Source organism: Haemaphysalis longicornis, unplaced genomic scaffold (assembly GCF_048455015.1).
Source record: "Haemaphysalis longicornis isolate Haplotype H1 unplaced genomic scaffold, Haemaphysalis longicornis Haplotype H1 scaffold_2, whole genome shotgun sequence".
NCBI lineage: Eukaryota > Metazoa > Arthropoda > Arachnida > Ixodida > Ixodidae > Haemaphysalis > Haemaphysalis longicornis.
Genome location: NW_027526295.1, coordinates 44,848,216 through 44,920,304, shown reverse-complemented (window position 1 = coordinate 44,920,304; position 72,089 = coordinate 44,848,216). Strand labels below are relative to the sequence as shown.

General features: G+C 47.3%; 1 protein-coding gene across 1 annotated transcript; it reads left to right on the top strand.

Annotated features, from left to right (window-relative positions):
* Positions 1-34,001: 34,001 nt before the first annotated feature.
* LOC144167085 (alkaline phosphatase, tissue-nonspecific isozyme-like) lies at positions 34,002-54,449 on the top strand. The gene is made up of 7 exons (XM_077696474.1): positions 34,002-34,345; positions 38,018-38,251; positions 42,092-42,290; positions 45,940-46,080; positions 47,686-47,877; positions 52,660-52,767; positions 54,154-54,449. The coding sequence occupies exons 1-7, from the start codon at positions 34,121-34,123 to the stop codon at positions 54,438-54,440; spliced, it is 1,386 nt and encodes a 461-aa protein (XP_077552600.1). The 5' UTR covers positions 34,002-34,120; the 3' UTR covers positions 54,441-54,449.
* The last annotated feature ends 17,640 nt before the right edge of the window (positions 54,450-72,089 follow it).

Genomic DNA, 72,089 nt, shown 5'->3' with positions numbered 1-72,089 from the left:
ATCACGTCCTTTGCAAATCCGGCATTTTGCCACACGTTTTGTAATTTCCTGCTTAAAATATGACGTTTTCATTTTAAAATTAATATTTCTGGGAGTAATTCTTGTATCCTAACAGCGCCATATTGTTATTTCAGTGTTCGTATGTTCGGCTAAAAAGTTACAGCCCTTGAAGAGTCTCGACCACGCGTTAACCACGCTTTGACATTTCTGGCTACAAATTTATAAAACTGCAATTTCAAAAGAAAAACAAAGTTAGCGGTTAGGTTCCTTCTGTAAGCTGCTTCTGCTGAGGTGATTATTTATGCGGTTGGGCCGCTCGTTTGAACAAAAAAATGCGTTTTACTATTTTACGGTTAAGTAAAAAGATAGGTAAATATTCACCGAAACAATTAAAATTAGGTCGTCGTCGGCAGTAACGCCAAGCGAATCGACTGGCGTTGGTTTTAAAAAATAACTGACACTCTGACGCTAACATGCAAGCTCACAAACTTCAAAAAAAGGGCGAATGGGGAAAAGCCGCCGCCTCCGCAACTCACCTTTCGCACGTCCGTGCCCGCTGGCCGCCGGAGAAACAAGTCGGAGGGCCCCCGCCAGGGGGAGCAACAGTAACGTTGCGGGAGCAAAGGGCACTGTTAGTCTTTCCGTTGGTCCCATTCGCGTCGGGGGTCCAACGTTTGGTCCCTTCATTTTGCACACGGCCCTAATCTTGGCGCGTTTGGTCTTTAGGGGACTAAATCTCCTTGGCGAGGCGTAAATGCTGCAGTTCATCTCATTTTCTCCCATTTTGGCTAAGAGTGCAGTTCCAACCACTGTAAATTATCCCGAAACAGCGGAGCTGTGGTTCTCTGGTGTCGCCTCAAACGGCAACGGGAGCTCGCCCGAGAACGGCATCGCTGTCGCCCATCGAACTCTACGGTTCACGCAAAGGAATCCGCAGTTCAGCGATAGGAGACTTCCTGCGTTCTCCCTCCCCTAGCTGGGTCAGGAGCTTCTTCGAGACCACTGCGCTCTCTATCGGTTGGGAAGCGGCTTGTACAAGGCCAGCGAAGGGTTTGGAGACCTGCTTCTACCCGTGCCTGATCACGGCCTTCAGCAGACTTACGCACAGGCTTGGGATACGACAACTCTGCTGTTGAAATGCGAGAAATGCAACGCAAGCACTAAAACTCCGACACTTTGGGGTGACTCCCGTGCAACACAGCCGCGATCTATTCGCTCTATGCGCTGTCGCCTCGGCGCACAGCCAGAATTCAACCACGCGAGAGCAAGAAATAAAACAGCACCGGCAATGCGCACGTCTACCCCTGCCCCAGTGTACAGTAACATAGATGGAGACACATATGCGAGAGTCGCATCAAGCCCGACCAAAATTGAGATCCCCGCGTAGACAAATAAATGTAAAGTGACTTCGACAGAGGCGCACCTTTAAAACGGGGTCCTCAAAAGCAACCGACCGTCCTGAGCGAACTGCGTGCAACATACACAGCAAAGAGCGAGAAAAGCTCTCGCCCTCGTGCCGCCCCTCACCGTTTCAGCATGCACTTGCGCCTAAACAGCCGAAACTGGGGCCCCAGACGATAGGGCCAGTTAAGCGCACCCGGCGGCATACGTTGGCGCAAGCAGCGGCCGATAGCAGCGCAATAATGTAGCAGGGAGAGAGTGTTTCTCGCTGCCTACTTAGTCACAATGACCTAGGTAACTGTACCAATCTCAGATATTTTAAGCGCCGTAGGGCAACCGGTCTGTCCAAGTGCGCACCCGACCGAGTCGCCCCTCTCCGTAGCATATTCGCACCCTTCTTGTCTTGTTTTGCGCCGAAAGCGGCTCTCATTGGGGGAGCCGCAATGGGCAGCCTATACGAAGTTGCATCTAACTCTATAGCAAAGCTCGCGTACCCAGAAGCCGCCACGGGGACACGCTTGCAAACGCCGTGAACTTTACAAACACAATCTTAGGAGCCGCTCTCGCGGTAGCTGGCTAAAGCGCGGGTACTTCAACCCCCAGCCTCCCGGAATGGCGGCTGTCCTAGAGCGAGTGAAATGTCGCCTTCAACGGCACCTTTCGCAGGGCTGGCGCTGCTTGGCTGCTCCCTCGTCTGCGCTGGCCAAGTACCCACGGCCTCCTTCCAAATCCAGGACCCTGCTATCGAAGGTGAGTGACGACTTGAGCCTTCCACCGGAACACCCTCGCGACAGTAGAGATGTCATCGGCTTAAAGAACCAAAGAACCAAAGAAAAACAGGGGTATTTTTTGTTTTTTATAACCAGGATAGCACTGAAAAAAAAAAACAAATAGAGCTTCCCCGGGAAAATTCCTTGTGATGCGACCAATCTGGAGTGACGAAAACGCTTCCTGAAATCGATTATTTGACCTGAAATCGTGCGCATAATTTAAAAACGGAACCTTTACCGGGACTTTTGGGATTCAGCATGTAAAAATTATATTCTCTAGTGCGTTAACAGAAAAATTTGTCAGGAACTTAAGTGTCAGGTGATTTGAAGGCGAAAGCCAGCGATTGTCGGAGACTTCTTCACTGCTCCATTATGTTTGTGGTGCGTCACGTTCACCTGTCATGCGGCAGGCATCCGGATAATTCTTGTTCCATCCTTGCACGGTACAGGGTTAGTGCTGTGGTGACCACGCTTGGCTGCGGCTTTTGGCGACCCAGGTTCAATTCCCATTCGAAGCAAAATAGACTTATATGTATATTTTATTTGTTTTCTTTTTGCAGCGGCCAAGATGTGATGTCATTCATGTAGTCGCAGCAAATGCGGTCACTTATCGCGTTTCGTGAGACATATAAGGCTTTCGCCTAAGAATTATGTCAATTTTATACAGATACGTGCGGAAGTGTATTTCCCAAGTTCTCGCATTTTTCTGAAAAAAGAAACATGACAAAAACGTTTTTTTCTTCATGCCCCTGAAAATTTCATGAAAATTTGCATCTCTACGCGACACGCGACAAACATTCAAAAGTGTGTATTTCGCTTCTGCAATGTGCGCAAAATGCAGCTAATTTTATGAGACGTCCCCTTCTAGCATTTAGCACGCCATATCGGAGCACATTTTGAAGCTTCAGAGCAGCATAATTCGCTTAGTGGCGATTTCAGCCTGCCCGCCATGTAAATTGGAATTCGTGTGCACGTCCACGACCACAAAGCAGGTCGAGGTTACATTTATTTGCGAGGCTTGAATAACTTATAGTGACCTATTGCAACTATAAAAGAGCCCCTTTTTTATTTTGAGGGGCAACAGTGGGTTGATTGATTGCACACCGGTCGCATTTTGTGGTCTGGGGTTTTAAAAAAAAACTCAGCTAGCCCCAATAATTTATTCTTGCAGTTGGATATAAGTGTGTTTTGCCTATGCATTCTAACCAAGCATTTTAAAGTTTTTTTCACCTGCATATGCATTACATGAAATTAATCCGGTGAGTTTGGCTCCTGTGGAGCAAACGGCTTACGGAATAATTGTTGAGAAATGCTGCATTGTTCACGACTCTGTTATGTTTAAACGCAATCCATCATAAAACGCGACCGTCGTGCAAAACATCGCTGCAACAGAATATGCAGTTTTACTCTAAAAACACATTCAAACTAGTTAATTCTAGGTTTCTGTAACGAAAGTCACACCTACGCGAGCTATGAACCAGATGACAATTCTTTGCTAATTCTAAAATAACAAAACGTGATTAACGCTGTCCACAGAAGCCTCAGAGCCATCACCCAATGGAGCGCGCAGGATTAGCTTTGGTTGTCAGCCCGTAAAGGTACAGTAGTACTGTCCCTTTTGTACTGACAGTAGTATGCCGGCACCTTTTTAGTCTTGAGTTGGCAAGTTCTGCATGAGCCTCTTCTTCCGTGGATGAAGCTTTGCCAATGCGAAGAAATAAAGCGAGAAGACCAAAGCCCGCCTGCTATACCAAAGACGTTCTGGGCTATTGGCGATCTGACATCGTTAAAACACAAGATATACACCCCAAGGTATACAGCTATTAAACACGACAGCCTTCCGTGGGCTACTTCAACGCGAAAATTTTGGTCTGTCTGTCTGTCTGCAACTCGATTCAGCCAGCTGGACAAGGTAAAAGTGAAGCTGCACAATAGTTTTATATACCCACAGCCAAATCTAAACGTCCAAGTCCTGTAGCAATGTTCATACTTATGAACATTGTTGAACAAGAACAGGACATTATGCAAATATAAGGCCGAAAATCAATACATAAGTGATATTTGCAGTGTTTCTTTTAAAAAAATTTATGGATGCTTGATTTTTGCGTCAGCAAATGAAATACTGCATCCACTGCGAAAAAATTCATTCAGTAGCTTGCTGTCGCCCGCGCCACTATAGCTTCTAGGGGCATGTTAAAAAATCAAAGGGAAACAGTTACGAAAGATTCTACTAGATAGGTTCCGCGTTCCGCTTGAAACGCATGTGGAGCCAGGCAACGTGATTCTATAAACGTTGAAGTAGGGCGCCTCGATACACGCGCGTTTCCGCCGTGAAGCGGCGCTGGCATTGGAGCACCCGGCCTGGAGCAGTGGAGCGCGGTAAATTTAAATTGACTTGAGCAAACCTCTAGTGTGCTATCTTGGAAGGAGCGCGACGGGAGAAAAACAGCATGAAATGTGATTGGGAAACCAAACAGAGGCATTTACGTGGCAAATGTTGACAAAATACTATCGTCTTTCGTCGTCATTTGCAACGAAAGGAGCCGAGAGAGAGAGAGAGAGAAACTTTATTTGAGCCCCATGGGGCTAGTCTGGGTGGCGGGTGAACGGCGGTGGTAACCGGCCGGTGACCATTGCAGCTCGCTGAATTACCTTAGCCTGGACCTCACGGTCCGAGCTGCACAACGCCTTCGCCCAGTGCTCTCCGTCTGTGAAAGGGGGGAATGGGTTTTGGGGGCACTGCCACATGCAGTGGTCTTGGGTATCGAGGGACCCGCAGTCGGGGCACAAAGGGGTGGGGTACAAAGAAGGGTAGATAAGGTGAAGTCGATATCGGCAGGGGAGTACGTGTGTCTGGGTGAGTCGCCATAGGCGTTCCTCTTCGTTGGAGAAGGTCGGAGCGGCTGGGGGTAGTTGGCGGCGGGAGAGGCGGTAGTGCGAGGTTATGTCGTTGAAGGTAACAAGTCTGTCGCGGGCTGATGGGGCTCCGTGGAAGGGCTCAAGGCCAGGACCAGCTCGGACGGTGAGCTCTCGAGCGGCCCTGTGTGCTGCCTCGTTCCCCCCCCCCCCCCCCAACCGCATGGGCCGGAGTCCATACCAGCTCGACTGGGGTGGTGGGAGAATTTTGAAGAAGGATTTTGAGGGCCAAAGGCGAGATCATTCCTTTGGCGAAATTTTGAACGGCCGTTTTGGAATCGGAGATAACGATGGAGGGGGGCGGCCTGAGGGTAAAGGCTAGGGCTACTGCCGCCTCTTCCGCGGTCGCCGGGGAGTAAGTGTACAGAGTAAGGGAAGCAAGCGGAGGGGCGTCAGGGCCATTAATGACCGCTACCGCATAAGCTTCACGGCTCCTGTATCTCGCAGCGTCGACGTAGACGGTGGAGGGGGTGATTGGGTACCGCTTGGTTAACGTCCTCGCCCTGTGCTCCCTGCGCGCTCGATGAAACGTCGGGTGCATATTGCGCGGTATGGGTCTCACCGTTATTAGCTCATGAATGTGGCTGGGAAGGGGAATGGGCGCGTCGATAAGGAATGGGCTGTCAAGGCGCAGCCGTCGGAGAAGCATTCTGCCTGAGAGCGTGGCTGTGAGACGAGTGAGCTGACTCAAGAGATGCGCCTCAATCAACTCTTCGGCGGTGTTAAAGACCCCAAGTGATTCAAGGCGGGCAGTGGATGTGCTCTGAGGTACCTGCAGCGCTGTTTTATAAATTTTCCTAATTAGACAATTAATTTTAGCTAATTCGGTGGCCGAAGGTAGCAAGTAGGGAAGAGAGTAAGTGATGCGACTAATAATGAAAGCCTGTATCAGCTGAAGGCGCTCTGCCTCTTTGAGCCCCTGATTTCGGGTAGCTATACGACGTATGAGATTGATAGTTTGATTCACCTGAGAAGTGAGGTGTGCTATGAACGTGGTGTTAGCACGGTTGCTCTGTATGTAAAGGCCTAAGATTTTCAGGCATTGCACCTGGGGAACGGGCTGTTCGTGAACTCGGATTGTAATGTCCGGAGGAGAAGTGTCTCTGCTGGTACGTTTAGCAGGAAGGATTAGTAGCTCCGTTTTCTCCGGTGAGCATTCAAGTCCAATGCCACGAGCGTAGGCAGCGACGACATCTGCTCCCTGTTGAAGGGTATCCTCAATGTGCCCATCACTGCCCCCGGTCGTCCACAAGGTGATGTCGTCGGCATAAAGACTGTGATGAAGGGATGGTATGTTATTCAACTGCTGGAGGAGATTAATCATCGCTATATTGAATAACAGTGGTGACAAGACAGCGCCCTGCGGGGTACCTATTGAGGGTAGGTGTATTATGTCAGAGCGCAGGTCGTTGATCTGAAGGACTGCAGTGCGATCGGTAAGGAAATGGCGAATGTAATTGTAAGCACGAGCCCCCGGGGCTAGGGGCTCGTGCAGAATGGCTTTGTGGGAGACTCGCTCGAAAGCCTTTCGCAAATCGAGGGCGAGTATCGCTGCAGAGTCTACACGAGACTGGGGAGTTATAATGTCGTGCTTTAGTTGGAGGTGAACGTCCTGAGGGGAGAGTCCGGCCCGAAAGCCGAACATGATGTGGGGGAATTGTCCTGTGTGGGTGAGATGCTGAACCAAGCGTGCGTGAATGACATGTTCAAGGACTTTTCCTACACAAGAGGTGAGGGAGATGGGCCGGAGATGCGCGAGGTCGAGAGGCTTGCCGGGTTTAGGAAAGAGCGAGACCTTTGCGTGCTTCCATTCGGGGGGGATGGTACCGGCTTCCCAGTGATGGTTGTAATAGCGCGTTAAGATCTCGATGGATTGATCATCCAGGTTGCGAAGGAGCTTGTTGGTAACGCCGTCTTCCCCAGGTGCCGAGCCCGGGCGAATTTTTATTAACGCGGCGCGAACCTCCGAAACCGTGATTGCGCGGTCCATGTCTGAGTATTCAGAGCCCCCGCAAACAGGGAGGGGCTCCTGAGTACCCTGTGCTAGGTATAGGTCCCGGAGTCTTGAGAGAAGTTGCTCGTTAGTTCCGTCAAATTTGTGTATGATTGTAGTTAGACGATTTCGGCTAGTCGTTTTAGAGTGGGTTGGGTCGAGCATGTTCCTTAAAATAGCCCATGTACGACGCATGCCGAGGTTACCTCTCATGCTGTCGCAAAATTGCCCCCACTGAGCTCGGGCTAATTCGGCTGTGTAGGTCTCAATCGTTTTATCGAGGCGGGCTAGTTTTAGTCGTAGACGGCGATTGTGTTTTTGTCGGCGCCATCGCGTTTGGAGGCTTGTGTAAGCCTCCCATAGATGTTGCAAACACGTGTCGACTGTTTCTGAAGGAATGTCTGGGTCCAAAGGGAGGTCATGAGTTTTCTTAATATCTATAAAGCTACTAAGCCAACTCTGGACCGACATATCATCGTCGGGTGGCTCCTGCCGCTGACAGGTCTCCCTGAATGCTGGCCAGTCGGTGATGTGGGTCTGCCGTAACCGTGGGGCGAGTGATGTATCGAGTTGGAGAGTGGACTGAATAATAAAATGGTTACTGCCCAAAGTCTGAGGAGTGCAGTGCCATTTCAGTTCTTTGACTCGGTGCGAGAGCGTCAGGTCCGGGGAGGTATCGCTTTGGGCACTGTTACCGATGCGAGTGGGGACGGTGGGATCAGGTTCGACTGCGAGCCTTCGCGCCTGCACCACCTCCCAGAGCAGCCTCCATTTCTTGGTTGTACGCGTGTAACCCCAGGTTGTATGCGGGGCGTTAAAATCTCCAAGTATAATTAGAGGGTGGTGAGCAGCCGCTCGCTTGGTCAGCGTAAGTAAGTTGCTGAAGTTATGCGTGTGTGCTTTGGGGCTGCTATAGACATTGAGGACATATAGCCTAGAGGCAGTGCGCTTTGGCGGATAGAGGACAACTAAATCATGCGGAATAGAGATACTGTCGAAGACGTGATGGTCCGCAGGAATGTTGCGCTGAACAAGCACCGCTGTGTACGGGTTGTTGGGAGTATGAAAGGATTGATAGCCTGTTAATTTAATGTGTTTACCAGGTTCTTGGATAGCGATGAGGGCGGGAGGAGTAGCTTCTGTCGAGATTAGTTGTTGAAGGTTGTGTCGCTTGCGGGTGAACCCTCGGCAATTCCACTGCCACACAACCAATGGGCTACGGCATTTAGACATCATCCTCGTCCGCGGGGGGGAGGGGGGTATTGTGAGCTACGGCCTGAGACCCAATAAAGTTGCGGAAATCGAGGCGCATCATCTCAATGGTAGACTAAAGTGCCGTCTGATTTTGTAGGAGGACGTTGTGGAGTCGTAGGTATTCCTCTCTGTGGCTGGCGATTGTTTGTTCCAGAATTTCTAGCTTTTCATCCCGCGTGGAAGCGCAGGGCGAGTCGCCGGTCGAGACAGCCTTGCGTTTGGGCGGGGGAGACGCGGCGGGGTCGGTGGTTTCAGGAGATAGCGAGGGGGGAGACAACTGTATATCCATTTGTATGGGCTCATTCTAAAGAGGAGACGTCAGAGAGGGTTGCTTTTTCGCGAGTTGAAGTTCGCGTTTAAGAGCCGCGTTCTCCTGCCTGAGGGTAGCTACCTCGGCACGAATGGCACGCAGCTCCTTAATAAGCTCTAAGTGAGGGTCGCTGTTGTGGGGGAGGAATGGAGGTTTCGACGGAGCGCTACTGGGCAACGAGCGTGTGCAGCTCACCTGGTGATGTTTCTTGGCAGCGTCTTGCTTCGTGGCGTTGTGTATGCCAGCAGTCTTGGAGGGGAGCTTGTTCAGGAGAGGCGGAAAGTCCTCCTCCTTGGTGGCGGATGCTGTCTTGGAGTTGGCAGCCTGTGCGTACGTAAGCGGCTGCCGGCGAGGTTGGTAGCGGCGAGGACACTCAGCTGAACCCGTCAGGTGGGGACCGTCGCACACAATACACTTAGGAGTGCACTCGTGGTCGTCGGGTGCACTGGACAGTCCACACTTGGGGCAGCGCGGGGCAATTTGCGTGCTCGGGCAAACGTCCTGTCGGTGTCCGGGCTGCCAACACGCCGTGCAAGCCTCAGTTTTGCGTCGGAAGGGCTTGCAACGGTAAGTTCCAGCACGATATCGGACCCAAAAGGGCACTCGGGTTCCATTAAAGAGGATCTTGACAATATTGGAAGAGTTGAGTCGGCGGGCATCCAAAATTTGTAAGTCAGGATTGTAGCGGCAGACGCTATCGAGGACCTGCTCGGCCGTATCGGTCTCAGGAACATTGAAGATGACGCCAGTTGTGGTGTTAGCCGGGGCGGCGACGTGCGTAGAGGTAGCGTATTGCTTGCCCTGCACCGTAAGCGTGACGATCTTTTCGTAGTTGCGTGCGCGATCTTCAGACGGCGTGCTTACGATGATGAAGTTAGAAGTCGACTGAATGCGCACTTGGTCTTCGTCGTTGTGAGAGACTCCGGCCTGTCTCTGGATGGCATCGGCTAGAGCGGCTACCGACACCGTCGACAGACCGAGACCCCCTCTGGGCCTGAGAATTATTTTGACGTCTTTTTCGGGCAGGGGTGATGCGGGTGGGTGGCGCTTGGGCGCGCGCCGGCCGCGCGTGGGTGGGGAGCTAGCAAGATGGGCACGTGCCTGCGAGGCGGCCCTTTGCTCGGCCTCCTTGAGAGCGAACTGCTTGTGGCGGATAGTGGCCCAAGTCGGGTCGGACATTTCAGATGGATCAATGTCCTCACCTTCTACTATTGTTTCCATGGGTGATTGGCCGGAGTGGCGGAGAGCTACGAGTTGCTGCATAGCCACGGCAGGAGAGATGAAACGACGATCCTCCGTCGATCTGTCAAGGCGAGTCGAGGGTCCGCCGCGCTAACCCTAGAACCAGGGCTAGCGCTGCCACCGCCTTGGCGTGGTTTTGCGAGGCGTGAAATTGCGAGGCGTGAAATCCAGTGGTCCAAATGGTCGGTCGGTGGTGTCCTTACACCTTGTCGATTCACAGGGTACCACTCAGAAACGCCAGGGAACTGATGAGCCACAAATTAAACATTGAAAACGGAGCCGACGTGGAGCTTGTCTTCATCGCGTGGCCCCCTGGCGGGCTTTTTCGAAAGGAGCCGATCCGCGGCCAGTTTTTAGACATTCTATAGTACATCGAAAATCAAAACCATGTTTTGTAAGGTGACATTTTTTCTTCGACTAGCTCCACGCGAGAAATAAAATGGTATTTTTTGAGGGTCAACCGGCTGGAGTAAAGCAGCGGGCCTTGCGGGCGGTGTTTTTCTGCTCTACGCAGACGCGGAATGTCTGAACGTTTTGCTTCACATAGACGGCAAGCTTCGGGCACTAATACCGAAGGCGTATGCGGGCTATGTGTACGGGCATAGCACAGACGGCTGGATGACGGTTTCTCATGACAGGCGTGTAGAATTTATTTCCGTAATGCATGCGGTAGAACCAGCGGGTATATCGTCTCTGTAGCATCCAACTTTTTCTTATACAGGACGTTGTTTCCGAGGAAAAATTGTGTACGGCAGCATGCGAAAAGTCTGGGCAGTTAAGAACTGCCACCTTCGATGTAATGGATGATAGGTAGAAGCTTGGGATCCTTTCTGTAGATCCGTAGAGGGAAAGAACATGTGCGCGGTGGTTGGTAAAGCTGATGCGGAATTTCATGTCGGGATCGCGACATATCCCGACATATTTACTCCGAAAACCACCCATCCGATGCCATCAAAGTTACTTTTACAGAATGAATTTTTTTAATTTTTTATTTTTAAATTTAGTACATACTGCAGTCCTCTAGGGACCTAGCACGAGGGCAGAAGGGAAAGTTACATGTATCGCATGGTAGCGGTGAATACATATCAATTACCATGCTTTGGTCACACACACAAAAAGTATAAATATATAAACAAATCCACACACATACATACATTTCCTACTACAAGAGAATGCGAACAGTGTGAATCATACATTATTGACCAGTTCAATACCATAAAGGCAGGAATAAATGTTAGCCCGGGCATTATGTCGCCTGTACATGCTTTTGAAAATGTGGCTGCGGAATAATCCCCTGTATAAATTGTTAGTCTCTGTGTTGTTCAACCATATAATGAAGCTATTCCTAGTTTATTTATTCCCTTTCTGGGGTTTCCGTACAGGCAGTATCTACCACAAACAACATCGAGGCGCCCGCTGGCGTTCACTGCAAAAAAGGACCCACGCGTCTCTCGGGTGGGGGTAGGTAATTGAACTTGAAGTTAAGTGTCTTTGTTCGGGTTCCAAGGTTAGGGATGACCCCTTCGGCTGCTTGGACAAGCGGTGGAGGAATAGACCTAAGAATGATGAATGCCGTCCGCCCGTCCCGCAAGTCGGCGGAACTGTGCATGTTTTGAGCCACACGCTTCACGAGCCTTCCTATTTATTTGTAGGGTTAGCGTCACAGAAACATGTCTGCGGCTGCGACCGCTTCCTGTGAACTCTTCCGTAATGTCATGACCATTAAAAATCTGGGCCCCGCAGTGACCGTGTGAGTGCCACCCTGTTACAGCTTTGCGCTTTCCTTCCTTGAGCATAGCGGCGCCCTTCTGGAGCGGGCGTTCCCTGTCGCTGTTTCTACAAGCCGACGAACGGCGATACAGAGGACTAGAGTACAGAGTTTTGAAAGAGTTGTGTGCTCTTCTCTCCCCTCAGCATGTGTGTAACGTTTGTTTTTGTTGTCTCTTTTTTATTTATTTTCTAAGCCTTTACGTCACCTCGCCGAGGGTGTGTTTTTGTTTTTGCTCCTCTCCCAAGATGCCCCCTATCACTTTCTTCGGTCTCGTTCGACGACGAGCTTATAAACACGTGCAGAGAAATACGGAATGTTGTGTTGAGAAAGGTCGGCATCCGACCGGAACGTCGACAAATAAACAGTTTTTTTAGAAACTATACCCATTTTTTAGTATATGCATACTCTCCGTTTCCGAAACCGCTCCCGATCCTTCTCACAGTTTTCTGCAAACCTATATAAGAAATGTGTTCCAAATGTTTGTGAAGGAAAAATCGTGTAACTGTACTCTGATATAGGCAAGTCCCGTTGCCGCTACGTAAATAAACATTCTTTGGTATTGTTCTCGCTGTGTATACGACCCTTTCCTTATACTATTGATATATACATACATATATATATATATATATATATATATATATATATATATATATATATATATATATATATATATATATATATATATATATATATATATATATATATATATATATATATATATATATATATATAAGGTACGTAGAGACAGAGACCAACGAGAAAGACATTAAAATAAAAATAAAACTTTTCTGACGTTTCAGGAAGAAGTCTTCCTTTCTTCCTTTCTTGAGGCACTCTGAAGAAAGGAAGTCGTCTTCCTGAAACGTCAGTAAACTTTTATTTTTATTTTACTGAATGTATTTCTCGTTTGTCTCCGTCTCTACTTGCCTTATGTTTTCGCGCTCTGTGTGAGTTGTTATATTTACAGACTATATATATATATATATATATATATATATATATATATATATATATATATATATAGACATACATGCATACATAATACATACATACATATATACATACATACATACATTCATACATACATATATCGGCATCTTTGCGATGTGAACGTCTTTGGCGCAATAGATATAAATAAATAAGGAGTGAGCTTAACACGCACCAAAAAAACAAAGGAACCAAAAAAAATCCCATGGATGACTGCGCTCCCATCTGTCGGGCGGCGGTTGCAATCTGTTTCGGGGTCGCTCCTATTTTCACTAGGTCTATTTTCTCTATGTAGCGCCACTCTTTCGGCAGTGGGTAAAAGTTCGGGGGAAAGCAAAGTATCTCGGGTGCAGTACTCCACACAGACAGTAGTAAAACATCGGACGTATGTTACGCAGGAGTGGTCTGTTCATCGCGCTTAATTACCCACGGAGGTGTTCAGCGCGGTACATCCTCCTTCCTATCTCATTCGGTACGCGGCGATATTCGTTTTCCACACTTTGTACTCATTCCCGCCGACAACGCTATGATAAAAGCACTGCTCCGCGTCCCTACACAGCGTTAGCCATCACGCAATAACCTCTAAACTATCGTGGACTCTACTGCTCTCTCTGCAGCCGCTGATAGCGGAGTCAGTCACGTCAACTTTTTACTTTCGCATTTGACCCAGCTGCGTGACACGTGGGAACCGGACCGCTTCAGTGCGCAACCATCTGTTCTCGTGCTCTCGCTAGAGTAATGGAGCCCTCCCTCTTTGTGCGGCGAAAGCGACTCCCGATGAGTGAGGAGGATGAGCGGCATCTACAAAGCTGCATTGAAATTTCCTCTGCGAATGTCACCCACCCGGTGAGCATTCGCGAGATCCACACGCTTACAAGCGCAACCCTTCGCAGTCGTTCCTAGAATAAAGCACGCCAACGTGCGCGTTTCACTGGGTTTAGTAGGATCGGAAGACTCCGGCACCAACGCCAGCAAGAATCGTCGGCAGCGGAAATGTCCTCTTTGTCGTCAATATTCCTGCCAAGCCTGGTGTTGCTGTCATGCGTCCTCGCCTCTACTGCACAGCAAGTACCCCAGGAAACCTTCCCAAACCCAAACGCTGCTATCGAAGGTGAGTGACCTTTACGTACGGAAAGAGGGGATCAAAACCCGAATTTCCACCGTAAAACGTGTGCTTAGCAGCAGTGTAAAGGAACCCTTCTCTGCTTTCTAGACATTATATAAGCACCGATTTTATCTCATTGCCTGTCTTTAGGCAAACTTTGCTATGCCGCCGACGTCCACCACGACGCCACAACGATACTTTGTGTCCGTCAATGATTCCCTACAATAGTTTCGCTCTTGAAGTGTTGCGCGTCAGTACAAGCTTCCCTAACTTTTTTCTGTTCGGTTTTACTTTTTGGAACTTTCATTCTCCCCGCCCCCTTTCATTCGAACCCACGCGCACGATCCCCGCACCCCGATACCGGTTCCAGAAGGTCCAGATGGTCGAGTTATCAATCATACGGTAAACGGCAGGGGTGCTTCGCTAACATAAACAGCTTGTATGGATCCGTAGGACGTGCTAAACACCTGGCAAGCGAACCACATTGCAACAAAACACTACAGAAAAATTTCACAGCTCTTGTTCAACTCTACGTAAACCAGTAGTCGGTCGACAGCGGTGAGCGGCCAGATCTTCAACGCGTTCATTTTCCCGCGCTCAGCTGGCCTGCGGCGAACTTTTTTTCTCTGGCCCTTTATTGCTAAGCGTTTGCGCTTACCCAGATATTGCCTGATATAGGTTTGAAGTATCTGAAAATTGCGTGGAATGGCTAGGTAACTTGGTGAGCTGAATAGTTATGTTTTCACGCATGAAACATGATAGATTTGATAAACGGAACCTTTTAGTGAATTAATGAGTCTATATTTATCAGCTACAACATTTCATATAGTCAAAATAAAACTGGGATGCGTCGTGTTTTGGTAAAATATTAGTAGTGTAGCGATCAGGTAAAGTCTCAGGGACCTTATATCAAATTATCCAACTGTTCTTCGGCGCGACAGCGTACAAGTTGACTCGTGCTATCACTCTCTTTCCTATTTTGCGGAGGTCTAGCGTCTCTGTTTATTTGTAGTGTTTGTAAGAACAGAAATGGCAGGGCGCAATTGGGGGTCGCCTCCGAAACTACCTCTATCCCATCGCACTTGTATACAATGCAGTTCGAGTCCATTGACTCCTGAAAGTTTCTGCTCTAACCTATTTCATTGTTATTATGAATATCTGTCGGTTCATGCACCGCTTACAGCGGTGTCATTCGTGACATCCGTTGAATTCCGCCCTTCAGAATTCCCATGTCCGTCGTCACAGCCTTCATCAACGATTCAGCAGAATGCATAAGCACCTTCGCATTCCTTATTTAAAAAACGCGTCTATAGGACTCCCTGAAAAACTGTCAACATGGTTACATATCGGAGCTACGACGTGACTGAACAATTAAACAAGTGTTTGTGCTTCTTTATTGTTTCCATGCAGCCACCGGCATGTGAGAGGTGGCTTTATTACGGCATGTTGTTTATGTAGTCAAATGGAGCATGTTTAACATTGCTTAAGCCGCAAATGGCTGATTGATCAATAAAGTTAGCGTCAGTGTTGGTGTTTGTAGCAGCGGAGCGGCTGTTATTCTGCGTATCTTGGAAGAGTATCATAGCGACAGGCGTTCCATAGAGGGAGCTTGAACACAGCCGCAGCGTAGGATGGCCGCCCACACGAGTACACTACAGTTGAAGTGAGGGAGAGAAGAAGACTCCATTCATGTTAACTGGAGAGATGAAGATCAGGCCTGCTAGCGGCAGTGGTTGCTACGCCAGATGGGGATGATTGCACTGATGTGGGTGAGTGAAGTCAGGGGAGGGGAGAAGGAGGCCAGGCGAGTAAAAAAAACAGGCGGGGAAATTCACCATCGTCGAAATCTCTCCCATTACATGGCGGCAGGAACGTCTTACAAAGGCTCAACGTGTAGGCGATAGGTCGAAGACACATGAAGGCGCTAAGGCCTAAACGGATCGTGAATCAAGGCATCGTAAGGGGCAAGAGGACGAAGCGAAACGGCAACGCGAGGGGAAGCAAAGCGCCTCAGACGTGCAATCGGAAGTTAATGCTTTCGAATTCGACGCCTACAAGAAGTGGGCTTGATGTTTTCACTGTAGAGCATTACGTAACTATGTTAGCTTAGAATCTGGCGTCCAAGGCAAGCAACATAGCCGACGGATGCCACACACGTGACTGCCTGCTCAAACAATAAAAATCAGGTGCGCTCGGAATGATGCCTGATTTCCGTAATTACAGGATGAAGAAAACTGACTGCGACTGAGGTCAGTTAAGCCTGGGTAGGGAAAGTAAAAGCATGGCTTAGCCTGTTAAATTTTGGTTTCACTGAGTTATCCTTTTATTTAGCTGTAAGTATTGTACTATTCGCCAAAAGCCGGCCGCTTTGTGCGGTTGTGTACCGCTTTAGGCGTTTTCCGAACGAAACGGCTCGTCGGGCGGTGTCCGTGGTGTGGTCACAACACACCGCTTGCCGACGAGGGTTCAAAACCTACCGCTCCCCAACAACGCGCAGAGACGACGGCAAGGTCTCTGTCTCATCCATGGCCAAGCTCGCATACACGCGGTGAGTCCCGTGGTTAGCCACGAAACAGCTGCGGAGCGCATGCGCCAAGCTGAGAGTGGCGGCGGCAGCGCCTAGCGAACGCACCCGTCGGTGGGCCTCGGCCCGGCGACTCACGTGATGCGTTGCCAAGGATATGGTTAAGGTGTGGTCAAATGAGGGTCAAATTTACCGCGGCGGCGAAACCGCGCAACTAGTTTGTAAACGGTGCTTTAAAACTAGAAACTTTGCGTGGTGAGATTCTAACATGGGTCCTCCGAATCGTAAAGCAATCCCAGAACCTCCGAAGCACCACACCTGTAACCGGAGCCCACGTTCGTCGGTCCTCTGACATGTGTTTCACTCTGACCGCGTGTATTTTCACACGCCACTCGAAACCAGTGCGCCAAAGAAATCCACATAAAATTTGTCAGACACGCGCATCAGCTGCCCGATTTCACAACTGTTTCATCGCGAAAGTCGTTAGCCTGGACAGAGCGTAACGAAAAATTCCGGCATATGTCGTCAGGCATCGCGAACCGGCGTGTGGTTCTAGGGTATTTTACGTTTTAGCTCGAGTGTGTGTGTATAAAAGTTTGTACTTTCTTTTAAGTTCGGCTCGCCAGTTCCGCATTCCGCACTCTTTTATGCGCTAGCTACTCTGCAGTTATTTAAGCATTGAATTGCCCGGAGATCAATGCCAAAATAACCATGTTCATTGATACCCACTCGCCGGAAACTAAGCCTCGACGTGCAGGGAACTTGCCGCAGGTTGGAATATACGGCGTAGCATTCTTTTTTTGCCGTCATTTTGTCTGAAAAAACAGCCGCAAATGTAGGGGTCAAAGCCGCAATTTTGGTGCGCACTTTAAAGTGCCTTAGCCGCACAGTGATGAGGTTGGTACCTATGGTTTAGAGGAATGGGGTGATGTTAGCTCTGCTAAGAACAAATAGAAAAAGTACCTAGAGAACTACAGCAGCTGCTTACGTCAATGCAATCACGTCATGCTGCCCACCACCCCTGGCAACCAATTCGTACATGCTCTATCCTTTGTGGAATCGAGTTGCGCTGTCTGTTCGGTTTATCCATAATAAAAACGTACAAGACGGGAAGCGTATCAAAGAGAGAACAAAAAATTTGTTTACCACTCGAAGCAAACATGGCCACACCTAGGCTAAATTATTAATGTCCTTCAATTATTAATGTCGAAAATTCTTTTTGTGCCGCAAGCAATGCTCCGACGTAGGCAGCTTCGACCCGTGCTCTTATTACACTGACCACATATTTTAGACTGTCCCGAAAACAAATAGGACATAAACAATCGGAAGGCTACATGTAATTTTCCCCGTACTGGCATCAAGTTTTTCTTTCCAATCTTTGTATGGAATTTCTCTTCTCTCGTTGTTGCGTTCGCCACGTTTTCTAATTTTTACCATACATTTGCGCAACGAACAAGGACACAGGCTTTCCAAAAGTATTGAGCAAGTTCGAATTAGTTGCCAGGACTTCACGTCCGTATCTAAAGGTTTTCAATTCATGACTCGGTGGCTGTATTTTGCTTTTAATTTTTTTGTTCTGTTCTTACCTACGCCACATCTCCTCACCCGCAATATTCCTCACCCGTCGCTGTGCCTAGGGCACTTTCAGGTACGCAAAAAGTTACACTTTTGTGTGCACAAGTGGCTCCGATTCCTGACATTGCAGCTGTCTTTCACGAAAAATGACGGTTAAAAACTAGAAGGCTCGCGTTGTGTTGGAGCGTACAACCTAATTGCAGTGCATGGGTGTTCAGTATCCGACAAGTGGCGACGAAAAGATTGCCAAGCTGCCACATCACTTTTTTCTCTTTTTATTAATTGGATGACGGAGGAGTGCGCCAGACAGTGCGGACACAGTTGCGACTGCAAACTAAAATGGAGACGTACCTCTCTGCCGGGCGAACGCAGTGGAAAGCACCAAGGTTAACTGCGGGCAGTCACCGTGACACATGAAAGCTATCAAACTTTGTTATGGGTTTGTTTACCTCGAGAGCCAGCATCCTGGACAGCGTTCGTTTGCAACGCTAGAGAGAAATTCAGCGCTTCACCCCTCGAAAATAAAAGACAGTATGAAGTGTATTTACTTTAAAGAAAAAGGTCAGGTTGTCGAAATTGACTACCTTTTGAGAGGACAATTACCACTATATCCGGAAAGAACCGAGTCTTTCCAGTTAAGATTGTCATAACTTGCCTATACAAAGAAATATTTGATTTAAATTTAAACATGTTTGTGAGAAATTTCAGAATTCAACATTTGAAGGCCCCCGTGAAAAAGATGAAGTACAGCACTTCACGGGTTATAAGCTCCAATTTAAAAATATCTCAAATTATGAATGTGGGGCACTACATGCATCCATGACAAGATAAACTAAGAAAACGTTAAAAAGAGGCGTCATGGATAATTATTTAGGTGTACATACATACATACATACATACATACATACATACATACATACATACATACATACATACATACATACATACATACATACATACATACATACATACATACATACATACATACACACATTCAGATTGTAAACAGATAGAGAAGAGATAGAAAATAGATTGTACTAGAAAAACTGGCCATCGTGTATGTACAATGCCTAATGACCGTGAGTGCACCGGAATCTTGGAAGAACGCGAACATCATCATAATCCATAAGAAAGGTGACATGAGGGACTTAAAAAATTAGAGGCCGATCATCTTACTGTCAGTCGTCTACGAGGCACTTACCAAGGTACTCGCTAAAAGTATTTCTGCAACCTCAGATTTCAGTCAAACTAAAGAACAAGCAGGGTTTCATAAAGACAATTCAACAATTAACCATATTCACACGATCAATCAGGTGATAGAGAAGTGCGCGGAGTATACTTAACCCCTATAGATAGCCTTCACAGATTATGAGAAAGCATTTGACTCGGTCATTAAGGCATTACCGAACCAGCGTCTAGATAAGCATTATGCAAGAATACTAGATGATATCTACAATGGATCCACAGCTGCCATCATCCTGCATAAGGAGTGCAGTAAAATACTTCAAAGGAAGGGCGCCAGACCAGGACACCCTGTCTCTTCAATGTTATTCAAGTCATCATAACAAGAGGTATTCAGAATATTGGATTGGGAACAGGTGGGCTTAAAGGTTAGTGCCAAATACCTCAGTAACCCTCTATTTGCTAACATTGCCTTGCAAAGTAACTCAGGGGACGAATTGCAAACCATGATTACTGCACTGGGCAAGCAGAGTTGAATCGTGGGCTGAATGTCGTAAGCGATTATACTGTCGCGTCACAAAGCCGAGTCCACATGAAAGTGGGTTTTAATGATTGAAGAGTGGTGATCGGAACAGCTAGCAGCCGATGGCAGGAGAGAAGAAGAAGAAGAAAACAGAGGAACGAGGCCGAGCCCCTCGCTCATAAAGCCGCGCAGCCGCTTGGCGGCAGCAGTAGCTTGCCAAAATCGTGAGCCCCCCAATGCCATGACATCGTGGCAATACGCCCTCTCTTTTCAAAGCATCGTCTCGATGCTAAACAGATGTAAATAGCATGTAAAAACACAAAGCAAAACAGCACGACGCAACACGCAAAAAGTTTTCTGGCAATTGTCAACATGAGTGATAGGGCCTCATCCGGGCAACATGAACCACTTCAGGGAGTGTCCTACTACGCGTTGACCGCAGTGTTCCTTCGGGAAGAACTTCATAGTTCACTGCGCCTACTTGGCGTATCACTTTATAGGGCCCAAAGTAGTGGCGTAAAAGTTTTTCCGAACGTCCTCGGAGTCGCACTGGGCTCCACACCCAGACTTGGTCACCGGGTTGGAAAGTTACTTGTCGGTGCCGTAAGTGATAGCGGCGGGCATCAATCATTTGTTGGAGACGGGTGCGTTGTTGAGACGAATGCGAGTTGTCGGGCAGCTTAGGCGTGGCTAGCGTATTCCGTGGAATCTGGAGTAAACTCGCTGATTCCATCCAGAAGCAGCACCGCATCCAATATAGTCGTTAATGCGCGGCCTTGAACCAACCGGAAAGCAGTGAAGTTTGTCGTTTCTTGAACTGCCGTATTTTATGCAAAGGTCACGTACGGCAGTATGTCGTCCCAGTTCTTGTGGTCAACATTAACGTACATCGAAACCATGTCTGCGATGGTCTTGTTCGGCCTTTTGGTCAGCCCGTTTGTCTGGGGGTGATATGCAGTGTTTTTGCGATGACACAGTTTCATTACCTCTTCAGTAAGTGCTGCGGGGAACGCTGTGCCTCTATCGGTTAAGATGACTGATGGGGCGCCGTGACGGAGCACAATTTTATGGACAAAAAGTCTGGCAATTTCAGCCGACGTTCCTTTGGGAAATGCTTTGGTTTCTCAATAACAGGTAAGATAATCAGTAGCGACCACAATCCACCGATTTCCAGCTGATGACGTAGGGAATGGCCCTACTAAATCCATGTAGACTGCTTAAATAACCTGCCGGGTAGATCAACAGGCTGAAGGAAACCAACTGGTTCAGTGGGCGGTGTCTTTTGCCGCTGACAGTCACGCCATGTTGTGACGTAGCGCTTCAAGGTTGGAGCCAACTTTGACCAGTAGTACTTCTGACGAAGTCTTGCGAATGTGCGGGTCAAATCCTGATGCCCCGAAGAAGAATCATCGTAGGAGGCATGTAGGATGTCGTCATGTAGCGCTGTTGGCACAACAAGAAGTCGGGTGGCTCCTGCAGGGTCAAATCCTTTTTTGTGAAGGACTCCGTTGTGCTGCAGAAATGACAAGAACGAGCGCTGGAAGAGCCGAGGAGGACGCAAGGTGTGACCTTTGGGGTACTCAATGACCGGCAGAAGTTCTGGGTCTTTCTTCGGTTCTTCGGCGAGGACTGATGGCCCCAACACTCCGAGAAAGGGTGTATCGTCTTCCTGGTCAGCAGTAACTCGCTCCAAGGGGCTCGTTATGGGCAATCAGCGTCGGTGTGGCGTCTTGCGGACTTATATACGACCGTCATATCAAACTGTTGGAGCCGCAGGCTCCACCGCGTGAAACGTTCTGACGGATCTTTTAGGTTGGCAAGCCAACACAGACAGTGGTGGTCCCTGACCACTCGAAACGCCCTGCCGTATACGTACGGGCGGAATTTTGTGACTGCCCATATCACGGCCAAGCACTCCTTTTTGGTCGTGGGATAGTTTGCCTCAGCGCGTGATAACGTGCGACTTGCGTAAGCAATGACGCGTTCAGCGCCATTCTGCCACTGTATTAAAACTGCACCGAGACCGACGTTACTCGCATCGGTGTGAAGTTCGGTGTCGGCGTCTGCGTCAAAGTGTCATAAAATAGGAGTACTTTGCAGGCGCGCCTTCAGCTCATCAAAAGCTTTTGTCTTCTCGCCGCCCCAAACAAATGATACGTCGTCCTTGGTCAAACGAGTGAGGGGCTCGGCTATCTTGGAGAAATTAGCCACAAAGCGCAGGTAGTAAGCGCAGAGGCCCGAAAATCGGCGCAGGGCGCGCTTGTCAGCGGGTGTCTGGAATGCGCTCATCACCGCCCTCTTGTCAGGTTCGGGGCTGACACCCTCAGGACTAACCAGGTGGCCGAGGAACTTGAGCTGTTGAAACGCGAAGTGACATTTTCCCGGTTTGAGCGACCGTCCCGCGAAACGGATCGCGTTCAACACGGCATGCAGGCGATGGAGATGTTCGTCAAAGGTCTGGGCAAAAATGACAACGTCATCCAGGTAAACTAGGCATGACTGCCATTTCAGGTTCGAGAGCACACTGTCCATTATTCTTTGGTATGTCGAAGGGGCAAGCAGAGACCCAACGGGAGCACCTTGAACTCGTATAACCCATCTGGGGTAATAAAGGCAGTCTTTTCGTGGTCGCGCTCATCCACTCCGATCTGCCAATACCCGCTGCGTAAGTCGATGGTGGAAAAGCACCTGGCATGGCGTAGTCGGTCTAAGGAGCCTTCAATCCGAGGCAGATGGTAAACTTCTTTCTTCGTAATTGTGTTTAATCTCCTGTAGTCCACGCAAAATCGGAGAGCGCCGTCTTTTGTGCCACCAAAACCACGGGTGACGCCCATGAACTCGTCGACGGTTGTATAACGTCGTCTTTCCAACATTTCTTTGACGTGGCGACGTATTCCATCACGCGCTTTTGGGGAGACCCTGTATGGATGTTGATGAACAGGTCTTTCCCCTTCCTCTGTCACAACGCGGTGCTTAGTGACTGCTGTCTGTCGGACCTTCGACGAAGAAGCAAAACTGTCAGCAAAAGAAGCGAAGATGCTGTTGAGTAGGCGCTTTTGGTCTGCCGATAGGTCCAGGTTAATCTCAACATTATAGCCTAAGTTGCAAGCGGCCTGATGGGTTGCCGTTGTCGAGATGTGCGGCAGAAGATTTTTCTACATCGCAAAGAACGAACGTTGTCCGGTAGAGTCATACACTTCGTCCAGGTGGTCTACGGCAGCCTTTTTCACTAGGCGTTGCTGTGCTTTACCGAAGTTGGTTATCAGAAGTTCGGTCCGGTGGACGTGGACCTACACACGTCCTCGAGCTACGCAAACTTGCTGGTCTAGTAAGGGGACACGTTGCCTTCAGCGATCCCGAAGGTGGCGTCGCTTGCACAGTCTACCGTGACAAACAGGCTAGCTCGGGGCTGTACTGTTATGAACCCGCAGCAAAGGCGTAACGCCGCCTTGGGTGGTTCACCCTCGTTTTGGACAGCTTCCTTTGTCGAGAACGTCACGAGTAGCTTTAGAAGGTGAATAATCGTGCCGTACTCATGGAGGAAGTCTAATCCTAATATTAGCTGCTTGGAACATTCCCGGAGGTAGAGAAATGTACCCCACGTATCTGGATTCTGGCGGTACATACGCCGATCGGCGTTACAGATGACCACCAGCCATACGGACCTTTGAACCATGCCATGGTGTTGTTACGTTCTTAAGTTTGGTGGCTAGCTTGCTACTAATCACGGAGAAGTCGGCGCCGGTATCCCGCAAAGCCGCCACGTGATGACTATCGGCTATAACCCGAATATCGGCCGAAACTATTTTACTGTCGTGATGGCGCGTCAACGGAGCTGGTGTGGTCAAGTCGTCAAGTCGTCGGTGGGGACCGCTGAGGTCGAGTCGGGTTCTGAACAGGTTCCTGTCAAGTCGACTCGCCGGTATGGACGGTTGATATCGAGTCGCGTTGTGGGCGGGTTCGTGGGGTACGTGGAGGATGTTGACCTTTCTAAGTGGCGGCGGTCCCACCTCCGGAGGACGCCGTCTTCAGTTTCCCCGGTTAGGACTGGGGGTCGGGCCGCTGGTCGTCCCCGAAGTGAATGGACATCTAGGTGACGTGAAGCATCGGGGCGATGACGAGAGAGACTCGCGGCGTTGCGCGGGCGGCGAAGCGTGCAGGTAGGCGGACATGTACTCTTGGATGTTGTGGGGACGTTCGCAGTAGCGCGGTCGTGGATCATCTGGTGAAAATCCCCGTAGGCCCATCGTGCAATAAGGGCAATGGCGAAGAACATGTCCGGCTTGTCCTCAGTCATAACATAGAGCCCTCTTGTCCACCGTGCGCCAAATAGTAGCCTTGCTTGCGTAATAGCCTGGTTCAGTTCGCGGGGCACCATCGGAATACCGCTGAAATAGCGGCCTAAGCTGGGGTTGTATGTGCCAGACCGTGGGGGCAGTTGGGCGTGGCCTGTCAGTGTATGCTATGACGTAGGGGGTGCTTCAGATACGGAGCAGGGGTGTTTTGCGATGAAGTAGAGGCTTGCATCACCTGCCGAATCTCGTTGCGGACAACGTCGGAAATGGCGACGACGTTTGGCTGGTGACCGGCGACGTTGAGCTTCTGCAGCTCCTCCCGCCCGATGCCTCTGATAATATCTCGGAGATCTCCTGTGCTGCAATTACGCGTGGACAGTGAAGGGGGGTTCGCAGTTGCCGGGTCAGTTTGCCGACCGTACTGGCGAAAGAATTGTTGCTGCAGTGCGTGCTTCGTCCTAGTCGCTTCCTAGGCGAAGTCAGCTACGGTGCCAGGGGGATCACGCACAAGCCCCGCAAACAACAGCTGTTCCTTTACGCCCCGCATTAAACGGCACACCTTCCTTTCTTCCGGCATGTTGAGATCGGCTCGCCTGAATAGCCGACACATGTCCTCAACAACATGACATGGCAACCCACTCATTTGGCTTCTGCACTCTCACGTGGAGAGCGAGCTCAGCCTTCTCTTTCCCCTCGCTGCCTTCTCTTTCCCCTCGCTGGATTCCTAGAGAAGGCAAGAGTGGCAGCGGGAGGCAGAAAGTTACGTGGGCAGATGAGATCAAGAAGTTCGCAGGGATAAATTGGTCGCAGCTAGCACAGGACCGGGACAACTGGAGATCTATTGGAGAGGCCTTTGCCCTGAGGGCGTAGAGATGCTGCTGCTGCTGTTGCTGATTATGATGACATGCATACATACGCATGTACGTTGTACACGAATAAATACATACATACCTACATACATACATACGTCAATACATACATACATATATACATACATACCTACATACCGACATATATACATACATACATACATTCATTCAAACGTACATACATACATACATACATACAGTGCAACCCCTACAATACGACTTTCAAGGAACCCCGAGAAAGCGTCGTATGAACGGGGTGTCCTACGTCCGGGGTGCGAGTAAATACCAGCCAGGTTGACTTTTGCGTGCTAAAGGTTGGCGAAGAACTCATTAACTTCTTTATTTAGCGCGTTCTCGCTCGATTTGCGAACCTTCAGCTGAAATCAAAACTTAAGAAAAAAAATCAACGCCTTGACAGCATAAATTTATTATCCAAAAATTCTGGTGTCAATGATACAGCGTAACAACCAGAAACAATTGAACAAGTCCAGCGTCTGTTGCTACAAAACTAATAGAGCCCGAAGGCCACCAGTTGCTGACACTTACAGAAACACATAAACAGCTTCAAGTTGATTGTACACAAAAGATTAACGTACAAAGAATTTAGAGCTCCTTACAACCAAAAGAATAACATGCGAGTGAAACAAGAATACAAAAACATTCGCTTCAAGAATGCAGCAATATACAGAACAGGGTTGGTGATATGTCACAATGAGTACTGTAGTGCACTAACACACAATTCTAACACAAAAATTAAATGTTACAACAAAAATCCCTAAACACAGGTCTGAAAAACTGGCCTTATGTTGTGCCCCAATCCTCTCCGTGGCGTCCGAGCTAGCCCGCCAGCCGAGAGCCGCGCGCTACCCGACCCCCGTGCTGTCCGGCGCTATTTATAGCCCAGCAGCCCCACACCTTCCATGCGCGAGATAAGGCCGACGTGGTCAAGCGAAAATTGAGAGGGGAAAAGCCAAGCGAAACTAACAATAATACAAGGCGGGGATAAAGAAAAAGAATTACGAAACATGGTGCCGACGCCCTTTGAAAGGTTCCATGCCGTCGCTATTGGGTCAAAGAGCATAACACATGGCTGTTTCGGTTTCCCACAAGTCTCAGCAACGCGAAATAGATAAGATGACTCAAACTTCGAGAGTACACCATGTTGCGGTGAAAATTATAGCCCGGTCTTCCTACAGGGACTTGGTGCGGTCGCCAGCGATTGATTCAAATTGGTGGTGCCAACGTATACGTGTCTCCACCCATGCTGCAGTCGCACATGGTATAAGGCACTCTTGAGGAGCGAAGTGACAACGCGGCTTTGAAAGACACCGATAAGCAGACAGCAGAGATATACAGAGAGAGAATGTCATGAAACCAAGAAACTTGGATCTAGCGGGCGAGGAAAGCGGGTGTTCCGTCATCGCCACAGGTTTGCGTCGTATGTATTTTTGCGTTCGTCGGCGGCTCTACGGCAGCTGCAAATTCACGGTCCGTTTGCCACCTGAACTTTGACTTATCGCGGTTGGCACATAGGCGTAGTTCTCCAGCGTGGGGGCGTCAAAAGTTAACTCCCGCTCACGAGTACCTGCCGCTGCTTTCTTGAGTCTGTCCAGCAAGTGGTCTGTGCCGCCTGCGAACCTTTGAACATCAGGGAGCGTAAAACGGGGGTTAATAATAAAGAAGGTAACGACGAAGCAGTAAACCGGTGTAAAACATAGGAAAAGCGCCGGTTTATCCACGCCAGACTTCGTCGTATGAAGCGGACCGCGTTCAAGCGATTGTCGAGTCATCGGGTTTTTGATGTATTGTTTCTATGGGTAGTTTACCGGAACCGCGGTGATCCGTCGTAAGAAGTGGGTCGTCGTAAATTCCGGGGACGTATCAGCGGGGCTCCACTGTACGTACGTACATACATACATATTTGTACTTGCGGATTTATTGCGGTAATTATATCTCTGTTTACAAAACTTGTACCGTCGTTTGTACAATTTATGTTTCTATGATTTGTACAACTTGCATAACTATTGTTTGCCATGGCCTGAAATGCCATTTTTTCAGTTTTGTTGTAAATACTATGTAATACGTCTGCATATCGTTTGCTGTAATAAACAACGCCTTCTCGGCTTAGCAAAGTTGCTCATTGATTGGTTGATTGATTGGTTGATTGATTGATTGACTGATTGATTCATTGATTGATTATGACGTTAAACGCGCCGACGCTAAACAGGCGATGAAGCGCGCCGCAGTGAAGAGCCCTGGAATATTTTGACTACCTGGGAATCTTTATCCTGCACCGAAACCTCGAACATACGGGCGTTCTTGCTTTTCGGCTCTATTAGAAAAGCGGCCGCCGCAGCCGGTAGAAAAGTTTTAGCTCGCAGCCTTTAGCACAGACGTCCGTCTAGTGGTTGTACTGAAAAAAAGTAAATAAATAAAATAAAGAGATCAGCCCCTTGCCAGTGAAGGAACAAAAGTTAGCGTAGTGCGTGTGGTGCTGACGTTGTCTCGCGTTACACGTGAGCGTGACGGCATGCGAGTAGAACGGCTCATTCAGCCTATGAACCCCACACTGCGCTCACGGCTGGAAAAGCTGAGGGAACGGCAGAGGCGGGATTTCTACGCTTCCATACCACGCCGGAAGATAGCGAAAAGAGAACGACCCTCGCATAGTCACCACGCGGACGCGGCGACGACGTGTTTTGGTGCGTGCAGGAGTGTCAAATATATGAGCGTATAAATAAAAAATCGCTTCCGAATTGTTGCAGCGAGCACCTACATTCGTTCCGAGCCGACGCCGGTTTATATATCGCTTAATTAGCCGCTCATTCGCGTCTATGTCGAGCTTGGTCGTGTTGTGATGACGCATAGCAGGCGCATACAGAGGCAGTAAAGGTTTCTTATGGCGTTATTCTCATTTTTTGTACACATTAATAACCTTAAAACAAGCTTCTGAATGGTTGCAATCATTTTTTTAACGTGCGTCGTGCTTTAGATCCCCCCAACTGCCCCTTTTCCTGGAACTTCTACGAGACCCTGCCTTTATCATTGCGGAAACCACGCCACTTAGAAAATCGCCCAGAAAAAAAAAAAAAAAGCGATACCCTGCCGGGATTCTAACACGCCACGTTCATGAAGTGTGCGCAACGTTTTAGACCACTCCGCCACTACTGAACGGGCGGAACCGGGGAAATTACTTAAGATGGAGGGCCATCCTTTGTGTCTGATATCAACGTTTCCTACGTGGTTTAAATATTGCTTGGATTGTAAACTGAGCATTTCTTGAAAAACGATTTCGCAGTAAGGTTTCTTGAAACCCCCACCACACCTGAGCACCTGCAACTTCGCTGCTTCGCCAGAAAAAGCGGTCAAAATGCATTCCAGACTGACTGCGATTTCGCACTGTGGATATATAGCTGGCTGTGCTCTTGTTTTACGATTTAACGAACACCTTTGGCCGGCATTCATTCCTTATTACCTCAATTACTTTCCGTAACTCTTCTTCTCCACTAAACTGATCATATTTTCTACAATCGTGCCGGCACCACAAGGATAGGAAGTTTGAGGATCCGGGGAAACGAAGTCACCGAATCGAACGGCCGAAGCGTCGTAAGCCAGTATACGGATCGCATCAGTGCTAGTCTTGAGTTGATTGGTCTTCATGTACATCGGGACGCACCGAAGGTTGCCAGTTTGCGTCGGTCAGGCCGAAGCACCAGACATCAAAGTCGTGTGCTTTCGCCTAAATAACGTCGCCCTGCCGCACGGCCCCGCGCGTCAATGTTACGTTGGCGCTGACGTCACCGCACCCGCTAGTGGCGCTCCCGAGCGGATACCTAGAGTACCTGTGTGTAGTTCCCCTAAGCGAGCAGAGTGGCGCGTTTATCCGCCACCTTAAGTTCCAAAGGCGTGCGGGATAGCCCCCCGTCAACTATATAGGAGCTGCCGCCGCACCGCCGAGCGGAGGGGAGGAGTCGGCGCAAGCGTGTGCCAGCAGCTGCGGGGATCGGCGATGAGATGTTAAGTGCAGAGCACTTTAGGCGCGCGGCTTGTCGTCCTAGCTCGCTCGCTCACCCCAAGTATATAGGGCGCCAAGGCGGCGTCCCAGGATAAAACGCTGTTCGTGGCGTACCCTAGAGGCTTCGAAAGCCAAGCGGTTTATATAGTCATACGCGTTCGAAACTCGTGAAACGCCGGCGCTTATGATATATCTTCTCGTTGTTTAGCGCAAAAAAAAACTATAGGTGCATTTGAGGAAAAATATACGTAATTAAGAGGCAGCGCCCGGATTCCTTTAGTTAAGGACTCCCGTTGGGTTGGTTTTTACGATAGTAAACGCAAAATGTGTCAGTGCAACGCCGGCACGTGCGGCGAGAAAAGCAAAAAGAGAACAGAACTCCCGCTGCCGCAGTTTCAGACAGTAAGCTTGCTAGCACTGCGAAGGCGGGAAATTGGAATTGCGTTTGGTGGTAACAGTGAGCGGGTAACGGCGGTACAGCCCGTTATGGCGAATCACTGCTCTGCACTTCTGACAGCTTTCACATTGTGGGGAACGGCTTTAATTTTTTGAGTGGCGCCGCCCGGTACCTGACGTCAACTTCCGCACTCGAGCTCCGGTCGTTTGCTACATACCGCTTTTGAGTGGCAGCAGTGACTGTGCTAGAAATCTCTCGTTTTGATGTTTTAGTGCGTTAAAAAGAGTATTTGCAATAATTAAGTTATCTTGCCTACCACTGACACCTCTGAATAATTTCAAGCTATATCTCGCACACGTTGCCAACACATCAGGAGAGAGCGAACCACTTTCTTAAGAGCATCGCTCAGAATATCGCGTAGAACTCGTCCTTTCTATTACTTATTTCAGCTGGCAAAGCTCCTCGATAAATAATGTGTAGGCTTCCATCAAGTATCTTCGAGATGCTGTTATGAAGGCTCAACAATGTAATACTACGCACCAAGCAGCGGATACCTACGCACGCAAAGCACACCAGGAAATAAAACGGCTGTATTCTATTTCTTTCATTGTTGACTTGTATCAGAATAATGTTTTTGCTGTGCGTAACGCCTTCATTATTCTGCACCGTCACGAACGTCTTATTCGGAGGTTTGGGGATGCTTGGGAGGCTCACAAAGTTCGTTGGATATTTTGTTCACGCTCAAGGACACACATTCCCTTCTTCACAAATTGGCTTTCGTTATGGCTGCGTGCAGACACGAAGGTGCATATCCGCCGGGTGCGTTGTTTATTCACATGCAACTACAATGAGAAGGTGTGTGCTACGCCACCGCAAAACGGCGCAGACAACGTCGTCCACAGTACTCGAAGGCGGCTTTTGTGCCCCAAATTTATATCGTAACAATTGTTATCATAACCAACTGACTCTCAACTCGAACGGTTATGACATGATTACGGTGTTGAAGGCTTGGTATGCTGGCTAATAGTATACGTGCCGGTATCCTGTATAACAAGAATAGATACGGATGAATCCGTCCAGGCAGTTGTTTATTGTTTTCCGGCCAGTTCAGGCGTCAAGAATAAATCCTGGTCTTCTGGGAATGACGTTCAATAAATTGAAGGAAATTACTCTTGCCCTCTTCAGTGCAGTTTCACTTTAATAAGGGAACATGCCGCTGTAGGAAATGTACCGTAAATATCCCTCCAGTTCTGCAAAACATGGTGTTACTGTTTTTACCGTATACATGCTTAGCATGTGTGTTTTGTATGTGTTTGTATCTGTGTGTCTGCTCGCGGGGGTGTGTGTATGTGTGGGTGTGTGCGTGTGCGTGTGTGTGCGTGTGTGTATGTGTGTGTGTGCGCGTGTTTGCGTGTGTGTGCGTATGTGTGTATGCGTGTGTGTGCGCGTATGTTTACGTAATTGTATTTATGTGTGTGTGTGCGCGCGCATGTGCTTCTTTCTGTACGTGTGTGCGTGTGTGTGTGCACGTGTGTGCGTATGTGTGTATGCGTGTGTGTGCGCGTATGTTTACGTAATTGTATTTATGTGTGTGTGTGCGCGCATGTGCTTCTTTCTGTACGTGTGTGCGTGTGTGTGTGCACGTGTGTGTGTATGTGTGTGTATGCGTGCTTGTGTGCGTGTGTGGGCGCGTGTTTGTGTACGTGTGTGTGTACGTGTGTGTGTGTGTCTGTGCGCGCGTGTGTGTATGTGTGTGTGTACGTGTATGTGTGCGTGTGTGTCTGCGCGTGCGTGTATGTGTGCTTGTGTGCGTATGGGTGTGGGTGTGCATGTGGGTATGTGTGCGTGTGTGAATCTGTGCGCGCGCTAGTGTGTGTGTTTGTTGTGTATGTGTGTGCGCGCGTGGGTGTTTGTGTGTGTGGGTGTGCGTGCGTGTGTGTGTGTGTGTGTGCGCGTGCGTGTGCGGTTGCGTGCGTGTGCGTGCGTGTCTGCGTATATGTGTATGTATGTGTATGTGTGTGTGTGCGGGTGAGTGTGCTTATGTGTGTGTGCACGTGTGTGTGCATGTGTGCGAGCGTGTGTGTATGTGTATGAGAGTTTGTGTGTGTGCGTGTGTGCGTGTAGAAGTGTGTGGGTGCTTGCGTGTGCGTGCGTATGTGTGTGCGTGTATGTGTGGGCGCGCGCGCGTGTGTTTTGTATGTGTGTCTGCACATGCGCGTGTGTTTGTGTGCGTGCGTGCGTGCGCGCGCGTGGGCATTTATGTGTGCTTTTGCGAGCGAGTGTGTGTATGTTTGTGCGCGCGTGTGTGTGTATGTGTGTGCATGGGTGTGTGTGTGCACGTGTGTGGTTGTGTGTATATCTGCGTGGGTACGCGTGTGTGTTCGTGTTAGTGCGTGTTTGTGTGTGTGTGTTGCGCATGTGTGTGTGCGTGCGCGTGTGTGTTTTTGTCTGTTTGCGCATGGGTGCGCGTGTGTGTGTGCGTGTATAAGTGCGTACGTGTTTGTGCGCGCGTATGTGTGTGGATGTGTGTGTGTGCGTGTGGATGCGCGGTGTGTGTGAGTGTGCTTGCAGGCGCGCGTGCGTGTGTGTTATGGCAGAAATATGGTATGGCGACACACCTGCAAAAGTGATGGAAGCCGGGAAGGACTTGCTCGTCTCCGTACTGACTTTTTATAAGGATGAAAAATAGCTGTGTCATTCCTAAGTCTCTATTACTTTGTTGGCACTTACAAATATCAGACGATGTTGAAACCGCGATTACTTTGTGAATCAAGCGGTTATGGCGCCACACCCTGTATACGAGCACAGCTTCCGAGCTTGAACCGACCACATTATTGGTAGCGAGCTGAATTGCTAACGTTTTGCTCAATAAACCTCCACACCAGTTAGAAGCCTGGTATAAAACAAGCAGGCGCCAATATTCGCAGTACATTATTTGGACGTCAACCTACATTTCTTGTGACTCAGAGTATAGGTCGTCATACTGTCATGCCATGACAACATAACGTGACGTGATACAATACATTCCAGCGTTCGGAAAGGTTGCAAAAACTGTTGTACCATCTCATTACCTGCGATTACAGGGAATCGCAATGCCTCCTGCGAAAACCGACAATACTGATGGCCTTGAATTTGTTTTGTGTTGCATTTTCGCTGTTGTGGGTTATGAGAAGCTGGCGGTTCCTTTTGTTCAAAATATTGCCTGATACAATAGTTGACGCCTAGCCCCGCACAGAACCGCGTTCGCAAAGCCACGCCGGCAATGTTTCTTCAGGAGCGGTATCAAAAACTCTACTTTGAATCCTGCCTTCAGATAGTGTATGCTATATTAACTCTTGTGTTCTGTTAAAAGCTGCGCACACGCAAAAGCTGGTGCGGACAAGCCTCTAAGAATAGGTATATTTAACTCCTATTCTATAATAGCTTTACAGCATATGTATCATTGCCGCATCGTATGCTCCTTTTATTTTTCGTCCTTCACACCAAAGCACTTGCTATCATCTACAGCACTGCTAACACATTCAACAAACTTAGTAAACTGGCGCAACAGTACATGCGCAACAGTACCCTGGTACATGCCCCGCTTTCGTACAAACTACAAGCTACAATCTCTGCAGCACAACCTTCCTAATATTCTTAATAGATTTAAAGCGGTAAAACATTTTCCATTTAAGTAAACCCGTCGATATTTTGTACAATTGGTACTATCTGATGGAGATTGAAATACTTCTGGTGTTCTTGCCTGTTTGTATAGATTTTTTAATTATCTGCATTTATAATTTTAGTTGTAGTTTGATATGTTGGAGTGGAAGTGGAAGTGGAAGTGGAAGTGTAGTGGAAGTGTACCTCTTATGTATTTTCTGCGGTTACACCTTTATTTATTGAACTAATTATCCGCCAGTTCTCCAATGTACTATGTTACGTACGTCTACATGACATCTTTGTTATTAGTCACAAATGGCGTTATTTGCTGTTTTGTTTACTTCTGTATCCTTCGTGTTATACATTATGTTTTGTGATATCTACTGCAATTTAATTTTTTGTTTATGTACTACATATCTTTGGAAACATTGTATTTGTTCCAAATATTTCCGTACTGCATGAAATAGCATGTAAGCCACGCCATGAATCGCCTGGGCACTAGTGAAGTTCTTTTTTTCAACTTTTAGTCCACGAATCAATGTATATCTTTCTGTAGTGAATATCCTGAATAAACTGAACTGAATATCATTGAATTCAATCAAAAGTCGACAAGCGAGCGCGAAGAAACAGCAGGGAGAGGGAGCCGGAGTGAAGCAGAGAAAAAATGCCAGAATCCCCAAGTCGACGTCACGGAGACGCCCTTCGCAGCGCCGCCCGTCGTCCCGCTGGCCGCCAATAGTCGGCTGCTTATCAGCTGAGCTGCCTCCACCACCACAACCGCAGCCGCTCACTTGCGCATAAGTGACTGAAAATGGGGTCTTGCGCGCAGCACTGAAAGGGGAGTTTCTAGTCGTCAGGTGGAACCCGCGGAATGCGGAAATAAGAAGCGTAACTCTGCGGCTACGCGACATACATAAACTCCAGGCATACGTTTTTGCTCCAGCTCGCACGCCATCTGTTGGGGCTGCTTATTACGATCCCGAGAGTTTCAGCGGGGTCCGCGTAGAGGCGCTTGGGATTTTTTGTTCGCTGCAGACGACGCCGGCTTTTCTGCTTCACGCGAGAGCCAGCGGTGCGCGCTAAAATGCCCATCTCTTCAACCCAATTCATCTCGCCATCTTTGGCCTAGGTTTCTAACGTCTTTTCACTCGCCAATCTCAGAATTATAAAACTCCTGTCTGTTCCAATCGAACAACATTAATGCCACCATCTCTAACAAAAATTCCCGTCTCCTCGCAGCGGACCGCCACCACTGGTACGAGGTCGCCAACGCCGGCATAGGTGAGCGGGTGGCCCGCACGGCAAACACCCACCGTGCCCGAAACGTGGTGCTTTTCCTCGGTGACGGCATGGGTATAGCGACGGTGACCGCGGCACGCATATACAAGGGTCAGCGGCTACACGGGACGAGCGGGGAAGAAGGGCAGCTCTCCTGGGACACGTTCCCGCACGTGTCCTTGTCCAGGACGTACGGCCTGGACGTACAGACGTCGGACTCGGCCAACACTGCGACAGCCTACCTGTGCGGCGTGAAGGCGAACTTCCGCACACTGGGCGTGGACTACCGCGTCAAAGTGCGCACTAGTTCGATCATCCCCTGTGCATATGAAGCGCTACAACCCGGAGTAACAGGGAGTATTCTTTTGTACCCGCGACTTCAAAATGAAGTGCGTCACCTCCAAGGATTTTTCACGACTGCCAGACTTTTTATCATCTGACAACTGCCATTGCATCTACCACCGCATCAGATAAACTGTATGTTGGCAGTCATTGTTTTTGTTTAATGACACCTTAAAGAAAGCGTGAAAACATATTTCAGTGATGTTTCAGTCGTATACATAGCATTACAATGATGGTATAACAAGTACTTGTAGTTGAAGTAAACAGCTAATATTTAATCTAACTTGGAAGGACATAGATGCCGTGCGGGTGCGTCGAGGCATACATCATCGTGACTGATACCGAACTGCCTACACGGATCGGCTCATGCCATAAGTGGATTATACTCAGTCATTTATTTAGGCGGGGGGTGGGGGTGGGGGGCAGACGGTTTCGCTCACGGAGCGCACTGTAGATGGCACGTTGAATTTACCCAGCGGCGCTCCTCGCGCCGAAGTGGGGGCTCGCCGGCGGGTGTTTTGGCGGTACGGCTTTAGCGCCTGCTTTAGCGGCGGTTGTTTTTGGACTGTTTTGGCGCAGCTCCGCGCCCATTGTGCGCTTCCTTCGCACGGCTTGATTAATGTGCTCGACAGCACCTTCTGGGTAACCCACACCCGACAAAATTAAATGGTCGTGTGGCGACGATACGTGAAGTATTGGTTTGCAGGGCGGGAAAACAAAACGTACAGACGACATACAGACAACTGACCGTTAGAGAAACGCTACCTTTTGCGGCCTGCTTGCAACGAATGGGGCTCCGTTTTCTAAATTTGTGAATACCAATTCGGTTGTGTTTTAACAAGGTATTACAAAAGGTGAAAGGTGGAACTGGTTCTGAAAAATAGTAATTATAAAACTTCCCTCAGCTTTCTCGCAATTCTCAAACTTACTAAAGTAACTCATTTAAATTGGTATAAATGGGAATCACAAAGCTCACATGCCGAATCGTTTCGGTGTTTACGCTTGCGTCGCGCGGTGGTGTAGCCCCAGGATGGCTAGGTTCCGCTGTGTCACCCTTCTAAGACGCTCCTCTACATTTTCTTTCTTTCGACTCACGGCCGGGCTACAGCGGCCGCGTCGCTCTAGCCTGGCCGTGGCCGAGGCTGCTGGTGCGTTTCAGATGCTGCCCCCGCGAATTCCAGGTAACGGCTGGCAGAATCTCTGGTTTTACTCTTCGTAGTTCCAGGTGCGTGAATTCAAGTGACGCCGCATGGACTATCGTTGGGGGTGTTGTTTAAAGCTTTTTAACTTCCGTCCCATTGTGGATTGAAGCCAATTTTGCTCTTTGCAGGTATGGTCTTTATTGAGCCCTTCGCGTTGAAACAAAATTTCTGCGAGTACTTGTATCCACACATGCATTGAATGGGAAAGCATGATGATAATACGAATTTGCTTTTGGACGTGAGTGTCCGACTGCAACGGCCATCCCCGATAAAAATCCCAATCAGTGAGTGGGTGCGTGAGAATTGTGGGTTGTCATTTGACACCGAACCCAAACCGCACTTGCTCAATCTTCCATGAGCTTTTGATGACAGCTGTTTACATCACTGGCCAATCCGCAAGAGTGAATGTGTGAGCGATCCAAAGAATATTAGGAACTTCCGATAAATTGAAATCTCTGCTACGGTAGAATCGTGTTGTTGATGTTGCGAGATTTAAAGGAGAGAAGGGCTAGTCGAGGAAGAAAGAAAACACGTATTCAAGCCCTCGTGGAGGTCGTCTTGAGGAGGGACTACTTCAGAAGTCACGTACATTTTCGATAAATTGCCCTTAGGATGCTGCTTCTCGTGCCATGAATCATAATATCGATGACCATGTGGTGCGAGAGTGTTGTTGGGTCAATGTGAGTGCGGGGCCGCGGTAAAGAGACCTCAGTGTGCAAGCGGGAGAAAATTTGGGAAAATGCTAGACGCGGTGGTTGACATCGGCCGTGATTTGGTGATTGCAGTAAGGGCTCTGGGGAGCGTTCGTAAGCCTGACCGTAGTATCTGGCGCAGTGCTGGTGTTTTTAATGGACTTGTAAAGGAATATTTACTGCGAGAAAGAAAGGGGATGGCGTGGATGTGTGAAATATTTACGATATAAAAGGCGGTACGGGTGTTTTCACAAGAGATGGGGCAGGCATATACGGACGCCTTTATTATTGACAAAAATTTTGCATATAGCTTCTTGTGCACAGGAGAAATATATCTGAATTTATTTTATGGGAAAACCATTTGCCGTCCTTAAAACAATCCCTAAAGTCGACTCGGGTGACTAACGCGTTGTGCGGCTCGTAAAAAAATTGAAACTTGAACCCCTGTAACACAAAAACTACTCCAGGTATCGCCCGAGTTCTTTTTTATGTAAAGACTTTGTATACTCTCAAATCATTTAACGCGTCCGTTTCGTGTTTGGCTTGCAGAGCAAGTTTTGTTTGATAAAAATTCCCGAATTGGAAAAAATTTTGAAAATCGCCAAATATGGCGCCTTTTTTCTCTGAATTTAAACAAGCTAGGTAGATGAAAATTTATGGTGTTATTCTTTTGTTCATGTGCAATCTTCTTGCCAATTTTAGTTTATGTGGTCAAGACTGCTCAATATCACAAAACACTGTTCTGCAGCTAGGTACCACTTGCTCGGAAAGAGAAACACACGTCATAGCGTACGCCCTCATTTGTTCGTCCTCGTCTAATTGTGCGCATGCGGCTGGCACCGTAGAAGAGCCCTCGTGTGCAGCAGCGCATGAAACACACCCTGCTTTGGAAAGGTCACCGAAGCAACCGCTTTTCCAGGCGCTATTATGGATAATTGGGAGCATGGCCACAAATGTGCCACTCCATCCCGAGGTGACTTGCAGATACCGCCACCGCTGCGTGGAGTCGATGACGAAGAGCTTGTGGAAGTCTGGAATGCTGCGGATGAGTTTGCATCCACCACTCGCCACGAAAAAGAAGACGATCTCTTCGATGCGTATGGCGACGATTACTAGCACCGCAACTATGCTAATAAACAATGATACAGCAACTTAACAAGGCGTCCGGAAATGCTCACCTACAAAAGCTTCGCCATTAACGTCTTGCGCGTGAATGCAAGCTTCCTTGATATTTATCGCATTTTTAGGCACATGACGCTTTCCTTACTGAGGAGGCTCCACAAACGGAGGTTTAAACATAGAACCTCCAAATTTTACATTTGTTAGCAATATCCCATGAACGTGTTTGGAAATAATGGGTTTTACAAACGCTTCATATAAATTAGAAGCAAGAGAAGCTCTGTTTGGCTGAACTAAAGGGATACCAGAGCAAAGTATTCAACAATCAACAGCAGTGCTTTCCGTCGCCTTACTGCGAAGTGCACTTCTTCCTCTTCTTCTTCCCCGCTAAAGTTAACGATATAAATGTCAGCATAGCAATACATCTCTTCGACAGCCATCACGGATAGGTACTACATCAGAAGAGATGGCCTGTCGACAAGTTGCTTCACATTAAAAACGTGCGTATCGTGTACGTGAGGTGAAACGCCAAATGTACTCAGCGGTTATTTTATACAGAGTACGATTTTCGGTAGCAATGACGCAATTTGTTTTCTACACTTGGCCTGCGCAGGGCGGCAGCTGCCACAACGACTCGAGTGCCTACCTGACGAGCATCATGCAGTGGGCTCAGGACGCCGGCATGTGGACGGGCATCGTGACCACAGCGAAGGTGACTCACGCCACTCCCGGAGGCAGCTATGCGCACACGGGCCACCGCGACTGGGAGAGCAAAGTGCCCGAAGGCTGCAACGCCGAAGACATCGCCTTCCAGCTCGTCCACAGGCAGCCTGGGTCTAACTTTAAGGTGGGTGCACATGACGCGAAGTTATCGTCTCTGACAGCGCCGCTAACGGGGCCCCCACTGGTGTAGCTGTCGACCACCTCTGGCATACAACATCAAGATGCGCGGTCGCCCTCGGTTGGCCCTGAAGACATCCCACCTTAGTGGGGCTAGTACAAAAGACCTCACTTTTATCTGATTCAATGCCAAATGGGGACGCAATGAATGATCGGGCGTTCTGGTGATGGTTGAAACTTCCAGAACTGCGAAAGAGACAATTATCACTGTTTCCGGTTGCGTTGGCCTAGTACACATCATTACGGCGTGTGTACAAGAAGCGAGTAAAATATGCAGCACCGCACGAATGTCATCCCCTGATTTGCGGCATGCATGAGAGCCACAGCTTAATACATGAGAAATCATAAAGAATACAAACAGGGAACAGCTTCATCTAAACACTGCGCTGCCCGTAATGGTTGTTGGTTTCTGTAAGGCTCACGCTTTACTTTGTAGCCACGCGTAGGTACCAAAAGAGAGTTAAGTAATCTTGCTTTGTTGTTAGTGCGTCTGAACGGTCTTGTAAACATAGTACAGTTGATTGGGCTTACAGGGGGAAAAAGCATTTCAGGCGTGTTTAAAGTGCAGAGAGCAAAGCGAATCTCCAGATTAATGCGCTGTAAAATTTGGGGACTTCTAGCATCACTTAAATAATTTTCCAGTTTTGCAAGAACCAGGCATTGAGATGGTGCTGGTTAAACATTGAACAGCCTCGATGCCTTGAATAGTTCAGGAGCAAACAAAGACATACAGGTTGACACAGAAACGCAGCAAAACATCATCAATACACACCTTTGCCTGAAACGTCTTGGCCAACAGCGCTGTGGCTGCATGACTAATCTTTAGAATGATCATCACAGGTTGACACCACCAACCATAAGCTGAGAGGCGAGGCACGAAGGTGGGGGAACATGTAGACTCACCAATTGTTACATCAATTAACACTCATTGACGGCAACTCTCTAAGAAGTCCCCGTACGCAGTCTGCGCCACAATTCTCCAGAATGACCAATAGAAAAGGGCGAGTATCCGAATTCGGTCACTTACGTGACCGAGCATTCACTATTGGGGTAAAAGGGCGTCTGCGCTGCGAAATTACGCAGTGCGAAATGCTTTGGACTACTTGCGTGTTGTGCCAGCTCATATGTATTGTAAAGTCAAAGAAGTTGCGCTCCGTAATTTGCACATTACGTTACGTAGAAAAATTATTCGGAAGCATTGTGGTGAATACGCCTAACGAGAACTTCTTTGGGTGTAGTGAGCATGGTTTATGTTGTCCTACATACAAAATAAACAAGTCGTTCAACCGTAAACACGGACGAAAAAATGAGCACAATTCATGCTTGGTACATGGCGAAGTGCATAGGCCAACGTCTAACGAACAGTTAAGGAGGATACAAAGACGACGCAATAACATACGTGTTTTAGAAGTGGTACAGAACGCATGGGGCATTTACTGGCGAGGATTCAAGGACCGAAAAGCAGCAGTAGAGCTTGCGCATCGCGCTGCAGATGTTCGGGTAGGCAGGCGCGCCTCAGGAATCTGTTGCGCCTATTGATGACGTAAGCTCTAACGTAGAGGTGTTCTCCTAGTAGAGAGAGACAGCGTGGGCTCAGCGGCATCACTTTCCTATTTATCTACTAGTTTATAGATATAAAAAAACCCAGGTATGCCTATTGAAAAGCCACCGTAATGATACAGAAATTGCAAAGTAATGTAAAAGTCCACGTTAAAGCTACTGAAGACTGTCAGCTTCGCTGTTTCCTCAGTTTTCGCATCTGAATTGCAAAGATGGCCAACGTTTTCCCAGCACAATGTCATTCATATGTCATAAATATTAAGTGCGTTCAGTGCTCTATCCTTGTTATAGGGGATTGTCCCTCACAAACTTGAAATAATACAAAGAGCCCCTTTCGAAGGAGGTGAATTTTGTGGAAATTGATATTTCTCGCAGTATCTGATACAAGATAGCAATAGGTTGAGTGTGGCATAAACATAGCCTTGAATAAAAGAAGCTTTATTGAACATGACATAAAATAACTAACATGGTAGTGAGAATCACAGTGGACTTTCTCAATTCACACTTTTTAACACGAAAGTGTTTTAGGCCGGAGTCCACAAAGATCTTACTGACGTCGTATCTGTTACGGAAATGACATCGCCAGAAAAAGATCGACTGACGCGGCTGTGCCGGAATTCGAGCCACTATCTCTTTCACCGCAACAAGAAGTAGGAAATGCGCTCCCAACTGTGCTAGGAACAGACGTGTATACAGGAAGATGAATGCCCCTTATAGCCTTCTCTTCAGATGATGCTGCCGTCTAGGACAGGCAAAGCGTAGGAGTGCATCATGACGTTATTTTGCGCCGACAGTTGGCGCCTCGATGCCCACGCCTACTTGTACGCGGCACGCGCAGCGTAAGCTACAGGAAAGCCTGTAAGGCAACGACGCGGACTTGCAAATGTCGGGCTCGGAACACGGTCCGCTGCTCCTTTCGCTGCAGCGGGGCGTGTGTTCACCAAATAATTCGCGACAACCCAATTAGTTTTGTTAGCACGGACGGTATGCGAGCACCTGCGGTTTCAGTCAGATTTACGCAATGCTCCGTCCCATCCAATTCAGTGACTAACGTCGATGCGTATAACGGTGTCATAACGGCGAAATATAAATACCAATGTGCAAGCTCATAACGACGCACAATAAACATTCAACTGCTCCTGTGAAGCCACATTTCCCTTTCGTGTTTTACCGGTTCCTATGGAAGATGAATCAACCATATTTTTGTTCCTTTATAAAAACTAAATTAATTCTATCAGCTTCAACCGTAGCAACAAATGATTTAGCGCTGATTAATCACCCTTTTTGGGAACTAGCCGAATGCATGGAGGGTAAATATTTATCTTAACCATCAACTGCCCGGAAAGCTTTCACAGCAGCGTGGTCGACGTGGTTACTAAAGCGAAGGTTTTTTGGTCTCACTGATGGCAGTGTCGTAACCAAAACGCACTGCAGGGAAGCCAACTTTAGGCTACAGAAGGAGGGCATATGCTAATGAGGATGAATAAACAAGAAAAAAAATCCTCTCGTGGGCGGAATAGAACCTGGATCCTTCGCGTTTTGAAGCTAATGTATATGTGATTGCGCTATTTGTGCACTTTTTCCTTTATTGTCGCCATTTAGACACTGCCGTAGCAGTTTGGATTTTGTAAACATCTACTCATACCCTAAGCTACTTGTACTCATAAATATATTTAATTCAGACAAATCATTCGCAAATACCCAATTCGCAGAGGAAGCTTCGCGTTTCAACCATCTTTACTGTTGGATGAAAGGGGCCTTAATTTTTTTCTATAACCCTGTTTCCGTAAACAACCCAGCCAAGGTCTTGAACCTTTGCTTCGTCTCGAAATAGTCTGCATCAAAACAAATTTCAGAATTATTTGACATTTCCCACATCCGGCCAAAAAAGCGTGCTTTGGTTTTTTCAAATACTTATTTCCAAAGAGTTCTTTGTTGAACAATAAAATGACTTGTTTAACAAGCTCTTTTCTTTTAAGCCCATGACGTCGAATAATAACAGGTGGCAGGAAGTTCCAACTCGCTTGAGGTAGCTCATCTTCAAAGTTGGTATTTATGGGCTTTTACCGCTAACTTCTAGCTACTTCCTATTTCTAGAAATTCGATGTGTTCAGGAGAGTTATGGCCTGGAAATCCAATAACGCCAGTCGACTGCAGGGCTGGGCACCGTGTTATGATTCTGTGAGGTCGCACAATTTTTCTGAGATTTCCTTTCTCTCATGCGCAGGTGATATTAGGAGGGGGGCGGAAAATGTTTCGAGACTCCAGCTACCGGGACGAGGAGCAGGAGCCGGGGGAGCGAAGTGATGGTAAGGATTTGGTCAGGGAGTGGGAGGACGCCAGGTCACAGCTGGGAAATGCCACCTACGTCTGGACACGCCAGCAGCTGCTCAGCGTTAAGCCCCATATGACAGACTTCCTATTAGGTAAGCATGGCTGATTTTCTTTCAAAGTCAACCTGGTCCAGAAGACTTTGTTGGTAGTTTTCTGACTATAGGAACTATCGTTTACAGAAGTAATTCTAATCTGCTAAAGATGGCTTGAAAGGACAACTGTTTCCAAAGCCACAGACACTCATGCTGCTTCGTTCCAAATACAAACTATCCGAAACCAACAAACAGTTTAGTCCGAATGGAGGCTATTTTTATATTAACATGTAAATAGGCTGCATTTCACATTTCATCTTTAAACTCGAACAATGCACCGCGACCGGGATGCACTACTCCGGCCGTGGACGGAAGATCAATGTTATCAGTGCTTAGAAAATATCCTGCTTTCGTTCCGTACGGTCCCTGGGGCGTGGTGCAGCCTAATTGCAAAGATGTTTAACTGCATTTAAAGGTATTCCGCATTCCGGTTTGAAACAAGCGGGTTCGGAAAAAAAAGGAGTGTTGTTTGTTATACTTTTTAGTGTAGCGTTTTAGTTTCTTCGTTTCATTGTCATGTCCGTATAAAAACAAGTTAATAATGTAGGTTGTCTTTGTAAACATTCGCTTGGACAACTTGAATGTCCACTACACTACACAATGTTTCTAGTGTAACGCCGACGATTACAACACCATATGATGCGAAATAAAGGGTTCGCAGGCTGCTGACGTTTGTGTCGGGGAAAACACTACTCTTTACGGCCGCTATTTAAAATTTGTTAATTCATTTCGGTTCATTATTACAATTAAGTTTATTAGGTATATATGTTCACAGTTTGATATATCGCAGTTGCTTTCGTGAGGAAAACAACCGTGGCTCCACGTAGCCACGGTAGTGCCGCCTTGTGCTCCACTTTTATCGCCGACGAGTGTGCTCTATTTTCATCGCCATCTTTTCCCATCGCCGCACATTTTCACCAAGTAAGGCATTCTTGGGCAACGTCTCTGGTGGATACGCAACCTTTTTGGAGAGCAGAGAGCCTGCCCGTGCGCCGCCCTTTTTGTTACCATTAAATGTCACCACACACAAGCACACACACCAGGCACACGCGTACACAGACACAAGACACGCACGTGCTCAGAATGATACACACGGGCGCACATACGCGTACAGGCGCACGCACGTATTTTTCCGCTCAATGAGGCCAGTAATGTTTCAGCATTGAAAAGATAATTGGTTGATCAGCGTCGCTTTTCACGAAGCTAAAGCTTCAACGGTGTTTTATCTTTAGCACGGATGCACCAGCAGTGCTAGAAGTCGAATACTGTCCGGCTTCGGTATGATCCTCCAGCTGTCAAGCGTGGCAGGTGGCGTTTAGAGGTATTTCATTCTTCCAACCCTCCGCCTGCTAGCGAACACGCTACAAGGAATGGAACGGCTATAATGACTCACTGACCATATGCAAACACCGGCGATTGCAACTGGCTGTCGCTCCAGTGACAGGTGACAGCTATTGGGTTCTAGGAAAGATAACCGCTTAGTGCATTCACGAGCAGCGGCAGTGGTCGTGGTACTACAAGTCTGGACGGTATCACAAAAGGAGAGAAGGGGTGCTATATCAGAAGGCCGGAGATTGAGCGAAACTCGGGAGGCACAAGCTCTGGCGACCGAACACGTAACATGATGATAATATTTTGAGGCGGAGTTATATTTCTTTAAAATTGCGATTCATGCTTTTTTCTGATTATTGAGATGTTGTAACCGGCACAGCACAGCGCGCTCCAAGGAGGCGCGACCAGGGCGTGGAACCATTCTTCAGTGCGTTCTCTCGCTCTAATTGTGGCACTGGTGGCTCGGGGTGCAAGTGAAACAACCTACTTCACTTTATTGCGCTTTTAATTTGTTCATCAGCATTCCCATACAATGTTCATTTATTTTTGTTTCAAGCGTTAATACGAGCTTTTGTTTGATATTTTCCGTACTAAAAAGAAGATTCTGCCCTTGGTGGCAGACGATGCAATCACGTGACTATGGCCGACTGGAAAAGAGAAAGTGGGTGAGAGCAACGCGCCACGTCCAAAATAATCTGCTCGGGGTTAGATTATCCCTACGTCGGCGTTCCGATTCAGAATTTTCTGGGTGCATTTAATTCCGGTGAAGTGCTTTGAAAGGAAAGTTTGACGACCGCCGCCACTTCTTTCCTGATTCGCCTGAGTCGTGCATCCTCCTCACCACACCAGCAATTCTCCAAACCTGAAATTGCGCGATGTCGCCCGTTCTCCGGTGACCACCTGTGCGGCGCTGTAAGCCTGAACCTTGGTTGGCGCAGCCACTTTATAATAAAACCCCATTGTCCCTACCACCAATCCTTCGTGTCCTTAGCCTGAGTCCTAAAGATAGCGCCACTGTGCTTAGAATTCAACATAGCAAATCCCCAATATAGCTAATCTTCAATGGACTTCCCAGCCGTGGCGGCCGCTTTTCTGATGAAGGCGACATGGGGAAACGCCCGTGTGTTCGAGATTTAGGCGCATGTTAAACATCCCAAGGTAGCAAAATTTTTCCGGAGTCTTCCACTACGGCGCCTATCGCATGAGAAGCGCCGGCGCGCTAAACCCCACAATCAATCAATCAATCAATCAATGAATCATTCATTCATTCAATCAATCAATCAATCAATCAATCAATCAATCAATCAATCAATCAATCAATCAATCAATCAATCAATCAATCAATCAATCAATCAATCAATCAATCAATCAATCAATCAATCAATCAATCAATCAATCAATCAATCAATCAATCAATCAATCAATCAATCAATCAATCAATCAATCAATCAATCAATCAATCAATCAATCAATCAATCAATCAATCAATCAATCAATCAATCAATCAATCAATCAATCAATCAATCAATCAATCAATCAATCAATCAATCAATCAATCAATCAATCAATCAATCAATCAATCAATCAATCAATCAATCAATCAATCAATCAATCAATCAATCAATCAATCAATCAATCAATCAATCAATCAATCAATCAATCAATCAATCAATCAATCAATCAATCAATCAATCAATCAATCAATCAATCAATCAATCAATCAATCAATCAATCAATCAATCAATCAATCAATCAATCAATCAATCAATCAATCAATCAATCAATCAATCAATCAATCAATCAATCAATCAATCAATCAATCAATCAATCAATCAATCAATCAATCAATCAATCAATCAATCAATCAATCAATCAATCAATCAATCAATCAATCAATCAATCAATCAATCAATCAATCAATCAATCAATCAATCAATCAATCAATCAATCAATCAATCAATCAATCAATCAATCAATCAATCAATCAATCAATGGACTTCCCTTGTCAAACAGTGCAAGGGCTTTAATTTTTTCATTATCAACTTCGTGGAGCGCTTTGGGAAGTTAGGCTTGTGGGAGGCTTTTTGCCCGTAAAATATTTTTCCTTAATGCCGTGTCTTTATCAGACTTGATAGGAAGATACGCAGCTCACTCGTTTTCAACACACGTGCGCTGTTATTTTCCATGGGGCTCCGATGCCATACAACTTGCCTTCCGTCAGCACACGGAAGACTTTTTTCTGTGGTCGCCCAGCTTCTACCATGCGCGTGGAGTAGCGCTGCTGTTCGGAACATTTTGTAATTCACTTTCCCTGCAGGCTTGTTCGACGCTGACCATGTCCCTTTCGTGATTGAGCGACAGCAACCAAACACCACGAAGCCGACGTTGCCTGAAATGACCAGGGTTGCTGTTGAGCTGCTCAGCAGGTCACCTGAGGGATTTATACTGCTCGTTGAAGGTACGGGCTCAAACACGTTGTGGAATGTGTTCTTAAGTATCGCATAGTGCGAAAGTATATTGTGCGATGAAATTATTTTCTGATAGTTACTTGTGTCCCGCAAATAAAGCATTTTGACTTATGGAGATTCTACTAGAACATAAGATGGAACGCCATAAAACGTAGGGCGTAAAGATTCATAAAGCGATGAAAGCATTTTATAATTTCTGGATTAATAAGCAACTAATCCAGCTGCGAATTATATATTGGTTATCACGACCCTCTGAACTACCCCCTGCGATACATATGTGGTGCAGGCTGGGAACCTCTTTCCCTCTCACACTCACTCACTCACTGTAAACTACCAATATGGGGTAACTCCCTTTTGCACACAACAGTCCGTTTCAGACCATCGATATCTATTAGTAGCTGAGTGGGCAATATTTGGTGTGGTTGGCACGATTCGCATGATTCGCAATCATTGATTCCTAATATATCAAACGCATCAGCAGTAGTAGCGGTAAAAAGGAATTCGTGTATATCCTACCGAATTTTCCTGCGAGCGGCGGACGTAGAAAAAAGCAGGTGTGAACGCCTGCGTTAGCCGTATACTACCGTTACCGTATGTTTGTGGGTAGCTTCAGTTTGTCTTTTTAATGACTCGGGGCGCGTTTAGACATGCCGCAGATGTGCGCCACCAATGTAAGCAGTGGATCGATTGTTGAAACAGCCCTCAAAATAACAAAAAACCGTACGAAGCCGCCGCAAGTATTTTATAATCGGCTAATAAATGACACTGCGTCAGTCACGGTGCTGATAGAAGATCGCTTCGGCCAACGTCTCGTCATAATATTTAAGGTTCAAAATATACGCACCCAGCGGAGGTGCAGCCTTATGATTACCCTGATTTTTCATAATTTTCTCGACTCAGCTTGACAATAAAACAGGACAAAAATAAATAAAAGGTCATGAGCAGATCCTCACGGATGAAAGGCACCAGTTAGAATGTGTCTCCAGAGAGCCGACGGGGTACAAGAAATCAATGTGAAATTTAAGATTCTCAGAAGGGCTGCAGCAACGTTCCGTTCCAAAATGACCAAACTATAAGTATTGAATGTTTGGAAATATTTGACCAACAGGCACCACTACGCTGGGGAGGGATGCTTCACATTCTTGCAGAAGAAAAGGGTGCGTGCAAGCGGTCGTCAGCGGGCGGTGGCGGGAGGCGTTCACGAGACGGGGTTACAATGCGAGAAGATTGAGCACGCCTATCCGAGAGTATGCCTTTTTCGCTATTTTCGACCGCTAATTCATTTAAGCGCTTATGAAGAGCCCTGACCGGAAATCTCAAAGTACTGTACTTCGCACAAGACTAAAGTGCATCTGTCAGGAAATAGTACTTCCCGAGACCCGTTGCTTACTGTCAACCGCTTAGGCTTCTGTTGCTCCGCGCAGTATAAGTATCATGAATAGTATTTCATCAGCTGGTCATGACCTCAAACCGTTTTAATTTTTGGTAATGTTATTGGCTGAAGGCGCAATAACCTGATTAGTCAAAACAAGGATTACAAACATTGTTTTCAGAGTAATTTGTGCATAATCGGCGTTCTTTTAATCGATCGGCAGGAGCCCGCATCGACATGGCCCACCACCAGAGCCAGGGTGGTTCTGCTCTCGAAGAGGCCCTTGAGTTCGACCAGGCTGTAGCCGAGACGCAACAAAGGCTCAACCCGAAGGACTCGCTCATTGTGGTTACCGCTGACCACTCTCACACCTTCTCAATGGGAGGATATCCTGGCAGAGGTGCCAACATCCTGGGTGGGTGTAGGCCGCGACACTTACTCGATACCCCGCGTGCCTGAACGGCCTAATAGGCATTCCAGCACTTGCACGCGAATGTTACCAAGTTATAAAGCTAGAAGCTCTAGTAAAAGATAGAAAAAAATTCGCAGGAAAATCCAAAAAACGCCGAAATTCTATAAGTTATAAATGCAAAACCCGAGAGTAATGCAGAATGTCGACCTGACGCCCGGTTGAATTCAGACACCTCTTTAGCATCGCCGTGGAGCGGCTTTTCTTTCCACAGTAGTGATGAATATTCAAAATAATCCACACAGAGTGCTGAGCCGTCTTCTGTAACGCCGCATAATAAAGCATGAATATAGCGGCATTTGTGAGCGCATAGCCTCCCGAGCTTTTTTCGCTTTCTAAACTAATGCTCAGCAAGTCATTCAAGCCCTAGCACGTGTAATTGATCAGTGCTGCATGATAAATCGAGAGCAATGTTATGTGTCATATATAGGGAGATTTAGCTGGCAGGTTTCAACGGTCCGCTCCGCTCTCGATAGTGCGCTCAGCGCGACCGGAGCGTCAGCACCAGAAACAATTTTAGCTAAGCGACAACCGCACCTCACTCGACGGTGAATAATTCGCGTCATTTCTCGCGCAATGCGCGTGTGTAAACACAAACTTCGCCTGTAAGGAAATATAAGAATTGATATTTTGGTCACTCAAATAAAGCAAACTACCGTGTTTATTGCCTTATTTAACATTTTATATGGTTATATGGTTATATACTGATACGATAAAATGGTCCTCAATTAATTGAAAAGATCGGTAATATTTTAACTAAGCCAAGACAAGGCTGTATTTTTGGTAGCTGCATAAAAGTGGGCTCGCGCATCGGTCGAAGTGTTTAGATTACGTTATAAACATCGTTGAGGGGCGACATCTTTGCCTATTCTGAGGCGCTTTCTCAGTTTCGTCGCTGATGTATTAACTGAAGAAACAGCATCAGAGTGGTTTCTTGGGCGAGTTGGTCATTCATCGTGTAAGTAAGCGCAAAATGAACAAGGACGAACAGAGTGAACGGGACACGGCGCTGTCCCGTTCACTTCGTTCGTCCTTGTTCATTTTGCGCTTACTTACATGAAGAAAACAGAGTTCGCAGTAATGCGCTCGCCTTGGTGGGGGCAGCCATTTTGGAATTTTTCGCGGGAGCGTAAACTGCCACGACGGTGCGCTCACCCAGCGTGGCGAGACATAGAATTTCAATGAGGCGGGCGAAGCGAGGCGCCGCTCCGGTAACGCCGCTTGCGCGAAAGCGCACCTCGCATGCGCAATGGCGCCCCCGCTTGTTATCAGCGCGGAGCCAATCGTCAAAAACCGTCAGCTAAAAGCCAATTCAGTACGCTGGCAAAGTTGAGTGGATTATGTGTCTATGACAGGTGTTGATTTGATTCGTTCCTGATGTTTTTTTAAATGCAGAGCATTTCTTTAACTCACGATGTCACCCGTTCTTGGCGTCCGTAGTTGTCCGCATCGCTCGCCTCGACATGCCCGGCTCAGACGTTTCGCTATCGGCGCGATCAACATTCGATAGCGCGCCCAGGCAAGTTTCAAGGGCACTCTCTCCCCTCTCTCGGACTCAACGTGCGCCGAGGCTGCCAATTTTACTGCTGACGAGCGCTCTCTTGTCAGCAGTTGCCACAAGTGCAACAACATTAACGTAACGCAAACTAGTTGACGTCGTCCGCCCCCGGAAATGCTCTATATTTGATCGTGCCCCTCGCGAGGGGGATGTTTCACTGCGTCGCCATGCGAACAGTTTGCCACGCTTTAGGTTCAGTTCCGTATCTTCCCGCCGCGGCCGTGAAAAGAAGGCGGCCGTCCGCGACTCTCGCTACCGCGGCGCTGCGGTTGCGAGTTGCGCTAGGAAAGCGAGCGTCGTCTGCTAGCGGGGAGCGGAACGCGTTTCGCTCGGCAGCTCCGGTCTTCGCCACTTCTTTTAAATGCAGAGCATTTCTTAGCCTCGCCTCTTCCTGCGTCGGACGGCGTCAACAGCTCCGCGTCCGCAGCAGGTGCGCCTCTCCTCTTTCCCTCCTCTCTCTCAACAGCAGCTGGCGCGCGCATGCGTCGTAGTCAGCCCGTTCGCTCCGTCGCGGTCTCGGCGTAACAGGTGCGTGATAGCAGCGCGGTGGGGCGTGGAAGAGCGCGCCCTGCTTGCGCATGCGCGCTCTCCCCCCGTACTGCTCTTCGTCTACTGCGCGCGCTGCAAATATAAAGCGGCTGGCAGTCGCTCGTGCTTCAGTCACTGCGCTGCTCCTTCCTTCCTTGGTTGACGCTCGCTCCACCCGAACGCGACTTTACTCTCCTCTCTCTACCCCAAACCAACACCAACGCAACTACGACCCAACGACCCACCCTAACGCGACTTTACGCGGCGTTAACGACCCCCAATACTCTGCATTTACTGGTGTTCCCCTCGCGGGAAGGCGCGGGAATTTTTTTTTGTTGATTTCGGGTTCGAGACAAAAAAGAAGACATGTGGCTAACCACGCCAAGTAGCCGAGGAACGTCGCTAGCTGCACTGGCGCCGCCAACGGCGGCCCGCGATTGCAGCGCGAGATTTCCCTCTAGTATGTATTAGTATGAAACGCCATGGTCCACAGTGCCTATTTTTGAGGGCAGCGAAAATTAGCGGACAATCAAGAAAAAGAAATGGTAGCTTTATTTTTACTTTATTAGCAATTCCATATGCCTTTGAGTCCTAATTAAACACCGGGTGTGCTTTATTAGGCACCATTTTTGTGTTAAAATGAAACTCCAAATTATTATTACTTTCTAAAGGAAGCTTTCAGCCACTACCTTATGTCGTCTGCTGTCCACCCCAAACGCACTGCAGGAAAGTCAACTCTCTGGGACGACGAGGACGATGGTGGGTTAAATGAAGAAAAACTAAAACGCTTTCCCTGATGAGATTTGAACCTTGGTCTCATATTATCAAGCCGACTTCTATAAGATTGCGGCATTCCGACATGGTCCAAGCATTTCGGTATTCGAGAGGGCTGGTTTGGTATTCGACGGACGATGTGTGAACGTTAGGGAAGGCCAGGGAGTGCCCGTATCAGTAATGCACGAGATGGTAGTATCTCAAAGCAGTAAATCGTCCCGATAATCAACACGGGCTCGCTTCTGGGCTTGTTCGTTTGGTGTTGCACTTTATTTTGGAAAGCTTCCCATTCTCCTTTCGTCGTTCCGACAGAAGGGTTGTTGACTTTTAAATGCAGAGCATTTCTTTAACTCACGATGTTATGCGTCCGTAACTCGGCGTCCGCACCACGGCAGCTGCGCCCTCTCCCCCACTCCTCCTCGCCCTCAACATGCTTGCAACATTAGGTGCAGCGCGCGCTCCAGCGTTGCAAGCACCGTAGCAACAGCAGGTGCGGGCGCGTCGTGGTGTGACGGTGGCGTGATAGCGCGCTCTCTCTCCGCTTCCTCTCCCTCTACTGCGTTCGTTGGGAATATAATCCACTTATCGATCTTACCGCAAATAAATAATAATGATAACACTTGACGTTACCTAATACTCGTCTCGTTCTCTCTCTCCCCAATAATACCAACAACAACAACCCTACCACCACCATTACAACACCCATCCCCACCGCCACGCGCGTAACGCCGCTAATGTTCTGCATTTACTCGTGCCCCTCCCGTAGGGGCATGTCGGGGTTTTTATCTTTCCGTCATTAGTCAGTAAATAACTGTGTGTTTGCATACGTCTCTTCACTGTTCATGCAGAATATAAAATTGTTCACAGAAATGCACTGTTGAAATTACGAAGGGCAGCGTGATTTTTCATAAACACGCCGCTTGTAAAACCACGTCAACGCATAATAGCACTCGCAAATAGAGCTTCCATCTATATGGCAGAAGAATAATTACAGTAAAATCTTAAAGTTCAAAAGTAATGCTGAAACACTTTTTTCCGTGGGGGAGATGGGGATAAACAGGTTTAGGGCTTCAGCGACTAGTGCAGGCAGCACCAAAAACAGTTGTGGCGGGGACAGTAACTTCTATTATTTTTGAAGCGAACCTTGTATCGGCTGATTTTTGCCGTTGGTAGTGACGGAAACCTAAAAGCCTTGTAGCAAAGTCAGCTTTATCCACATGCTCTAATGTCGATGATAGTGCTGATGCCGTTGAAGGAACGTACCCACTCGGGGGAATTGGCCAGGGATAAAGTATAGTCTCGGTCCGGGTTGAAGCTTATACATTGAAATATGGCTTGCAACCATCCCGGGGTTTCCCCTTCTCGGGGCACAGCTCTCGCAACCCGTTCGCACTTGGCGCTTGCGGGAGCGAACGAGCGTCACGCTATATCACACAACAACGGGAGCCAATCAGCGCCGTCACTGGCATCACGCCATATCGCAAGCGCGCTCGCTCTCTCTTGTAGCATTGCACCTTCTAACGCGGCATGGGCAGGTCGCGCATGGTTTGCTTTGACGATGATGGGGCCACCACTGAAAAGCGTTAACGTTCCGAATAACCGCAGAGGATGATAAACAATAACGTATACTAAGCATTTGCGTCCCGTAAAGCTCAGCGGAAAGAAAAAAAAATTGTTGCGGTCGTTCTATAGTCCTGCGTTTACAGTTTGGTCATTGCCTTTTGATTTTTAAAAAAAGTGTTTTCGTTTTGGTTCTGCGATCATTGCATTTCAATTCGGCGGGTTTTCATGTTCACTGAAGTTAAGCTCGCGTGCACCCCTGTTTTCTAAGAAAAGAGGTTATAAGTTTTTATTCCTTAATTTTGCAGGCATTGCGGGCTACTCTGACGTGAACCAGTTGCCTTACACAACACTTACATACGGAAATGGCCCTGGGTACCAGCAGACCCCAAAAAACTTTACTACCGCGGATATCGGTAAGTTTAAAGGAAGATTTTCGTCACTTGTTCTTGAGTAGAAATTTCTAACTATATGGCCCAAGCTTTGTTTCATTACACTAGGGTGAGCCGCCCCTTTGCTCTGTGAATATGTGTGCAAAAACAATGCTGGCTCGAACCACTTAAAAGAGTAATTTAAGCTAAGCCTGAAATTAGGCCATTCGCGGGCTTCAAAAAGAGCTCTCTAATATCACTAAATCTTATAACTGGTTGCATATTGGCCGAGGATTATCCTCCATGTAGCTCAAAATGTTCACCGTAACGCTTAAGACCATTTCACTTCACCATTTATAGTAGTAAAAAAATTTAATTAAGGAGGTCCGCTTACAAACATAACTATAAACCATGCTCAGCGCCTGCTTTTCTCGCATGCACGACTAGGTCATTGCGCCGAGTTTGGGGAGACTGTGCGCAACGAGCGCGTTAAGTAGAAGCGGCGGACAAAACACTGCACAGACCGCATTGCTCAGTTACAGGAACTGAGTAAACAGAAGTTCATACCAGGGCCTTGGAAGTGCATTACTGCCTGTTTAATAAGGGAAACTGTAGAAGCCAGCTCGCATTGCCGCCCCTTAGCCTCGTGTCTGGTTTTGCGTTTCACAGCAGCCGCCAACCACTGAACCGGAGCGCGGCCAGACTCTGGCCTAACGCCCCGTACGCTTTCCTAGGCTTCCCGCCTCACTTTTCTGAAGGTTTCTTTTAAACCACTCTCCTCCCCACTAACCACGTAATCTATGCTAGCAACTGACCATTTCATAGACCACCGACAGCCTTCTGTTGATTTCAGTTTATTGTGTGGGATGTGTGGTGAACGACCTGCCCCAACTTCCAGAAAGTGGTATATCGGTCAGACCAGAAGATGGTCTAGTGACCGTGTGTGGAAGCGCCACAACAACCTTAAAAATGCGGATGGTTTGTTGCCAACCACTGTGAGGCATGTGCCTGCGACTCTCCGTATGTTGCTGCCTAGTGCTTGGCGAAATTTTGGCACTTACACGAGAACTTATCGAGGCAATCGAGATTGAGCGAGGCAATGTGGCAGTGTGGCGTCGATTACACTTCAAAATAAATAACTGTTTTATCTGACTGGGGCACGTGCTGATGATTGGTAGTTGTGTGGCTTATTTTTCATTTCTTATTTCGCGGTTTTTCGTTTTCTCTTCTTTGGTTTTTTTTATATAATGTTTCCGAGAAAAATTAAATAATTGCAAGTGAGCGCTTTGTTCATTTTTGTTCTGCCATCCTTGTGTTTATTTTCTGCTCTGTGGTTTGACAATTTTACACAACATGGGCTACTTTTTACCCTGAGCTTAGCAGTTCTTATCGATTAGGCCTGATTCACTGCCAGCCTGCTCTTCTTTGCAGCGCGTCCCGACTACGTGCAGCAGTCTGCGTTCCCCTTAACCAAGGAGACCCACGGTGGCGAGGACGTGGCAGTCTACGCAACGGGTCCCTGGGCGCATCTCTATTCGGGCGTCCACGATGAAACGTATATTCCCCACGTTATGGCATACGCAGCCTGTGTGGGTCGCTTCGCCGGCACTAAATGCGGCGCCATTTCTCCCTACTCGGCCGCCGGTGCTCCCAGCGGCCACACCGCGCAAATTATCGCCATGTTGACTCTCGCAACACTATTAAACAGGTTTCGGTAATAGAAAGCTGAAAAGAGCATCCTTGCCGTCTGGCTTGTCAGTCGAAAACTGTGCTGGTGCGGACGGCAGTCTTCGCCGCTTATACGGGTAAATCCTCTAAAAAAGGGGCATCATTTTAAAGCGACGCGGTAGCGCAATGCAAACACATGTAATCTCGGATTGGGGCGTCGCTTTGAGGTGCGGGGCAAAGGGAAATTGAGGTGGAGAATCCCGAGAAGCACTAGGAGCACAAGGCGCAAAGCAACGCGCAGTGCCCCCCCCCCCCCCTCACTGTTTTGTGCGTCAGTCCTTGTGCTCTTTCTCCATATTTAGACCCTCCACCTGATTTCTTCTTTTTTCGCCCCTCAAAGCGACCCCCCACTCAAACAATACATGCATTTGCATGGTGCTACGACCTTGCTTCAAAACCACACCCTTCTTTTGGAGAATTGGTCCCCCTGTCTCTTCACTCTCCCACTGCTGGCTTAAGAGGTTGCGAAGAAGGGGAAGATCTCCGATTCTTGATGATCCTTAGACACAGCGGTAAAATATGGCCGGGGCCTGGTAATGACAGAGAGAGAAAAGCAAACAGGAAGGCTTTGAAGTTATCCCGGCTTAGAGCCCGGATTGCTACTCGATACTGGGGAAGGGGTGTGCAGGGGACGAAAGAGAGGGCAGGCAAAACAGAAGGGGAAGGAGCAGCGCCGTGCACACACTCTCGTCCTGTTGTGGGCACTAAAGTCTTTCAGCTAAGCCTGTGTCCTTCATAAAACGCAGAACGACTTTTGTTGCCTTCTGCAGAGCCGATTGTAGGGGTCGGTGTCCTGGAATAGTCGCTACTGTGAACAGTTGATTGTCCAATCGGTTGAGTGTCGCGGCCAAAACACGTCTTTCCGATGAATAGTGCGGGCAACGACAAAGCACATGTTCGATTGTCTCTTCAACCTAGAAGGCGTCGCAGTGGGTCCTATTGGCCATCCCGATGAGGAAGGAGTAGGCTTTGTGAAGGCCACTCTCAACCACAGTTAAAGTAAAGTAGACTGTGATCGAGATAGCCCACACAGAAGACAGCGCTTGAGTAGAGGGTCCGGCTTATAGAGGCGCGAATGCACAAAGCCCGGTGTGTTTCATTGATTAATGGAGGTCCTGCGCGCAAAATGACTAAGCACCTTAACGGCATCGGTCCTTGAAAGTGGAAGGAAGACGGTGCTTTCACTGTCATGGGTTGTGCGGGCAGCTGCATCAGCCAAAATAGTGCTGATTATTCCACAGTCACTTTTACGGGGCTAGATAACGAATGCAAAGATGGTCGTAGAGATTAGAGTGGACGGAATAGGCGTGTTGGTTTGAGTATGTGGCGGCTTCGAGTTGTCAAAGGGTGATATGTTACTACAGGGTATATTCGTATAGTACTTCAGAAGCACTGCGTAGTGTCCTCAAATGTGGGGTATGGTGATCCCCTTTGAATCAGAGTGCGAAGTCCGGCCGGCGACTTCTGAATTCGAAATATATGCCGTCTGTTTGTCGGGAAGATCAGTGTTTGCCGGTGCTGACAAGATTTCCATGGGCTCCTCCTACGGGGGCAGTAGAACACGACCTTAATCTCTTAGTTTAGAACTATGTATGCTTGGTAATCACGGCAGACTGCTTGAGAGTAGGTGATAATTACTTTGGCCTTTGTCTGGAAAACGGCAACAGTGTTAAACGGCGGAGCAGTCAAGCTTGTTAAAAATGTCAAAGAACGGATTGAGGAGGACAAGTTAAACGGAAAGTCAGACTGACGTGATGAGTGTTGTGCTTCACCCATGATGAAGGGGGTTCGCTTACCCAACCTCTATCTCGACGGTGATGTTGAGATTGAGGCGAGGTTCAGAAATTTGATTTCACTTGGAGACGAGGCCGAGCTGCCGGTTCACTTGCCCATATCATCTGACATTGAGCATAGAGAATTTTATAGTCATCATTGGATGTTAGCCTTACAAGTAGTCCGAACTCGATGTTTTGATTTATGCTTAACCTCACCTTATGTTTATGGCAGAACCTAGTAATAAACTGCCCATTAGATGTGTTGGAGGATACATCTGGTTTCTCATCATATAAAATTAGGCGTGACCTGAAACAGCAACAAGGAACGATGATGACAATATCGCCTACTATCAACTCAAAACTTTATTTCCCCAAGAAACACTATGTACAGGACCAGGGCCCAGCTATCGGACACGTATACACGCTGCACATGCGCAAAACTCTTACGAACACACAGACCTTCACCCCCATTTATATACTCTTTGCCTAATTAAGAAGGAACCATTTTTCATGAATGCGTTCTGAAGGCTGGCTTACCAGTGAAGAACACTTTATTTTAATGTGAAACCCTTCAGTCTCTCAGTTTTACAATTTCCGGTATGATAAATATGCTGGAACGAAATAAAACCTCCGTCATGTATGACGCTATTCTACGCGAGGTGTGGTAACATACTAAGGCTATTTTTTGGCGGTCCTCTTCCGGATAGGTAAAACACCACTCAACTTATTTGCCCCGGGGAGTGTAGCTTTGCCTATTTCAAACATCACTTCAAGAGGTTGGTTTGGAGGTTGCCGGATGGATCCACGTAAGAGTCCCGAGAGCGATAGAAATGGTGCAGCGAAAGAAAATTGAAGTGTTGCCATTTTGTATTTCCGGGCCTAATAAAGGATAGTGCTTGTACAAACGTTCGCGTCCCTATCGTTCCTGCACCAATGACAACATCGTTATCATCGGTGTCGATCATTACGCGGGCGGCTAGCTCGAGTTGCTTTATTCTTCTTTTCACATACGCCATTAAAGATGGCGATGTACACGGTCGCTTTTCTGTGCACGAAGGTATTTATCTCTCGACTCTAGATTTCCACAGTGCTGCCTGTCTTCGTCGTGCAGTATTCCTTGCCTGTTTTTTAGGATGCCTGTGCAGCTATCGCTCTTTGAATACTAAAGTGCTTCCTGGGAGTTTGGGAACTAATGGCTATTTGGGAAGTATACCCATGATGATGGGGCATCTGCGGACTGTGCAAAGGTCCGATGATTAGGGCCATTTTGTTTGAAGATCATTGTATCCATCCAAATTCATGTGAGGGAGGTGTCCACGTTCCCGAGCCCCAGGGTTAAACAAAATGCAGAGAAAGCACACTATAAACCGTACAGGTGATTAAAGCAAAGTCGTAATTCTAATGGTAGGAAGCAGCGACGATATTGTAACGTAGCAAAAAAACCATCCCGTGCGAACCAGTTACCTGCACATCATTTGCTAATACTAGCAGCATAGAAGTAAAAGAGCCCTGTAACCAATGTAGACTAGCTTCTTAGTCGAGATGATGCATGTTAGCACACGATTCCTAAAAAATAAAATCAATCCAACAATCAAGCATGCGTTGTCGCAAAACGGCCCAAATCAGCATTCTCATCCTGAACATCATTATCGCGCCTTATCCTCACGAATGATGCCGTCTGTGCATTAGGGGCATCCACATTGCGACCCACCTTTTACCTGTGGTCGGAGTAGCGTTTTCTGAGACCTTACGTTGGTCAAAACCATTTCCAATGCGTTTCCATCAGCGTAGCGCCTCGCATTCTCCGGATACCAAACTGCTTAATTAAATGATTTGGGCTCCTTCAATGTTCGCAGCAAAAAAACCCCCGCTTCATTGTTTGTGGTGCATGTATTGAACCAGTCGACATTTTTTTATGAACACTACACCTAGTGTCTTTTTGCCGCGGTAATAAAATTGCTCACATTTCAGTAGCACATAGTGTGTTGTAAGGTAAGCTGAATATGTCACCCTGCTTTTTGTTTTTCTCTTTTTTTCGGACGGGCAGCGCGGGACTTAAAATAGACATTGAGCCTCTGGTGTTTGCGAAACGTTGCTCGGTGCGTGTTTACAACATACAGTGTAGCCGTTGAATGGTTTGGTACGGTTTTTGTGTCAAAATTATACCCGAACCCTAACGGCGTACAGAGGCCGAATCGTGAAATGAATGTAATCCCAATCGCATCCTTTCTTCTCTATACGTATATATTTATGCCTGTAAGTGTATGTGTGCATGCACTGGTTTCAAAAATAAATTCCTCTGTACAGCTTCTACAACGCGTGAGTTTGTGTAACTTTGGGGCTGTTTTTTGGATGTCTTGTGCAATCTGCATTTCTGACCAGGCCACTTACCTCTCTCGTTTCTCCAAACCTGGAGCTGCCAATAATGAGTGCTGACAACAAGTCCATCAACACCATTTTTTCGAGTTTTCAAATGTCCGCACTCTATATGGCGTAATGATTTGGGGCCATACGACCCACCGGAGCCCATTCACAATTGTTGAATATCATCCACAACCACTTAAACGATGTCGAACACGGCTGTGGAAGACCTCCGCGGGATCAGTGAGCACAGTCACCTTTAACCTCGGAAAGCAAAGAACAAACAAAGAAAAAAACGTTTAGGCGGCATCATGGGGATACGCAGCATCGCGGCGGTTACCCACCCCGCGTATGGTATGGACATTGGAAGCACAGCCATTTCTGAGGGAGTGTGATCGTATTCGTAAAGTACGCCGCGCTAGGAATGATTAAGAGCAGAACTCCGCCTAAGCCAGAGAGCGCCCTCATTTTCCTGGTGTCAGGTAAAGGTAAACTGACGTGAGGAGTTCTCCGGGTATGATGCGCAACAAAAAATTGGCGGCTGTTTCCTCTCACTTCGCTTCAAATGTGGTCGACAAATAATAGTCGTCCGTGCCGAGCAACTGGTTGTCTTTCCTTCCCCGCCCACCTGTCATGATCATCCTTTTTTTACCTCCCCACAAAATACACTCAGAAGGTATGCTAAAATCAACCCAGTTTTCAGACATTCCATTACTCTCGCCATCTACTAGAACATTTTGTTCTGTTGCACTTGGAACACAGCCGTGCGGTCCGTGCGTTGGCGTGCTCTTTGCTTTCAACGCGTAGTTTTTGTTTGATATCGCAAATGTCATGCACGCGTTTATTTTGAATTTAAAGAATACCGGGGATACTAGTTGTGCATTGATGATTTCCCTCAAATAGGCCTAATGTTTTTTTTTACTCAACAATCTTGACTAGTATGAAGCGTGCTTCCCGGTGTATTTAGTGGTTTAGAATGGTTTTGGCGGCATAAACGTCTCATTCCAGAATTTTTTAAGTTTTGTCCTAAAGCTTTTCCTGAAGGCTGAATCGGGGTGCAGAGAGAGAAACAGACCAAACTTTTCGGGTTGAAGTAGCCGAAGAAAGACTAACGTCTTTAGAAAAATGGGTGGCCAACACAACGTGCACAGGGCAGGTGCTACGAAGCCAAATTCTAGCCAACTTCTTGCAGCGCCTGCCCTCTCTACTTTGTGTTTGCCATTTTTTTCGTTGGCCATCCAACCTTGAAAACACTCACCAACTAACGCGACAGCAAGTTGTACTATGAAGTGAAGAGGCCCCGTCGTCATCGTCCTGGTGCGAATGCCTATGCAACCGAAAAGAAGCCAGAAAAGCGGTACAGCGCACGCTGAAAAACTCGCCGTATTCTGCCCTCGTCTGGCTACTTTTCTTTATACCGAAGGTGTCGACGGCTAGTTTCACAAAAAAGTTTGCGTTCACGAATGGGGCCGTATCGAAAATATTGTGTTTGTTGCTGCAGTCAGCATCCTGGTGAACACATGAGGAGTTTTTTGTTAAACTAAGTCAAATCTTAACGAACAAAACTTGAGGAAACATCGAAACTTCGTTACGAGACCTAAATGCAAATCTGTGAAAGCTTGGGTCATTTGTTTTACATGTCAGCTGGGACATGTTACATTAGGTGACATGTTTTACATGTCAGCTAATAAAAGCTATTCGTTAATCAATTCTTTGTTATCTTTGATTGACTGTTTACTAATATTATAAATAAGTATTTGAGCCCAACAGACAGTCCGAGCTGTCACGCGGGAACTCACGAGGGGGCTACCATGTTGGTTATTACACGTCAAACCAAACGCCCACTCGCACCGGGATTTGGCTCATTTTCGATCGGCAATAAGATCTGCGCGTAGGTTCGCCGGGCGTTATCCGACCTATCATTTTTGGAACCTGTTTTCTAGGGGAAAGTTGCGAAGGTTTTAATCTAAAACAGTATTATCTGGTTTAGTTTCGGTTGATATATTTGTCTCATTTCGAAAAAAAAAAACTCAAATGCTTTGTAGCTCTAAACGTAATACAGGCAGCATGGAAAAATTATGCTTTAATTGTCGGTTAAGACGACCGGATTGTTACCCCGAGTGTGGTTTACTTGTGGCATTTAGTTAGTTCGCAGTGAAGTTGCCAACCTTACATAATTAGTCTGCTGTGATTTCATAGCCATCTAAGGAAGGAGAGAAGTTCCGGAAAAAGCTCTACTTTTGCCTAATTAAAGCTATACTGCAATTAATTATGTGAAAAATAGTCGGTAAGATGTAATATTAAGATGTAAGATGTAAGATGTCGGCAAGATGTAAGATGTAATGAGTAAGGTGCAACAAGTTGTAATATTAAATTTATGTGGATGCTTTATTACAACTCAAGCTGGTATATCGTTCTGGGTCCTATTTTTGAAAAAAATAGATAATTCAAGCTTTTGATATTTCAAAGAAATATTGGGGTCTGTTCGAGTTGGATCTTCTGTGGGTTTACTGCATATCAATGCTCAGTTCATATGAATGAATGTGAATTATTCCAAACATGCTAATGGACGAAAATACGAAAAACTTTGCAATCAGGCAACTTCACGGCGGCTGCATTATAGATGGAGACAGCTGCGTGCAAGCGCAAACAAAAAAAAGGAGAAAAGAAGAAAGAGAAAAGCAGCAAAAAGAAGAAGAAGGACCTTTATTTACGAAGAGGCCTGAGGCCCTGGTGTGGGTTGTGGGGAAAAGGAAAGGGGAAGAACTTCACAACAAATATTATCACATGACATTGTAATCGTTTAGAGTGTCTGTTCCAGTTAGCTGAAGGGAGGGTTTGCGTGTTCACACAGGCACTAGTCGTTGGTATGTGGAGCTCTGTCACGAAGGTTCACACGAGTACACTCGCGTGCACAAACACTTGAAAAAAAGGTGCGAGTCAGTTAGCCACTATACAATCCTCTACAGATCTGTTTGTACAGCAAAGCTTGCTACCCTTTCAAGGCTCTGTGGATTGTCTCTGATAAGCGGCTAGAGCGCTATTAATGTACGCGGCGCTGCCTGAGAATCTGGGAGTTGCTCTCTGCCTCTTGAGAATGCTGAACAAGACCTAATTATATAAAAAAAGGTTGGGGGTAGTCCGTGCCGCACACAACGTACATTTAAATGCCTAAGCCTGATTTCTTTTCCATTTATAAATGCCGCATTTAACCCGTGTTCGTATACACCTTGTTGGTGAATACTTCTCGTCTCGTTAGCATTTTAAAATACCGAAAAACCAGGTGGGGAAGCTTCAGCCGATCGTTTTCTGCTAAGTCGTTTGAATCGTTGGTTGTCTTTGTGCCGATGGCTAGTGGGTACGGGTGGCCTCAGTGACGACGGGGGGACGAAGGGAGGATTTTCTACACACTTCCTGGCAGCATTATGTGCAGTTGGTTGCCCTGCGGGCCTGGTGTATGTACTGGTGTCCAAGCTATGCGGTTTTGAATGCTTGAAAACTGAGTTATTTAACGGTTTTTACAATGGAATTGGCTGTAAACTTCTGTGTGAAGTGTTTGTTAAGCTCCCAGAGTGCCACAGGAGGGCCCGTTAAGACTATGAATTTCCTTGTTTGTTGTTATTCTGAGTGATTCTGAAGGCTTTGTAGAGCGCCTAATATTCCAAAGTCCGCTTCCTCGGTCAGTTCAGAGGTGTTAGTAATGGTGCGAAACCTATCTAGCTAAGGAAGGTCTGCACATTTTCAAGCGATGGCTGCAGCAGTGTCACTAATGATAGCATCAATATTAATATCAGCTTCGCCTTCTTCCTTCTCCTTTGACAGCTATAGCGCATATCTTTCCCTGGCCTCCGGGTGTCGCCCAGAAATGGGGCGCTGCCGAATGATGCCAAAGAATTGTCTTTGCCATAGTGGAAGCGTTTTCTGTACAGTCCTGGGGTCAAACTTTTTAAGAATGAATCCTTCGACAGTCATCAGACCGCCTTGGGCCGCACGTCGACAGTTGGCCACGAAATTGATGCCGGATCCCACGCCCCACTGCAGCAGCAACCTTATCGTGTTTCACCTATGGAACGACGCGTGATTGACGAACACGTCGCTGATATGCTCACACACGTCATTCGACCCTCTTCAAGCCCCTGTGCTTCGCCCGTTGTGCTTGTCACGAAGAAAGGTGGGTGCATCCAGTTCTGCGTCGATTATAGGCGTCTGAACAAAATCACCCGCAAAGACGTCTACCCACTACCTCGTATCGATGACGCCCTTGGTTGCTTGCAAGGCGCTGAATTCTTATCTTCTCTCGATCTACGTTCAGGTTACTGGCAAGTTCCCATGGCCAAACCTGATCGCTCAAAACTGACTGCCTTCGAGTCACCTGATCGACTTTACGAATTTAATGTCATGCCTTTCGGACTTTGGAATGCGCCCGCAATATTTGAGAGAATGATGAACAGTGTTCTACGAGGCCTCAAGCGCAAAACATGCGTTTGTTACTTAGACTTCACTGTAATGTTTTTGCCCGAGTGTACCACTCACCATGAGCGCCTAGAACAGGTCTTGACGTCCCTGACGTCTGCTGGATTACAGCTCAACTTCAAAAAATGCGGCATTGCTGCTCGCAAACTAACCATTTCGGGTCATGTCGTCTCAAAAGATGGCATCCTTCCCGACTCGGTGAAGCTTCTCAAAGTCGCCCAATTTCCGAAACCCTCCACGATTAAAGACCTCCGAAGTTTCGTCGGATTATGTTCCTAGTTTCGCCGCTTCGTCCTGAACTTCGGCGCCATCATCGAACCTTTGACGAAGCTTCTTAACGGACCCAGTAAAGAACCTGTCTACCGGTCGCTTGCCTGCGAGGAAGCTTTTGTGTCTTTGAGGCGCTTGCCTACATCGCGCTCAATACTGCGATCATTTCGACCCCCTCCTGCAAACTGAGGTACACACTGATGGCAGTGGTGTCGGTCTTGGCGCTGAACTGGCTCAACGCAAAGAAGGCATCCAGGAGTTCGTAGTTGCCTATGCAAGCCGTACTCTCACAAAGGCGGAGCGAAATTACTCGGTCACCGAAAAATAATGTTTGGCGATCGTTTGGGCGATTCACAAATTCCGACCTTACATGTATGGACGCCCGTTTAACGTTGTCACGGACCATCACGCGTTGTGTTGGCTGTCGTCACTAAAGATCTGTCCGGGTGACTTGGCCGTTGGGCTTTTCGTATCGAAGAGTACGACATTTGCGTTTGCGTTGTGTATCGGGACGGACGCAAACATACGGACGCCGAGACCCTTTCTAGATGTTCCCTGTAGTCAGAAAATGACTGCATGTCCTCGATCGACTGCGCCCTGGCGTCACTTAATCCATGACATGGCTGCACAGCAGCGGAAAGACCCCTAGATCGCGTCCATACTGCAATACCTGTCGAGTCCGTTGTTTGGACCGGGAGGGCCGACCCGAGCCGAGCTCTGTCGCCTCCGACATAGATGTGGTAGCGTGGTGAAGCGAGCGTCCAGCCGCTTCAGGAGCTTCCCTGCTTCCCTTTAGCGTCATAGGAAAACCTTACGCGCATAAATTGAACCGCCGACAGTGCTTTTGCAGTTGATCAATTTTATATTCTAGGTCATCTATTTGTTTCTTGCAAAAATTACACTTGTTACTTGCAGGCATTTACATTTTGTTTTGAGCCGAGATAATTCCTGTAGCTCCATATGAGAGTGTAGTTTTCAAGGTGTATCGAATCAACCGCTCTATTTTTCAACATTTCGCCAGTATACTTCAGAACATGACTTGGGTTCTCCTCACAATAGCCAAACAACAACAATGACTCCATTAGCCCATTTGCCCCGCGGCACACAAAGCAGAAGAGGCATATGCAAGGCCACACCACCAAAATTGGATTGTTAGAGCAAGCACAATATTCAAATTGCTTTCTAACCTGTACACCAAGCACGAACGTATTAGCAGGCAGTCCGTAATATCGAATTGCCCCAGTGTCTCTTAGAACGGGCAGTGGCTTCGACAAGACGATGGGGTGTGGCAATTTTTCCAGATCTAAAGAGCGTCCTACACGTAGACACGTTGCCTGTGAAGTGTACATTTGGCGGGTAAAGAGGCGGGTGAGTGACTTGGTGATGTACGGCAGTTAGTATTAGCTGTCCACGCTGAACGACGTGGCCGCTCTTTTGCGTTGTTTGTTGCACAGCGGGGTAGTGTATCTGCCCGCGCAATGGTTCGCCTTCGTGTTGTCACGATTGTCCAAACCGCACCTTCTCTGTCTGAACTTGGTCCTCGGGAATTCCTTGCATTCTGTTTCTGCACCTTCCGTTCGCAGAGTTCTCGCTGCACTAGACCGACACCCCATCACAGTGAAATATATATCTAGAACTTCCTCGCGCAGACGAAATCATGCTGCACTTTTGCTGCTGCCCTCGATCATAACTTAGGAAACGGCAACAGGTCACCTAGCCAATAAATCTGACGGAGCACCCGCCGCGGTGGCTCAGTGGCTAAGGCGTTGCGCTGCTGAGCACGAGGTCGCGGGTTCGATTCCCGGCCGCGGCGACCGCTTTTCTGATGGAGGCGAAAAGCAAAAACGCCCGTGTGTACGAGATTTCGGCGCACGATAAAGATCCCCAGGTGGTCAAAATTAATCCGGAGCCCTCCACTACGGCGCGCCTCATCGCCTGCGTTGCGTCGGCGCGTTAAACCCCACAACCAACCAAATCTGACGGAGCGAGTGACCAAGAGGTCAACAGGGGCAAGGGCGTTCGAAATGACGTTCCGTGTAATGCCCGTCTGCGCGTTTTCCGTGCTAGTTTGTTTGTCGTTTCTTATGTCATTGGGAGCAAAGTAAATAGAAAAAAAAAACCGACTAAACGATTCGCTTCGTGTAAATTGCTCGCAGTAGCTTACTGTTCACACCACATAAAAAATTGAATGCTTTTTACAGACTCTTTATAATCACGTACGATAGGTTACAGGTTTCCTTATTACAGTTGTTTGCGGAATTTTCGGTGGACAACATAACTAGTTAAGAGCCCAATTTATATGAATACAGGCACTTATATACGTAAGCCCTCGTGTTGCTGTTACCTACACTTCTGCGTGAAATTTTGGTTGTAAAAAAAGCTCTCAACGCTATTTTGCGGGAAATGACCTTGTGTCAGTAAAAGTACACGAATAAAGTTATATAATTTGTGCAGCTTTCTTCACGTACAAATATTTTTGTATATGTGTAAATCGACGCATGGTATCTTTCGTTTTTATTCCGTATTCTAACGATGTAAGGGTGGTGGTTCTATGTGCCGTCCCTACCTCCATTTTTTGCTATACATTTTCCCAGTTTTCTGTATAGTGTAGGCTACATTGACGCTTTTTAATAATAAATTTTGGAATATACCAAAATGGGCACTTTCGCGGATGTACGAGGCACAAGGGTTTGTGTTGCAACGATACGCAGATATGTAGGCTAACGCAACAATGTTGTCAAATCTGTTCGTGCTATAGAATAAAATATTCTGCGTCGCCAGGCTGAAAATAAAATTTGTTGAAGTGGCAAAATTTGTCGAATTACCTTTATAACATTCTTCTGCTTACTTCCTCAATAATTGCATCGTGGATCGACGATAATAACCTGGGTGGTTATGCATACAATGTGCCCCACTATTACCTTGTTCCTCACACTGCAGAGAGCTTCGGACATTCTTAACAAGTAATAATAATTTAGCTAAAGTAGCAGAGACCACTTTTTGCGTAATCTCTATCGCGGTGTTAAATGGTAACGCAAAAGCTGAGGTAAACACCAAAGCTACCTGTACGTTAATGTTAGCGGGTCGCTGGCATCCAGATAAAGGAGCATTGACTGAAACAACCCCTGTAGAAGATCTCGCCGAAGGATATTATTAAGTTCACGGAACAAAATATTTTTCCACTGTTCTTCAGCCAAACAAAATACCCTGACAAACATTTACGTTTTGAGACAGGAACAGAATTCTGAATTTATTCTCTTCAAAAATGTAGCCGTAATTAAAATGAACAGCGAAAATGAACTATATTAAGCACAAAGAATAGACAAGATTGGCACAGAAATTGTTTGCGGGGAAATTGTATATGCCTTTATTGTTTATAGTGGCTCCGCAGGAAATTTTGACAGGGTCCTCAGACACATATATCTCTTTTACCTAGTTATAGTGGTAAAAAAATTTTGGCCACAGGGTGTCTCCGATTTTTTCCTCGATCGCTGAGACTACACTTGTGAGCAACTCGTACGGCTTCCATTTGTAGGTCACATTGAGGAAGGTCATATTGACTTCTAGGGAGTCTTCGCCGATGTCATCGAAAACAACGCATATGCGCCTACGTTCATCCTGATCGCTGTAGAGCATCCTCAAAACGTCGGTCACCTGCAAAAGTACATAATTCAAATTGACAATGCCGTAAACTGTTATATCGCTATGGCTTATACCACGCAACTGCTATGCGAATGGTCCAATAAAAACGGCGGTTTGAACAGGCTGCGCTGCTTTTTTGTCACGTTTTTTGGTAGCACAGCTCCTGGCTACCCGCTACCATGGACACCTTTCAACTATGGCATATACTGCAGCTACTCTCGCCAAGGTTGGAGGTGTCCTCCTCGGTCGTGTAACGACGTGGATGCTGAATTAGTGCCCTAGAAATGATAAAATGATCGGCTCTTCATTCAATCGTCAATTAGCAACACGTTCAATTTGGGCACGCCACTGCGACCGGAACGAAAAACGGGCTGCTTACCTGTTCTGACAGGTAAGCAGCCTGTTTTGACAGGTTGCTTACAAGGTGGGTGCCACTTGCGTTCGCAGTGGCAGTTATATACTTTCAGCTGAGTCGTGCCATCTTGAACAGATTGCCTAAAAATACTGGTTTTACTCTTATCTAATCTTCGTTCTGTGCTTTAAAAAGTTTGCTCTAACTTTGCGGTGGTGTTGAAAGAAACCGTTGTCAGATGAGCAAAACTGAACCAGAAGCATTCGAATATGCTTCAAAAGCAATTTTTGAACTGGAAACATGGCTTGTGCCTATTCTGGCTGACGTGACGACGCTCAAGGGCACATGGAAAACAATTAACAAGAGGTCGAAATGATGTATCTGAGATAGTTCAGAAGCTGGAGCAAAGCCGCTCTTCGTTGGCTGGTTTTAGACTAGGTCAGCAGATAGAACAAGGGTTAAGGTTGTGGTCAATTAAAAAAAAGGTTCCTTGCAGATGTAACGACGACGATAACTGGCCAAAACCATCAAAAGTTCTGTTTTTTGCTTTTAAGAATGAAGAAAATGAGACTAGGCAGCGTGCAAAAACCGAAAATTGCATTTTGCCTGGTAAAAATAAAAGCTGCAAATACTGGCAGAATTTTCAGCCAGTACACCGAATACACTGTTCCAACGGGAATCGGCACGTTCGCAAGAGTGATGTACGGGTCCGGTTGGACCCCACGCCTCCTGGAGAACAGAACACAAGAGCTATTCGTGGGATTATCATTAAAACCATTTGTGTCAGCCCAGTAGGCAAGTTTCTTTATGGCGATCTGGACTTGACGTTCGCAGATAGACAGGTTACACGATTTAAAGATATCTGCACGTCATATACATACATGGAATAAGAGATTGTAGGTGGCAATGCCTTTCCAAGAGAGTTCATCTTTACTATGAAGAGAGTGCAGCTCAACGCTCGACCTTGCGGCACGACATTTTCTTGCACGTGAACATTTGACAGTGCGCAACCAACTCTGACGCGAAAGGTTCTCTCCGACATATAACTACAAAGGATGTTCACCATGTTCCCCGCAACACCGATAGACTTCAGGTCACAAAGAATGCCGTACCGCCAAGTGGTGTCATAGGCTTCCTCGATGTCAAAAAACACCGTGAGACAGAATTATTTATGCACGAAGGCATCCTTTATATATGTTTCAAACGCTACGAGTTGATCGTTCGTTGATCGCCCCGCTCTGAAGCCTGCCTGGCAGCCTTCGAGAAGACCGTTGTACTCAAAGAAGTACACAAGCCTGCGATTTATCGTCTTCTCAAGAAGCTTGCACAGGCAGCTGGTCAGGGCAATGGATCGATAGCTAGCAGGAGAGAAAGGGTCATCCCCTTGTTTTAAGAATGCTACAACTATGGCCTCCCTCCAAGACTTTGGAATGTTCCCCGAAAAAAAATATCTTGTTGTAAAGGTAAAGGAGTGTTATAAGAGTGTCTGTGTGTAAGTGCTGCATTATTGTATATGTAATGTTGTCTGGGCCTGGAGCTGCAGGTTTACACGTGCTCAGCGCAGCCCTCAGCTCATTTAGTGAAAACACGGAGTTGTAAGAAGTCTGTGATTTGTTGTTGTCACGTAGGGACTTCTTTTCACAAGAGGCTTTATGTTTCAGGAAAGTGTTTGTGTAGTATGCAGAGCTGAACACGTGTTGAAAGTGTTGTGCAAATGGGTTAGCCTGATCTTCTAGTGTGTCCCCAGGCGTGCTGACCACGCGCAGGCTATGTGTATGTTGTCCTTTAAGTTTACGTATTCGTGTCCATACCTTGCGTGTGTCTGCGTATGAATTTATGGATGGTATAAAGGAGCGCCAACTTTCTCGTTTTGCCTCACGGAGCACACATTTTCCCATCGCCTTCGCCTTTTTGAACAATAAAAGGTTTCCCGACGTGGGTTACCGACGAAGAATACCCTGCACCTTGTTCTAGGCCTCTCCACCACGGCCTCCGCTGGTTGCGCGGGGCACCAGAGACGTGGGGAATTGACTTTTCGGCGGCGTCGAGGATGTGCGCCGTGAGGGGTTGGGCAGCTTCTTCAACGTCTAGGTGTCCTATGGATGTGTGGTGTAGTTTGGATGTTTCTGTAAATGCACTCCAGTTCGGTCTAGCTTCATTGAACCTTTTATGGGAAGGTGAACTGTTCGGGCCTTTACCTACGTATGTTAATGTGGTTGGGAAGTGGTCACTACCATATGGGTTAGTGCCAAGATCCCACTCAAGAGATGGACAGAGAACTGCGGAACCAATAGCCAAGTCGAGGTGTGAATATGTGTTGTGCCCTATATTATGGTATGTAGGCTTGTTTTTATGGAATAGGCATGCTCCTCAAGATGTTAGATATTTTTCGATAAGGCGATTTTGGGTATCCGTGCGAGCAGAGCCCCAAAGGCATTATGTGCGTTGAGGTTGCCTAAACGAATGAAAGGTTCGGGTAACTGATCTTCGAAGCCCTCGAAATCCGTGCTCGAGAGCTGGAAATCATGGGTGGTGTAAACGGAGGATAGCGTTATTAGCCTATTGAAGATTATGGTACGAAAGGCAACAGCCTCAAGGATGTTCTCTTATTGGATAGGGCGACACGCCAGGGACTTTCGGGCAATGATGGCCACACCCCTGGAAGATGTACCACCATCGCCCCTGTCCTTCCTTATTACCAAATAACTGTTCAAAAAGTTTGTGTGTCTGGAATTTAAATGTGTTTCTTGTATGCATATGACACCTGGCTGATTGGAGTGCAGTATCTTGTACACATCGTCAAGATTTTTAAGAAGGCCTCTACAGTTCTATTGAATTATGTTTTCTCTTCCCATTATTTAGTGTTAGAACTACTGGAGTGTTATTTTTATGTGTCGGATTTCGGGGCTGTGACTCTCGTCTTTTTCTGCTTGTCGGGAGGCTTTGGCGTCGGGACGTGTTCCTTGCGGTGCACCGCAGACAAGAACGGCCTGACGTCTGTTTCGTCCTCAGATGTCCTCGGAACGCCCAAAAGATCAGGCTCCTTGGACCGCGGAACCTTGGGACGCGCTTTTCATTCCCCGCAACCGCCGAGGGTTTCAGGAACGCCTCGGATGGCGCAGGCGGTGTGGTGGGGGTGGGAGCTGCCACTGGTTCCCCCGTTCACCATTCCACCACTGAGTCAACTAGCATTTCACCCGTTCTGAGCTTGTTGGCGTCGTATGTTTTGCCGATGATACCTTCAAGGTATTTGGAAACAAGAAATACAGATTGAGCGGAAACCGGCTTCGATTTGTCCAGAGATTCAATGATCAAAAAACGAGGGTAGTTATCTGGCTTTGGGAGCGAGATAGAAGTCAAAGAAGGAAAGGATAATTCGGTGCGGCCCCTTTTCAGGAACCGATCACGTTTGAGGGGTGGTTTAGAAAATTCCGTATGATATAGAAAAAGCAGGGAACGAGGGTACTTTCTTCTTAAACCTTACTCTGGTAGCTTGAGAGGTCCCGGAGCTCCCTGTCTGCACTCTTAATCTAATTCCATATAAGTTCCAGTTAAAAAGGGTGATCCATATATTTTATGTGGATCCGAACGAAAGAATAACTGGAACGAGGCACATAGGTGGATCTTATCTGGAACCGTCAACTTGTTTTCTTTATGTTCGTGGTTTTTATCTGGAACCGAAGAAATGAGGACATGCGATGTCGGCGGTTCCGGTTACTGTTCCACTTATGTCCCAGTAAACGGTTGGGGAGAGTGCGTTTGTATATTTTTTGCTCGTGTCTTGTTCCACATAACTCGTGCACGGCAGTGAAGTATGCACTCTTTTATGCATCAACTGGAACAATGAACCGCATATATATTAGGTGCTTCTTGACCCAAGATGCACGTGCGCGTTTAATATAAACGCGCACACCGCACATAAAATTTAATGAACGTCGCCGACATCTATGAAACTACCTTGCAGCAGTTAACTTTCATAATACGGCTAAGCTGTAGTTTTAGTGATGTCCTTTGACAGAAAACGAAATCACACTTTTTTGTCAACGCCGTACAAAGCATTAAAAATGTCGAGAGGAGGATATCTTAGGCAAAAGAAGAAATTGCAGGAACCCATTTCCAGGTGTTCTGCGGCACCCAAATCGCTTTCGTGAACATCGTATTTTTTCTAATTTGAGACGTCAAGTACAAAATCACTAGTGACTTCAATTTGAGAAGGACTAAACGTCCTCCTTTTCCCCATATGCCGTTCGGGCAAAGCCATAGCTGCTATAGCGCTGAAGAATTCGTCGTGCTTTTGTGAACATCTTCATTACGAAATACTTGTTGAGGCCATTACATTTTATGCATTTGGTTTACAAAGCGTCGCAGAAACGGCAGTTTTTTGTTCAACACTCAGTCATCATCTCGCTGTGGTGTAGTACGCGCTCAATGGTACTTAGTTCACGTTACTTATATTGTGATGGGGTACATACATAATGGTAACCGACTGCGTCACATTTACACCACACACATCATGCTACGCATGCAGTTATATGCTTAGAAGTTCTTTTTTTGTATTTTGTCTCGTCCCGGCTAGTAATTTTCACAAGCAAAAACGAAAGCCTCTTTGCAGGAGGAGAATGACACAAAACCCGGAGAACTAAATCTACCCCGTGGCATCTGCCTTACATTCTATATATTTGTACTGAAATGGCATTCTTATTTCAAAATATGCATTGCAGTACCGCGAAAATTCGCAGTGTTACCCTAATGTTGTTACTTGCCGT

Coding starts and splice junctions, on each gene's coding strand:
- LOC144167085 (XM_077696474.1), top strand. CDS start 34,121: ATGGGTATAGCGACGGTGACCGCGGCACGCATATACAAGGGTCAGCGG. Junction 38,252..42,091: donor AGCCTGGGTCTAACTTTAAG/GTGGGTGCACAT, acceptor TCTCATGCGCAG/GTGATATTAGGAGGGGGGCG. Junction 52,768..54,153: donor CTTTACTACCGCGGATATCG/GTAAGTTTAAAG, acceptor TCTTCTTTGCAG/CGCGTCCCGACTACGTGCAG.